The sequence below is a fragment of the Felis catus genome, chromosome B3 (assembly GCF_018350175.1).
Source record: "Felis catus isolate Fca126 chromosome B3, F.catus_Fca126_mat1.0, whole genome shotgun sequence".
Lineage (NCBI taxonomy): Eukaryota > Metazoa > Chordata > Mammalia > Carnivora > Felidae > Felis > Felis catus.
Window position 1 is genome coordinate 125,943,019 of NC_058373.1, and position 72,089 is coordinate 126,015,107.

At 38.6% G+C, this 72,089-nt stretch overlaps 1 long non-coding RNA gene across 1 annotated transcript; it reads left to right on the plus strand.

Moving 5' to 3' along the window:
- Positions 1–4,349: 4,349 nt before the first annotated feature.
- Positions 4,350–30,797, plus strand: LOC109500957. Its single transcript, XR_002158859.3, has 3 exons — positions 4,350–4,783; positions 30,080–30,165; positions 30,269–30,797. It is a non-coding gene; the product is annotated as an uncharacterized LOC109500957 (long non-coding RNA).
- Positions 30,798–72,089: the final 41,292 nt, after the last annotated feature.

A 72,089-nucleotide genomic window follows, 5' to 3' on the forward strand; every position in this document is an offset into this window, starting at 1 on the left:
CTGTAAATATTCCCAGGGCCCGACACATGGTAGGATCATAATATTAATAATTGCTCATTTCATGACAGACATTGTGCAAATGCTTTACCCAATTATATCCTTTAATGCCGACATCAAGCCAGTGAGAAAGGGACTATTATCTCCTCACTATAGATAAGGAAACAGATGTTCAAAGAACTGACTTTATGAAAAAGAGCAAATAATGGAACTGAACTTCAAACCCAAGTGGTGTCATTCCATGCTTGCTGAACTGTATTTCTGAGAATACCAATTGGTCAGCTCTTTTGTGTGTGTGTCTGTGTTTACCGTACAGAGCTATTCTGTTGTCTGGTTCATTTGTTTCTTTTAGGACTAAATACATTTTCAAATGTGAGGCCCTTTCAAGAGGCTAATATGGCATGCGGATGCAGATACGTCTTTCAGAGCAGATGTGGGCTGGGCAAGGATGAGAGATGAGCAATGTGACCTGATGATTAATTACAAGAGAAGGGGGATGAAACATGTACAAGGGAAGACAACTTCCCAGATGTGCTTGTGTTTTGACCCTCAGTAAGACTGGTGTGGATTATTCTGAATTCAAGAGATATTCTAGGTCATTAGTCCTCATTGCTTCTCATTAGCTTCTGTGGAATTGCATAAACTAGATTTGTTGGAGATGTGTAATGAGACGGGGCCACAGGCACCTCTCTGTCTCTGTTTGCAGGGACTTCTTGATGTCTTTGCCTTCGGCAGTTTACTGCTACGAATGTGGTGAACTTACGTATTCTGGAAATTAACAGAGAACACCTGGTTATCCTTTTCTGGGCTTAAAGCCTCATTTGATGTAAAATGTTAGTTTGCCCATTGAGAAAGACTTGTCTATCCATCCATCCCTTAATGTACTATTACTACATTTCAGACACTTCTAAACCTTACAGCTACCAAGATGAAAATGATATTGCCCCTGACTTTTGGGGTTTATGATGTAATAGGAAAGACAGACAAGCAGGAAAAATTAGGATGCAACCAGATATGTACAATGTGAGAGCTGCAAGATAATGATAATTTCTAATATTACTGAGAGCTTAGTTTGTACTAGACATTGTCTCAGAATTTTATATCACTTAACGTCATTTTATTCTTATAAAATCTTATGAGGTAGTTACTCTAGTTATGCTGAATTAAGATGAGAAAACCAAGACAGAGATTTCAGATAACTTGTCAGGGTCATAGAAGCAGCAAAGAAATGAACCTATATTTGTATCCAGATAATCTCTCACCAAAGTCACGGTACATGAAACAGTGCGATATTACCTCTTGCATGGGAATACAAATAGAGGCTCCAATGGAAATGTAATACACAGTCTCATCGTATTCAAGTTATAATGAAGATTGGATACTTAGAAAAATGTCTGCCTTTGGGAAAAGAAATATAAAATTAAATAAGCATGTTTCAATCGAGGCGGTAACACAGGATGCTTAAGAACCAGACTGCTGGGTTGAATCTGGGCTCACCTACTCATTACTAGATGTATAATCTAGGACAAGCTGTTTAATTTCACTGAGCCTCAGTTTCCTCATCTGTAAAATGGAATAATGTTAGTATATATATATATAGCTCATAGGTTTTTGATGAAGTTACATGAGAATATTTGCAAAGTACTTAGCAAGATGCTTAGAGATTAGTAAGGAGTTATCAATAAATGCTAGCTTTTATTAAATGTAATCAAATAATTTACAAATTAATTCTTTACAGCATGGAAACCCATACTGTATCTGTTCTGAGTTTTGAGAGAAAATACAGTAGAAGTGGAGTAACTTGTAAAGTGTCTGGTGAGGTAAAATATCAAAGAAAACTATGACAACAGGGATGCCTGGCTGACTAAGTTGGTTAAGTGTCCGACTTCTGCTCAGGTCGGATATCATGGTTCGTGGGTTCGATCCTGGCATCAGGCTCCGTGCTGACAGCTCAGATCCTGGATCCTGCTTCGGATTCTGTGTCTCCCTCTCTCTCTGCCTCACCCCTGCTTGTGCTTTGTCTCTCTGTTTTTCAAAAATGAATAAACATTAAAAAAATTAAAAAAGGAAAAAATATAACAACCAAAGGGGAAATTTGGTTCTAAGCTAAATAAGCTAAAATGAAAAATTGAAGAAAGTTCACAAGTTTGGATTGACTTAAATATTACTTAAAAGACAGGGGCCCAATCAATCAGTTTCAAAATGATAGAATGAGGAGCTCAAAGAACCCCAACAAAACATAAACAAAAAGATCTGCACCCAGATATATACCACAAACTGTTGGAAATCCAAAAAACAAAAAGGAAAGAAAAGCTTGAAAGTAGTAACCTAATGTGTCCAGGGTACTAACGATACGAGGAATGACTTATAGCTCATGAGAAACAATGAAGCCAGAAAGTAGTGAAGTAACATATTCCCAGGGCTGAAAGAAAAAAATCTTATCAACCGTGACTCATATTATCAGCAAAATATCCTATAAGAGAGATGGCAAAATAAAGACATTCTGCAATAAACAAATACTGAGGGACTTACTTGCAAGGCACTTTCCATATGCTAGCTGATTTCATCTTGACCAAAAACTTGTTAAAGTTTTCCTTTTTTATTCCTGTTTTGCCGATGGAGGCTCTGTGAAACCAAACAGAAATTAGGTAAATGGCTTGAGGCCATACGGCTAGTGCATGGGATTTGAACCCGGATCAGTGGGCTATCAGAGTGTTCATGCTCCTTGTGCCTTCCCAAGAAGCTCATTCCATTGGCTGTCCTGCTTCTAAGCTACTCTCCTTTAAACTGATCTCCCTAGTGCTGCTAGATGGACCATCCCGATATCACTTCTTTGATGTTCCTTCATCATTCAAAATCCTTGATTTTTTTTCTTGCTCATGGCATGAAGGCCAAATTCTTTAGCCTGATTTCTAAGGACTTTTAAAATTTGACCCTTATGTACCATGTAAACATGATCTCTTAATATTTCCCAAGGTGACTGGTTTAAATCATATTTGCCAATCCCATTCTCTCCATCATCTGAAATTCTCTTTGCTTTTTGGGTTGAGGGGCCACCTCAGAGTTTATGTCTTTTAATTTTTCTCTGGCATTGCCACTCCTTCTTTAATCTTCCTTTTTACATATTGCCATTACCCTCTTTGAATCTGTGTGTGGCCATATATTGTGAGGTTTTTTATATATATAATACATATATATCTATCTATTTATATATGTATGTAGTATACATATCTATATCTGTATCTATATCATCTATATCTATATATCTATCTACATATATATGTATATATATCTCATAACCAGATTGGAAGCAAGTCTTCTTATTTTTCTTTTTGTCTTCAGCAAGACCTAACACAGTACTATCTATATTATAGCAGCATATTAAATATTTACCAAATGATGTCTTATGTTTTTTGGATAAAAAACTAAATATTAAAGTCAAGTAGTAAGGAACCCTCCCCCCCCCCCCCCCCCCCCACATATCCTGGTATTTAAAGTGATCCCATTTGGTTGGAAAATTATGTCAGTCTGGTCTTGTTAAAATCAAATCTGAAGGAAACAGAAACCTTCTCTCTTTTCATGTTCTAGTCTCAGGAGGCCACCAAGATTTTTCAAAGCCAAACACTTATGAATTTCTTTTCAACCAACATTGCTATGTACCAAGGGAAAATCAAGACAGCTGTTAGTGGTCGTGGACACTCACAGCTCATAAATTTGATAAGCAAATATGGTAGCCAACTGCAATTTGGTGGGGTAGAATATTCCTACAGATTTGGAGTGTGCAACATTGTGTAATTCTGGGGCTTATGAGGAACAAGTGAACCCAATTAACTGACTCCAAAATACACTCTCTCTTAGATATATTTTAAGAGTGGTGAAGAGGGTTAGTATTCATGGAAAAGTAATTGATTTCCTAGTGGAAGCTGAAGACTTAAAAAATTGCTGTTTGGGGGATTTTTGTCTATGAGACTGTTTTCTTCTCAAAATGTGATCTTTAAAGCCACAATTGGGTTGATTGCTAGTATGGATGTCTTTCTGTTTCTCTTTTTCCTTAAACCTCTCCTCTGATCTCATTTTCTCTCGCTTTGAGAAAAAATAAAATCAAATCTTGTTAGGGGTACTCTTTGCCCCAATACATACTAGTTTCATTTATCTCCTTAAATACGCCATAACTATACCTTCGTTTATCTGAATTATCTTTCTGGCTATGTGTTAATTCAATTTACCAAAAGTAAAACACAGTAAGACACTGTGATTGGTAACTGATGTTGGTTCTCTGCCCAGCTCCTGATTAAGGTTCTTATCACCTAAGGGAAGTGGGGAGGAGGTGTGTTGGAAGGGAGGGAGGTGAGTTAAAGTAAAGAAATAGGAGGGACAGTTTGGGGGGTAAATGTGGTACCTGGATCCTCATATTTCCAATGTTCTCCCATTCTTACCTGAACTGGGGCCAGAGGGGCATAAGGGTATGTCTGTAATTGTTTCTATCCTGGAAATCTCAGGCAGATAAAAGAGCCAGAATCAATATTTCAAAATATTTAGGACAGAGAAGATAAATATGAGGTGAAACCAAGCCACAGTCATGGGACTACCTGAATTTGGATTATGCACCCCATACTTCTCAGCTAGCAAACTGCATGCCCTTCTTGTTCATCTTGCAATAATGTGATCAGGAATTTTATGTGAGTGAGTAGTTGAACTCACATCACTGTTTGGAAGAGTTTTTCCTGTACTTACTAAACTCCTGCTATATGCTGGGCACAATTCTACATGCTAGAGATACTCACTGGTAAGTAGACATAGACCATTCCTTTTACTGCTTAAAGTTTAGTAGAAAGGGCAAGTGCCACTCTCCTCTTGATTTTTTTTTCTCTATATCTCAAATCAAGGAGAAGGAAAACGTTTACCCATAATCAAAGTTTATTTTATGTATGTTATTGTAATCAACCAGGCATAAAACTCTAGCATTTAGATGGGGTGATCCAACAGTAATAATAATTACAACAAAATGCATATGGAACTTTGGGATTTATAATACACTTTCACCTATATGATCTTTTTTAACCTCAGTGAGCTTCTGCTTTCTCATCTGGAAAATAAGGCATAACAATAGCTATCTTACATGGATAGATAGAGATAGCCAGTCAGCCTAGGGTTATGCCTGCCAGTTGTGAAGGTCTGCATTTTATAGATGCTAAACCTGAACTTTAGAGAGGATATGTGAATTGCCCGTAGTTGAATATAAAGCCAAAGGGGGGAATATAAAGCCAAAGGGGGGAAACGGGACTTAAAATATAGTCTTTGGACTCTGAAGTCTATGGTTTTTCCATACACCAGTTGTTTCTCAATTGACCCATCAATCAAGAGGGAGAGAGGAGTATATCCTCTCAGAACTTCTCCAGACTTAGTGTTCCAGGAAAGTTGGTTACATTGTACTCTTTTAGGCAGCCCATATAATAACAGTACAACCAAACAGGAAAGAGAGAGGAGGAACAGAGAACATTATTTTAAGATAATAGTAAAATTCAGCCACAAGCTAGCTGACCACCCAGAAATAATCAATTTTGTGCATATCCTTCTAGTCATTATTTTTGAAAGTATTTTATTTCCAGGCTGTTCTTCTTTCCTTATGCTCTAGTTCATAGGGAGCTGATTACTTTTGTTCCATAGAATATTAGAGAAGAAGAGGAACTTTCAGGCTATCTAGTCAAACTCTTTTAGTATTCAGATGAGGAAGCCACAGCTAGAAATGTGTATATAGGCTAAGGCAAAGTCCTAAGGGGGAAAACAATTAGTAACTTAATGAATTATTTTCTGCAAGTAATTGCTTACAAAAATAAACATTCTATGGCTTGACCATAGTATAATAATTGAAATTTTGTCTGAGTTTAAATTTAGACAACGTTTTGACATGTCACATCATTGATTTAGACCCAACAGAGCCTTTGCAGGGCCTGATATAGGATAGGCTCTCAAAAATATTTGCTATGGGGGCGCCTGGGTGGCTCAGTCGATTGAGCGACCGACTTCGGCTCAGGTCATGATCTCACGGTTTGTGAGTTCGAGCCCCGCGTCGGGCTCTGTGCTGACAGCTCAGAGTCTGGAGCCTACTTCGGATTCTGTGTCTCCCTCTCTCTCTGTCCCTCCCCCTCTCATGGTCTGTCTCTCTCTGTCTCAGACTAAACATTAAAAAAGATTTTTTTTTTTAAAGTGGCTCAAGGACACTCAGTTATTATGGGGAAGATCCAAGTTTTGAACTTGGTCTTGTTCCAGAGCCTATGCTCTTAGGAACTTTGCTGTACTGTCTTCTAAAAGCTTTGCTGTGGAAGGAAATATGGAGATCATGTAGTGTAATACTTTACTTACTTGCTTTACCGAGGAGAAATCAAAGTCCTAGAGAAGTTTTGGTGACTTGCCCAGGGTCACAATTATTTTGTGACAGAGCTGGAACCATGACAGTTTCTGCCCTTGTGTGCAAGACTGAATTAATTGGAGACAGGTTGTGGTGACATTAGCCTGCAGGTACCAGGCACTTTTCTTATCGCTACCATTCATCAACCAGTTTTGAAAAGCTGGAGAAATGGGGTGGCCCACACAAGCTTTTAAGCTTTTTTTTTTTTCCTTATGTGAGGCACTTAAGTAATTCTGTGAATAGAGACATCATTCTTGCTTGCTCTGGATAAGTGACAGTTTCTTTTGGGGAATACATAGCATTAGTCCATTGGCTACTCAAGATCCTCTGTATGAGGAAAGACAACCCAAAAGAAAAACTGAGTGGTGACTCTGTGCCAGGGGAATTAAAAGATGCTGGAGATTGAACAGGTGATCTTTCTCTCTCCTCCCAGGCAGTGTCCTCCTGAAAGAAATCTGTCCACAATTGTCCCAGGAATGAGTTTCTACTACCTTCTTCTTCGTGGCTGACAAAATAATAAGAAAGATGAGAAGGGCATATGTGGTTTCATTTCCTCCTTCTAACTAGAAAAACTCCTCCAGTAAATGTCTTGAGGCTAACTGGGATATGCACATCAAAGAGAATCTGGCTAACCTGAAATGTCATATTTCATGGGGAGTTCAACAGGGCAATTTATCAAAATTGACCCTCTCAGAGAAGGACCAACCATCCTTAGTAGACCCGAGGTTGCAAAATGCCACCACATTTGGCCATAAAATTTGTCATGTCAGGAGATCTATAGTCAACACTATGTGCTGTGAAATATGACAGTGCTGCTGGGGTATTTATCTTTGTTGCGCCTGGCAGATTAGGCTCGCATTTCCACTTCGTCCACTTTTTACCCCAGTGCCATCGATAATGACCTATCAGGACAATCTGCTCGGAAAGAAGACTTGCAGCTCCAATAAGCTAGGATGGGGTGGAGTGAAAGCCCATCCCCAGGCACATATTTTGGGTGTGCTCTTGTATAAAGCTGAGAAATTATTCAGCGACTTTCTTCTTTTCCAGATGATATTTTAAGAAAAGTAACACTTTAGATGGGAATTTAGGCTCTTGACAAATTGACACCATTGGAGACACATACGTTTAACTTTTTTTTTTTTTTTTCCATTTTCTCATTTCAAGGAAAAGAAACAAAGGGACGGGCATGGTGGAATATCTTCATTTCTGAGTCGCTCCTTGGGCAGGATTGTAAGGGGGGGTAATGCAGTTGTCAACCTGTCTGCCCCCCAGCTCTGTGTTCTCACTGGTGTACTACTGCTTTTTTACCTAATGTTCTCAGAATCTCTGCATTATCTGCTTTTTCCTAACTTCTGCTCAGTGCACATTCATGTACACCATTACATGGTAAGAGGTGCATATGGTTTCCTATCTTATGACTATTTTTTATTATAATAAATATAAAGTTATTGAATTAGAAGAATTTTGGCATTTCAGTTCTTAGCTTCTCCCTGGTAGTGACAGTGGTCGGATAGCGGGAATATCAGTTTACCCCCAAGCATGGTGGATTGCAGATTAGAAATAGTTTAGGGGAAGACTCAGAATTGAGTTTATGAATTTGGGGTTTGAGTCCAAATGCCATGGCTTGTGCTGATTAACTTAGGGCAAGTCCTGGAAGCTCTGTGTCTCAGATCTGTGAAACATTTGATAAAATACAAGTGGCTCTTTTCAGGATTAGTGTACAGATGAAATAGAATTTTATACATACCTGTATATGTGGACATATATATACATATATGTATATATATATATATATACATATATGTATATATATGGTTTAATAAATTGAAAAGCATAGTAAAAATGATTTTTCTTTTTTTTTGTAGAGGAAACAGAAAGAGAACTGGATTTGAAGTCAGAATTTTTGTATGAAAATTCTAGTTTTCCCATGACTAGTTCTGTGATTTCAGACAAATCATTTACTTGCTCTGAGTCTCAATTTTTTATCTGTTAAAATAATGAGAATAACTTTTATAAAGTTCTAATAGGATATATGTGACATCCTTTAGAAATTCTGAACATAATACTTATTATAGAAAGTATATTCATCTTATTATAGAAAGTATTTTCATACCATAAAGGAACTTCCATTTGACCTCAAGTAATTTAATTCTAAGAGGTATAGCAGGCAATCACCAAAGGGAATCTGGTCAACTGGTTAATTTGGATTTTATAGAAGGTTAAGATAGAAAGCATTCCTAGGAAAAACATAGCTATCCCTAATACTAAGACTGAACAGAAATTTGTCCCCAGGGTCCTCAAAAAGAGGATACAGTGACCAGTGTCCTCAACAATCATTATAATAAACACAAGGACAAGAAGTATCGGGCTGTAAATAAATGTTTATTTTACAATTTTCCCAGTGTTGGGATGCTATAAAATAGACAAAGGATGAATACAGCTCTAACAGGATAGTTTATTACCACAAAACCGTTGGGGCAAAAATCCTCCTGATCCCCAGAGAATCATTGCCCTGGCACAGTCACGGTTACTCAAAGAGAACTCAAATCAGTTGCAATGATTCCTAATGACTTTCTTGCAAAGTTCTTCTGGCTGCTATTCAACCCCCTATGCCACAGTTTCTAAATGGGCAATAGAACTCGCATTTCCTGCTGACCTGTTTGACCTGCTGATTACTGCTTCCATGCCTGAAGAAGGAATTCATGTACACAGTGGAAATCCTGATAGTAATCTCTTTTCCAGGGAGCCTACATTAAGTAATCTGAGTGCTTGTTTAAAATGCAAATTCCTGCTGAATCAAAATCTTACAGTAAGGGATCTAAGAAACTACCAAGAGTGATTTTGTATGCGAATTAAAGACTAAGACCAGGACTGGAGATTGGATAAAAGGTTGTAGCTCACTATCAGGTCCTGATGGACTCCACACGGGTAAACAAAGCCCCCTGTCCGTGTCTGTGTATGTAAGGCTGTTTCTACAAAACACTAGAAATGGGGTTGGAATTGCCTAGAATTTAGGGAGACTCCTAACACATGATTTTTTGGCCACAAGAAGAAAGTTAACTGTCTGGGAATAGCGCACAGCACCATTTTTGGATAACTTGCAGTCTGGCTCTAAAGCTCAGCTAGTTGCCTTGTGACCCACAGAAAAGCTTCTTTCCAGACACCACCCACATCTCCCCTCTGAATTCTTGGTCTAAATTTACGAGCCCGGTAAACTTGAAGTAGATGTGTTGCTGGTACCTCTGACTCAACATGCTTCCAACTAACACTGTGACTTCCACCTGCTTCTTTTCCTGTATTCTACCATCATAAGTAGAATGTCCATCTTCCTGTGCATCCATGCAAGAAAACCCAGAGCCAAATCAGCTTTTATTCCCCACCCCACCCCCATTCCCACACCTGTTCAGTGATTGATTCTTCATCCAAACTACGTCAATTCCAACTTTCTAGTCCCTCCCACAGTGCCTTAATCTTAGACCCTCAGCATCTCGTAACTGGTCATTTGCTACTACTTCCTAATGTATATTAGAACATCAGAATCAATTTCACTGGACGTTCCTGAAACATCTACTTAATTCATCACTGGGCTGGGTGTTTCCACATATTTATGTCACTTCATTCTCGTAAAATTCTGTTTTTATTGTTCCCATTTGCACCTGGAGAAATTGAAAATTGGCAGAGTTGTGTGACTTAAGTAAGATCCCATAATTGTTGTCTGGCAAAGCCAGGATTTGAGCCTGTCTTCCAACAACTGGTCCAGCTGTCTCAAATTTCCCACCTGTAATCACCCCTTCTTCACCCCGCTGCCATGGCCGTCTTCCTCTGACAGACTGAGTCACAGCATTGAAAACATCCATAGTTCCCCGTTGTCTATAGCAGTGTTTCTAAATTTTTGATTATGTGCCCTTACCAATAAAAACTTTTGACTACACGTCCCATGCATATAGGTTTATGTATTTATTTATGAAATACTTGCATTTACCAAGTATATTAGTATATATTACTATACATATATACAGAAATATGTATTTTAAAGGAAAGAGAATAAATACAAATAAAGTTATAATATATTTTTTCATGCCCCTGTGGATTATTTTTCACTTTCTCAAGGGGTTTCACTGCACTTTGGACACCACTGATTTCAAGTTCAAGGGCTTCTATGATCTGGTTGCCACCCAACTTTTTGGGCTTATGTTTTAGAACTTTCCTTCCATCCCTCTCTATCCAAGGCTAACTACGTTACTCACAGTTTCTTGTAAATACTATGCACTTTCTTGTCGCTATTTCTTTGCTCCAATTGTGCCATCAGCCGGAAGTGAGCATTGTCCTTTCTTTGCCAGAAGAAAACTAACAACAGGTATCAGCTACTGTTTGAAAGTTCATCGTTATGCCACTTCGCTTTTACAAAAGACCTACATTAGTGCTTGTTTTCACCAACTGAAAGAAACCCGAAGAGGATTTTTGCTTTTATGAAAAAAGGCAAAGAGTGAAAATAGCATTCAGCATTTGTTCTGCAGTGAGCTGTGATAGAGGCAGCGCGCCCCTCCAGCAGGCAGAGGGGCCCCCGCCCGGCTCCTTCCAGGGAACTACATCAGCATCTCAGCATCAAGCCGCCATCACTTTGAACTGTGTCTGTGAGCATCTGTGCTTTATCTCGACTTATTTTGTGTATCTGGTAACGAGATGTGTCCTAAGGTATCAGAAAAGCCTAAGAGAGATTATTTTTTTGGTCTGGGAATGCTCAAAAATTGTTCCATATAAGTTAATGGTAATTGCACACCCTATCAGTTTCAGTTTTACTCTATCTTCTGAAGCCAGAAGGAATCTCTCTAACATGGAATCTAAGTCCCATCCTCTGCTCCATACCCTTCAGAGGCTCCCCATTGCTCTCAGGGTAAATTCTCAACACCTTCATTTGGCTTACCACCATGATCTGGTCCCCACTTATCTATCTTCATGCCCCCTTCACACTCTAGTTAGACTGAATGTCTTTTAGTTTCCCAAATGTATCATGCCTCCTGCCTCCCTCTTCATTTCCTCCTTCAAATGTGGTTGTTGTGCAGGTAAATGAGGAGGAGGGAGAGCCCTGATCTGCAGCATTTGACAATTTCCAGGGTGCAAATTCTTTTACCATGGCAGATTTCAAGCTACCAATGTGTTCCTTGAACAGGGAATGGAAGAGATGTATGCACACAATGTACATAATTGGTCCTTGCAAGTGGGTGCCTGCCTGCTCCAGCATATCACTGGGCTAAATCTTCTAAATTCTTCGGATTCGGGCTTAGCTGCCCCTTTCCTTGAGAAGGCTTTCTTGATCATGCCATATGCTTCTACTGCAGCCTGACCTTAGCCTGTTCTCACACTTACCACGTAATATTGCAATTTCCTTCACATTTCTCTCATTCTGCTGTTAGAATGTGAGCTCCGATGTGGAGGGATTGTGTCCTGTTCACCATCATCTCTCCAGAACTACCACGCTTGACATATGTACTAATTGATTTGTATGTATTATTCATTTAGTTTTCCTCTAAACCCAATGGTAGAACATTTGACCATTATCACCATTTTACAGATGAGAAAGATTGAGACTTAGAGCGTCTAAGTATCTGGCTCAAAGGCACACAGCAAGTGGAGGATAACAGACACACACACACACATGCACAAACACAACACACACACACACATACCCACACTCTACCTCGAACACTTACCCACTGTCTTGTTCTGACTTAATTTTGTTTCAGTTTGAAAAGAGCTAGTATGTTTACATAGTCAGTTTCTGTGAAGAAGATTCAAGATCTAAGTCACTTTAATTCAGGGCTCCTACAGAGGAATAGACTCTCAAACACTGTCACTGACATTGTAAATTAGTGCAAAGTTAATGGTAAGTAGTTGGCATTATGGTCCTTTAAAATATTATTTGTTTTTAATCAGTGATTACATTTCTCATAAAATAATCAGAAATATAGACAACACTTTGTAGCCAAAATATTACTCCTAAAGGTTTTAAAAATAACCTTTTTGATTTAGAAGAGTTTTAGATTTATAGAAAAATTGCAAAAGTAATGCAGTTTCCATATATACTACATCCAGTTTCCCCATCGTGAACATCTTACGTTACTATGATACATTTGTCATAATGAATGAACCAATATTGATACACTATTATTAATTAAAATGCATACTTTATTCAGAATAATTTCCTGATTTTGTTTTTATTAAATAACCTTTTTTCTATTCCAGGGTCTTATCCAGGATATTGTATTACATTTTATTGTCATGTCTTTTTAGGTTCTAAGCTGTGGGTTTCTCAGACTTAACTTTGTTTTTGATGACCTTGAGAGTTTTGAGGAGTACTGGGCATGTGTTTTGTAGGATGCCCCCATATTAGAAACTGTCTGATGTTTTTCTAATGATTAGTCTGGGGTTATGGGTTTGGGGAGGAAAACCACACAGTCCATTCTCATCACATGTTATCAAGGGTACATACTATCAACATGACTTATCACTGTTGCTGTTATCTTGACTACCTGGCAGAGGTTGTGTTTGTCAGGTTTCGCCACTGTGAAGTTACTTTTACCCCCTTCCCATTCTGTACTCTTTGAAAGAAAGCCACTACAAGCAGCTTACAATTAAGGAGCAGGAAATTATGTACCAACTTTAAGACCAGAGTATTTACATAATTTGGAATTTTTCTCCATGGGAAGATTGCCTTTTTTCCTCCATTAACTTATTCATTTAATCATTTATTTATGTATATAGTATGAATTAATAGATATTTATTTTGTACTTTTGGCTATAGTCTAATTCTTCATTATTTTCTTGCTCAGATTATTCCATCTTTTGAAGATTTTTTAGTTGGCTCCTGTGTCCCTTTGACATAACCCATCATTGTGGTTTTTTGAGCACCTCCTTAGTTTCTACCACTACTGAAGTCTTCATACTCTCCTTGTATATTTTTTTGCTCTCGGTCCTAAGGTCAACAATTCTTCCAAGGAGGCTTTGTTCTTTTTATTGAAGAGTAATATTAGAAAACAAGACCTGGGCTTGTTCCTTCTGGGCTCCTTCAGCTGACAAAGCGAAAAAATATATGCGTGTACACTAACCCATGTATATATACAGACCTATAACCATTTCTAAATGTAACCATCTGTATTTTTATTAAGCTAAACATGGGTTCATCCCAACTCTAATCCTTGACTACATGGATCACTTTAGCCTCCACCATTGCTTCTCTGTAACCTCCCACTAGAATAGGGAGAACTCAGTTCTTACCATCCACCATCCATTTACTTAATTCTTCAAATCCAGTTATACTTGTAGTTTCAGAATTGTCAATTATACCATCATGGAAACAATTTTATCAACAAGAATGCACAACTTATGTATAGTTCCTTTTGCCTTTAGTCTTAGGGAATCCACACATTCCAAAGTTATTTAGGTTAGAATGGTTTCCCCATCCCTGTCAATGAAGTTGTTTCATACATTTGTAGCACAGTCAGATCATTTTGCTACAGTCTATATCCCATCATACGATCCCTGAACTCCTAGATCAGTATTAAAAAAATTATTTCAGTTATTCCATATCTTAAGGTTTACGCTTTTTGCTGTAAAATCCTATGGGTTTGACAAATGCATAGTGTCTATTAACAATTACAGTATCAGAATAGTTTTATTGCTTTAGAAATTTCCTTGTGCTTCACCTATTGAACCCTTTTCCCATTCCCAAAGCAACTGTTTATCATCTGTATAGTTTTGCTTCTTGCAGAGTGTCATATAGCTGGAAACACACAGTATGTCACCATTTAAGACTGACTTCTTTCACTTAGCAATGTGTATTTGAGATTTATCCATCTCTTTTCAGTGGCTTGATAGCTCGTTCCTTTTATTGCTGAACAGTATTACACTATATGGATATACCACAATTTATCTATTCACCTATTAAAGGACATCTTCTTGCTTCCAGGTTTTGGTGATTATGAATTCCCAATGATTTTTTTAAAAAATAGTTGAATCATTGGAAATAACAAAAATATTCAACAAATATTGAACTAATCTTTGGGTACACAATTGTACATCCACATAATGTATTAGAAGAGTTTTTAATGACACCGGAAAATGTAAGTAAATGTAAAACACAAAAATTATATATTTAATGTCATCTCAATGTTATGGAACATGCATAAATATCTACATCTGGAAGGAAGTACAACACGATGTTCACGAAAGTTTTCTCTGGGGATTGGAATAATAAGTGATAGTTAATCTTTAAATATTTTATCATATTTTTCACAAAGGTTATTTCTTTTATAACTAGGAAAAAATAAACCAAAATCATTTCTAAATCACAATTCATGCTCTAGATTTTGTAGAGAATGGTGTTTGCATATGTTTAGAAGGATTTCTGGAATTTTCCTCTTCTTCCTTCATTTCTTGGAGGTTACTTTTTTGGAGTAGTTCTTCTCTGCTGTAGATTCAATCTCATTCTTCTGACTCTCAGAACCTTTGAGGGTTTTTATGTGACTTGGTTTCCTTTACTTCCTCCTCTCCATCTCTCATTAAAGTCATGGCAAATATCACCAACCAGATCTTCTTATTTTCCCATTAGCAGGAGGACACTCGGGCCACTTGGCAATCAGAATTTTCTAGAATACCTTGCATTCCATATTTGACATTATTGACATACCCTTGGCACTGGGTGTCATAAACCTTCAACCTATTACATTTTAAGGTATTTTTGATTATTATTTTTATAGTGAGGGGTGGAGGACACAATGGCAACTAACACGCATGAAAAGAAAAAGGGGAAAAAAACTAAATTAAAGTGAATGCATGTAAACCTAGCATACTACTTCTGAAAGTTTAATTGCTGCTCTTACCTCAGGCAGCTATATTTCTTCACAAAAGCAGAACTAATGAGGAAAGTTCATTGTGGTTTTGAAGGTAGATGATTAGAAGAATAACAGAAAGTACAGTCCCTCAATTCTTATGTTTTTAAAGGAGCTCTTAAATTTCTGTTTCTGTTTTAAATAAGTTGATATAGCGTATATTTCTGTGACCATTGGCAAAATGATTTAGACAAACCTGTTTCTTTTGGAATATTATAAATTCATTATGTTTTCACCAAATGTTGAAACCTTAATTTTAAGATTTCTTCTCTCTCAGCGCTAGGGACACTGGGAAAAAAGATGTTTGTATTAATTTCAACTCACACCCTTAACCACATTGGAAGTTCTGCAACTCATGAAAATGGATACATCCAGCTGGCTGTCAACACCTGAGCTATGCTTTCTGCAGATTTATTTTGAAAGAAACACCTTTGAAATGGGGAGAGAACCACATGCCAATAGGGTATAAAATGGTTCTTGCCAATGTCTGACTCAGCAATGGTATCCACAAAGCCCAATTCTTCTGGAAAAGAGATGATTCCAAGCCAATGGAGGCTGGTTAACATTTTCTGAGCTTCTACTTTTTTTTACAGAAAATATATTATTTGTTGGATTTTGGAAGATGGATAATCCTTAGTCAGTCTCTCCATGGAATGAGTTCATGGTCTAGCAAGAGAAGTAGGAACACAAATAATTCTCTACAAAATTGTGCAGTAAGTGATATTATAGGGATAGGAAACATGGCACTGTAAAGTGCCATTTTTGAGGAAGTGAAGGCACTGTGGAGAATCTTACAGAGCCATTCCCAACTGCCTGACCATAGTAATTCTTTAATTTTATGTCATTTTTGTTGGTTCAGATAATCTTGGAATAATATGGGTGATTTGAGGACTGTTAAGCATTTGGATAACTTGATTGCTAAATACTGTGAAGTCTATGATACTGCTTTTTTAAAAAAGGAGATCTAATCTTCATAGTTTGGAGCACAGACCTGACCTAAATTGGCTAGTGGGGAAGGGAGGGAGCCACCTTAAGTGATAAGTCTGGCTCATGCTTCTTGGACAAGCTCCCTCACCCCAGGCATGATCCTTACCTTATTGTACCTTTAGCTTGCACTTAGAAGTCCCAAAGAGCTTAGAAGTCCAGAAACAATGTATAATGGAAAAACACTGGCTCTACATTACCATACATATTCAGAAACCTGAGACTGTAATCAGAATGAAAGGCTGGTACATGGTAGTCTTTAGACCTCTTATGTTGGCCACAGAAGTCCAGGACTTCAGTCAGTAAGTGGAAATGAATCAGCAATATCAATAGGTAGATGTTTTTGTAACAGAGATGTTCAATAGGCATCAATGCACTCCGAGTTTATTGTTGGGGGGTCAAATTACCTTCCTATGATTTTTGTATGTCTCTTTCCTACTAATATACATTAGCAAATGTTATGAATTGCTATAAGCAAAAGAACCTATCATCATGTCAACTGTGCTTTGAAAGGCAGTCCTTATCTTATAAACATTCTGCTTTCTAAGAGTTAAAGTGAGGGCCATTGTCTGGACTTAATGATGACTTTCCTCACAGTAACAATACTGGAATTTTAAAAGCAGAAAGTGGAGAACCTTATTTATTGGATTGATTTAGGCATCAGCCTGTGCTGCCCTTAAGTTTTTATTATGCAAATTTTAAACATAATACAAAAGTATAAAGAATAGTATTAAAAACACTATTCAGGTTTTAGTAAATCATAACATTTTGCTATTTTTGCTTTTGAATTTAAAAAATTTATTAAACATCACAAGCTAATTATGAAGAGAATTTTCTTGACAAAAAGCAGCAAATAAAATAAAATAAAATAAAATAAAATAAAATAAAATAAAAATAAAAACCAAACAAAACAACCAGGCTCCATTACTGCTCATGACATATTTAAAAGCAACTCTTTTTTTGCTAAAGTCCTCCAAACTTTGAACTTGGGTTTAAATGAGTTTTCAGGATTTGGCTCTTACCTATCTCTCTTGTTTTATCACTTGTCACTTCTGCTCTTTACCAACCCCAAATCTACTACACTCCAGCCATACCGAATTTCTGCCAGTTTCTGGAAGAAGGCATACTCTTTCTTTCTCACTTCCTCACTCCAGCAATGCTGTTCTTTCTGCCTAGAATGCCATCCCCTCTGCCTCTTCTCTGGAGTTATTCTTAACCAAATCTCAGTCTCTGTGTCCTCTGGAAAATTTCATCTGACATCCACTTCAGGTGACTTCTTAGGGGTTCTTCCTGTAGTGGAGTCTTTTTTCTCTTTTGAATATCAAATACTGGTTAAAACAGTGAAGATAATAAACGTGGCAGATAACAATTAGTAAAGAAACTAAAATATATCTTGAGGTTTATAAACTTTTTTGAAAATTTGTTTAAATAGGTTTAATGTTAAAGAATATAGATCCATTGAAAGTTACATATAATATCCAATTATTTTATAATGTTTATGTAGTGTTTCTGTGTACTACCTTACATTAGTCTTTCACATACTTATCATATATATGTACATATACATGCATACATATATGCACATGTGTGTATGTATATGTGTGTGTGTGTGTGTGTGTGTGTATATGTATATTTTTTCACAGAGATTAAAAAACAAAACAAAACAAAAAAATTGAAGACTTAGAAATATGTGGCCTGTCCTTCATCTCTCTCCTATCCCTTGGAATCATGGTTTCAGGCTTCCTATCTCTAGAATATCATTTAATGCCTAACTTTACAGAGAGTAAAGTTTGTTTGAGTATATGTTATACATCCAAATAGAGGGAAGTTTTTGAGTATGTACTATCTGGAACATTTACTAATATACCATGCATTACCTAGTATAACATCATTGTATAACAGTTTTTCAATTAATTATTGATTTAAAATGGAATTTTTAAAAATGAAGAGAATCATAACTAAAAATTTTAAAATGTACTTGAAAATAAATGTGTGTGCATCTTGAAAAGCTTAAAAAGAGACTTTCCATAATCAACCTCAGAAACAAGTTTCTCCTATACTTATAAATTTGTTCATTATATTTCCTAATATTTATTGAGACTCCTGTGGTTTTGGTCTTGAATTTACAATGATGAACTAAACAAATGTGGAACTTTTAATCTAGTTCAGGTTTAGACATTAAAAAAATAAATCAATTATTTAGGCAAAGAAGAAGAACAAATAAATGATAAATGAAGGGGTGCTTCTTTAAATTGGGGTCTGTCTGAGAATGGTCTGTCTGAGGAAGATATATTTCACTTGGGAATTGAAGTTTGAATAAAAGAGAGGTATATTCAGAGAATGAGGTTTTGTGTATGTTTGTTTGTTATTGTTTTTTTAACACAAAGGGTAGGGAAAGGGGGCTCAAATTGATGTTAAACAAATACAGATCATACAGAGTTTTAGACCAAAGATGGTAGAAAAGAAGGCCCAAAACAAATTCTGAGTTTCTGTGATTTAAGTCTATTTTTCTTTGTGTGTGTGTGTTTGTGTGTCTGTGTATGTGTCCCCTATTATGTAGGGTTTTCAGTTTGAAAACAACTTCAGTCACATATTTATGTTTAAACAAGTGATGTATATGATGACTACTCTTGTTTCCAAGATGTACTGTGTGATCAGATATGGAGGGTTTAAATGCTGAGGGAACAATCCAATTCCCAATCATTTGGGAGGTGACATCACAGTTTCCAAAGATGCTCCTAACTTTTTCCTTTTTTTAGGTTACATGTGGATTTTACCCCATCCAATTGTATGTTATTTGCAACTTTCATGATGAAGACCTCAAGCACTCTTGGTGGTTCGTGGACGTTTTAATAATGACTTTTTTATAGAATGTGTTTTGACTTCTGCTGGTACTTGTTTAATTAAACAAGTCATGAAATTGACTCAGTCATGTTCATGACTTAGTCATGAAACTGAGATGGCCCTAATGCTATGGTACCTATGTAAGCAAAGCAAACTCTAAGCCTAAACACAAATTTACCAAATCAAAACCTAAAAACAACCAGTCACAAACAGCCAACTAGGCTTTAAGCCAATCAATAATTTCCTTACTTTGCTTCTACCCTTTTTCTATAAAAGTTTGCCCCAGCTCCTGTGTGTGGAGTGCTTCTAACCACTTCCTGTTTGGTGCTAATTTGAGTCAACTTTTGCTGAAATAAACTCTTAAAATTTCAATATGCTTGTTTATCTTTTAACATATGTAGTGAAAACAGAATGCATATATCAAGCACTGGTAAGGGCTTTTAAGGTCTTGTCTACCAAGCACCAAATCCCATTCAAGAATCCCAGTTCTCTATACTTTTATGCCTCTACTATAAGAAGCTTATTACCTCCCAAGTTAGTCTGTTTTATCAACTCTAGTTTGAAGGCCTTTTCTTATGTTTGTGTAAAATCTCATTTCTTGTAAACTTTACTCATTTTGCTCTTGGGGAAACACAAAACAAGTCTACTTTTTTTTTTTAACTTAATGGAATTTCAAACGTATATCCAATTTCTACATTATTCCTTTCTTAGCTAAACATAATCACATTCCCTTTGTTTCTTTCTCATGTACTGGTCTATCTATCACTGAGAGATTATCTTCTGTACCCTAGACACTGTACACTTGACCTCATAGAATTACCCTTTTCAGTTACTCTGTATCTTCGATTTATCTTTCACATCTCTTAAGTGCTTGTTAATTTCCTTCTCAAAGAAAATTTAAATATTTGTGACCCATAGAGAGTTTTGACTGCTTCAGGAATTTTGTGTTTTACCAGAAATAAGTTCTTCCTTGATTTTTTTCCCTTTTCTTTAATATTGTGATTTTCTAATGTGTTCACAGTTTCTATCAACTTGATATTCCTGGCAGAGATGGTTTGTCAAAGGATATGTCTAAAGAAGTAAAGATAGTATTTCCCAGAAAAATGTATTTCACCTGTCTTCTAGTGAATGAAATTCTGTTAGACAGAGAGGCTTTTCTGTAGAATGGTTTTAAAGGAAATGGTTTTAATAGGCCTATTGTCAGTGAGTATAAATACTTCATCCAGAAGACAACTATATATTGTGAGTGGATTAAATTATTGATTTCTAAACTGAGGTTGGCAGGTGCCTTGAGAGTTCTTTGTAGTTACCCACACAGCTAACATGGGGTGTGTGTGTACAAGGGGTGGTACCCAGCTCAAACAGGGAACTAGGGATTCTCCACTTTTATCTGGGGGTGTGTGTGTGTGTGTGTGTGTGTGTGTGTGTGTGTGCCTGTGTTTTAAATTGAGCTTTCTCATAAGACTTACTTGAAGCTAAATCTTTAGTTGGCTAAAACTTATTTTGAAAGCCACTGGAATCTTCTGAATATTTTGGATACTATCTGAGGATTGTTCCTTATAAACAGTGGAATATTCCCATTAAGCTTCTTGGTAAAGCTAGAATCTTTTGTGGCATTGGGATTTTATTTATAACAATTGACAAAGATGCCACCCACAAGGGCTAATGACAGTAAATGAAGAAGTAAGGATTAGGAATAGGTAAACTCAGGAACTGCTAGGACCCTGCTGTCATGCAAATGTCCTTGATAATGCAGAAAGGGGAATGAAATTACAGTTCATATGGCTGTCTAGAAACAGAATTGTTCCTATGGAGAATGCTTTCTACAGGTTCCCTAGGGCTGTGCAGCTCTTTAAATCAGCAAGCCCCTTTTATTTTCAATCACAAAGTGGAAAAAAGCACCTTCTTTTCTCTTTTTCTCTTTCAAGAAATCCAAACTATAAGTATTGTTGAGTCACCTTACCTCTCTTTGAAGAGGGAAATGCCATCTCTTTGTTGGGTGAATGTAGAAGATTTGTGAAGAAAAAAAGAGTAGGGAAACGGATCATAACAGCATTGGATTTAATATTTTCTTCTTTTTACAATGTTCTGCCTTGCTTGACATGTTTACTTTACAAACACTTATATTCCTGGCTCAGAGTTGCTCTCTGAACACCACGGTGCATAATTAATGTCAAGGTGGAAGGGCATTATGCTGCAAATGCTGCTCCCTCTGCTCTGAATAGCATTTTTAAAGCCAATTTAGGTCACACATGGTTCAGTCTCTTAGAAATTTTTCTTAATTGTTCAGCTAAAGAGAATGCCTCAGGGCATTTGTTAACAGACATTTCAATGGGCTGTCTATCCTGGGGTATGTGAGTGTGCCCAGAACAGAATACAGTATCTCACAGGGTGCTGTGTGTGTGAGGGAGGATGACCTGTGCAGGAGAGAGGGTATTCCAAGAAGGTTCTTTTTTTAAAACCTCAGAAATACAACACAATGTAGCTAAAAAGTATGTGACAATTGTGCCCTGTTTTAAAGAAGAAAGCTGTTCTTATTTTTCTCACCCCAGTAAGCTTCTGAGGTTCACATGGCAAGGAACATGTCAGGCTAGGAACCAGATACAAAATACATTTTTAAATGGACCATTGCTTTTATTTTCAGTTGTCATTTGCTACTTTCTCAGAGTCCTCTGCTGACTGGGGCGAAGGCTGATAAATCTTGCAGTAGCAGTCAATGGAGTCATCATGATGGAAAGTTCTCAATCTTTTTTTGGCATCTGTAGACACTAAGGCTTGAGACAGAAGATGGGCTGTCTTAAGAGTGATGGTCAATACTACTAGTGGGGAAAGGAAGAAAATGGGGGTTCCTTTAGATGAGTCATCTGCACAGAGGACTACCCCAACTTACAGTAGAATAACACTAGGTGGCCCCTCCTCCTTGCTTCCATTTCTTCTTTCCCAATGAGATTCTGCTGGAACCCCAGAGTTGATATGGAAAGAGATTAGATTATGACACTTTGGCATAAGGATTCTTTTGAGATGAAGACAATTGAGAATCAACAGGTACAAAAAGAAACCTTCTTGGAGTTTCTTTGAAGCAGCAACTTCTGGGAAATAAGACTACCATAAATTCCTTTTTCAGGAGAGATCTTCCTCAGGAAAAACAAAACAAAACAAAACAAAACAAAACAAAACAAAACAAAACAAAAAAAAACCTACCCAAATTCCCTTCCCTAGGGGAGTTTTATGGCCCTGAAGGAGACAGAAAGTCCACTCATGTTTGTATAGACAAACATCACAAATGTTTTTATTTCTTGATTTTTCTTCTAAAAACCCATTTACCGGGGCGCCTGGGTGGCGCAGTCGGTTGGGCGTCCGACTTCAGCCAGGTCACGATCTCGCGGTCCGTGAGTTCGAGCCCCGCGTCAGGCTCTGGGCTGATGGCTCAGAGCCTGGAGCCTGTTTCTGATTCTGTGTCTCCCTCTCTCTCTGCCCCTCCCCCATTCATGCTCTGTCTCTCTCTGTCCCAAAAATAAACGTTGAAAAAAAAATAAAAAAAAAATAAATAAAAACCCATTTATCTTTCCTGAAGAAAATTATTTGTTTTTTTCAAAAAAGTCTTTTCTATCCCACTTCCTTTATTTAAATTAGGTATATAACCCTCTAACTTCAACCATTTAAGGAGCCAGCTACTTCTTTCATTGGCTCTCATGTGCATACAAAAACCCCTTTCTCTAGTTAATTTCTTTATTTTTCAGTTTAATCTGCACATCCTGTCACCAAAATAAGAGGGTAAAAGAAAAATTTTTCCACCTTTCCACCAGCTTCCCAAGTTCATTACGTCATCACATAATGCAGACCACATTTTCACACATTTCCTTTGCATTATATATAGACACAGTGAATACTTGTGTAGATTTGCCATATGTCTTAAGCAGGTCATTAAGACACAAAGTCTACAAAGAGAATTCTCCTGCAAGGGATTTAGCGAGAGAATGCTGCAGGCCAAACCTGAAAAGAGTGAGAACACAGGAGGGGTAGGGAGGGAAGCTCTGCAAAGATGTGGATTCCACTGAAGTCCAACCTTAGCCCGATCCCACAGGGAGCTATGGACCATGGTGCACATGATTGTCCCAGCTTGAAGCAGGGGAGCTAGTGGTTTATATCCCATAACAGTCAGTCATTGGCGATGGGCTACCCTGGAAGGAAGGTCTAACCTTGCAAGGATTCTAGGGGAATGGCTCCAGTCAGGCTCCTGCAAGCAACTCTCACTAGAAGGATACATCTGTGAGCTGCTAGGAACCAAACTCAGAACAGTTAGGAGATAAATGGAGTCTTGCCAGAGCACCAACAGCATCTGCTACATCATGCAAAATATCCATCTTGTATAGTAATTTGTTTGTGAGAAAGATATCCCAGGACTTATTATAGTTAAGCTAAATCTTTGTTAGAAGAGGATTATTGGAGATAATGGGCAGGGGTCAACAGACATTTGCTGTAAAGTGTCAGATAACAAATATTTCAGACTTTGTAGGCCAGACGGTCTTTCATTGAAACCACTCGACTCTGCTGTTGTAGCATAAAAACAGACATAGACAATATATAAACAAATGGGGAAGGCTGCATTCCAATAAAATTTAATTTATGTTATTAGATCAGCAGGTGTGTCTGCAGATTTGCTCATAGTTTGCTGACCCCTGAGAGAGGGGAATAAAACAGAGATGAATACTCAGCATTTCTAATTCATCTACTCTTAATAGAATTAATTTTCATTTCAAATAAAAACCTCACAACTAACATATTTTCCAATTTTGGTTAAGAGTATAGCATTGCAGTTACAAAGACTGGGATTCCACTTTACCACTTTCCGGGCTACCCAGTACACAGGGTATTGCTGAAGAATAAGTAAGAAAATGTAGCTAATGCACTCATAATATGGTGGTTGGTTCTTATTAAGTGCTTAATTAATGATACCCTGTTGTCATTGTTATTCTTTCCTATGGAATATGGTTTTATAGTTACTTTCCTGAAATTATCACTATTTTTAGTCAGGGTCTGATTTACTTCTAAGACATTATGAGAATGAAAATAAAGTTTTGCAGGATAAACGTGGCTGCACAAGGGAAGGTCTATATTCTCACATCAAGTTGACCCAAGACCAAGATACCTACTTCTGATTTCCCAGTCTTTTCCTCTCTCTCTTGCTCAGCAGAGATAGATGGGGTAGAGGTTTACAAAATAGATCCTCCTCTAGAGATGGAATTGATGTTGTGGAGGAATTAAACTGGATGGTAGTCTGGTAGAAAATCTGACATATAAATGGATCCTATTTGCTGTAACAAAGATTTACCAGCTGAGGAAAATGGGATGACCTGAGATAGACCTTAACTTGGCCACTCCCGTGATCACCACCTGCCTCAATTGCTCACTGAATGCCTGAATGAATTTCTAACTCTGTTGGGTGTAAGTCAAAACAACCTTCACTTGTTTCATTTAGCTTCCATTATAGGATGGAGGCACGCCTTGGATTGGGGGCTTGATTTAAACCAGAGCTGTCTTTCTCTGTTTCTCAGGCAGGAAAAAAAAATATGAGCAAAAATTACTCTTGTCTCTAAGGAGCCTGTGGACTTGGCCCCTATTTTGGAGAAGAAGCTGGAAGGCCCAGCACTGCCGATACAGATTCATTGAGGAAGTGTACTCCTCAGAGGCAAGCCATTCGTCATTACTCACTCGCTGGGCTTTTGCTTCCCAGACGACTACATAATGTCCAACTTGGACATACAACTCTGCATCAGCCCAAGGGAAACAAATGGCACCCCTTTGGTAGATTAAATGGATTGGGCCATCCAAGGGAATCTGTTTTGTGGAATCATTTGGCTTACTGCACAGCCTCATGTTACAGATAAATGAAATTCTTTAGCAAAGGAGCCAAACCTGCTTTTTAGTTATTTTTCCAGAAGTAGAGTTATTTGTTGCCAGAAAATGTTCAGCTTCACGATACTGGGGGACACTGCAATGTGAGAGCACTGGACTGGGGGTATCCTTTGCATTGCAAATCAAGTCCCAATTTCTCATCAGCTGTAAATACCTCAGTCTCATTTCACTTACTTCCTCATCCATATGTTCCAACCACATTGGCTTTCTCTCTCTCTCAAACCTGTCAAGTGTATGCCATTCCAAGGACCTTGCACTCTCTGTGGCTCTGTCTTGAATATCCTTTATCCAAGTCTTCATAAAACTGGTTTTGGTGATCTTTGATTTGGTTCAAATGTCACTTTCTTGGGGAGTTCTTTGCTGACAACTCCCTTTGAAGAGGCATCCACATCACACTCAGATACATTATCCCAAATTGTTATCTTTATAGCACTTTTCATTATCTCGGACTCTCTTATTTGTTTATTTATTTATTTTTTTATTGTTTGATTGTCTCTTCTAAAATACACGTTTCATGAGAATGATGTCCTTTTCAATCTGTCTTCAGTTTTTAAACAATGCCTGGCACAAGGTGATACTTAATTAGTATTTTATGAAAGAATGAATTAAAGAATGAATCAGATGGGGCACCTGGGTGGCTCAGTCGGTTAAGCGTCCGACTTCAGCTCAGGTCACGATCTCGCGGTCCGTGAGTTCGAGCCCCGCGTCAGGCTCTGGGCTGATGGCTCAGAGCCTGGAGCCTGCTTCCAATTCTGTGTCTCCCTCTCTCTCTGCCCCTCCCCCATTCATGCTCTGTCTCTGTTTCAAAAATAAATAAACATTAAAAAAAAATTAAAAAAAAAAAGAATGAATCAGATAATCTGGATCATGTTCAAAACTAGTCCTGTACAAATTGGAAATCTTCATATTCTTTCTGGATTTCAGTTTTCTTAAAATGAAAGGACTAGATAATCTTAAAGAATTTATATACTTATATTTGGTGACTCTATGGAGATTTTTTATTTTAACTGCCGTTAGGTTTACTAGCCATACAAATATATATATATCAAGCTATCAGAATCAGGAGTTACTACTTTGCATCTTTCTCTGTGGCTATGTCCTCACAAGGCCAAAATAACCAAATGATTCCATCAGATCTGTTATGTGACATGACAAAACGTTTATTTTCAGGTTATATGAGCACAATTCAAGTTAATAGTTAAAGAAGAGATTAAACTAGAATAGTTGACCCTTAAAATCCTGAGATATGAGATATAAATATTACTTTTCCCAATTGTCAGCAGATTATTTTACATTGAGAAGTGATCCATAGTGATGATAGTAAAAATAAGGCATGCTCACTAGAGTTATGCCAATAACCCTTAAGATATCATCAGTATTGACTTCAATTTTGTTTTGTCTTGAAGATGATAGAAAATCTCTCATAACACACATCCCCCCATCGCATTGGCCTGGTCATTTATCTTGAAGATGACACTTTTATTAGCAGGATGTTGAATTCCTCTTCCTAGAAGACTGCAGTTGTCTTACAAAATTGCTCATTTTTTCCCCTCCAATTTTATTGAGAAATAATTGACATACAACACTATATAAGCTTAAGGCATACAGCATGATGGCTTGATGTATACATATTGTGAAATTTACATAAATTGTGAAATCCAGCTAACATCCATCTTATATAGATACAATAAAAAAGAAGAGAAAGAAAAAAAAAAAGAATAAGAAATTTCTCCCTGTGATGAGAACTCTTAGTATTTACTCTCTTACTTTTCCTATATATCATACAGCAGTGTTAGCTATAGTCAACATGTTGTACCTTAAATCCTTGGTATTTATGTATCTTAAAGCTGGAAATTTGTACCTTTTGAACACCTTCCTCCAATTTCCCTGGCATGACCCTTTGCATCCAGTATCTGTATGTCTGATCTCTTTTTCTTTGGACTGGTTTTAATTAGTTTGTTTTTTAGATTCTACACAGTAGTAAGATCATACAGTATTTGTCTTTCTCTTTATGACTTATTTCATTTAGCATAATACCTTCAAGGTCTATCCATTTTGTTGCAAATGGTAGGGTTTCCTTGTATTTTTTTATGGCTGAATAATATTCCATTGTGTATCCATTCATCCATTGTCCATCAATGGACACTTAAGTTGTTTCCATGTCTTAACTGTTGTAAATAATGCTGCTATGAACATAGGGGTGCATATATCTTTTTGAGTTAGTGTTTTCATTGACTTTGCATATATTCTCAGAAATGGAATTGCTGGATGATACGATAGTTAAGTTTTAATTTTTTGAGGATCTTCCATACTGTTTTCCATAGAGGTGTACCAATTTATAATCCCACCAACAGTGCACAAAGGTCCTCTTTTCTCTACATCTATGCCAGCTTTTTGTTATCTCTTGTCTTTTTAATGATGACCATTCTAACAGGCAGGAGGTGATATTTCATTGTGGTTTTAATTTACATTTTCCTAATGATTAGTGATATTGAGCATCCTTTCATGTACCTGTTGTCCTTTTGTATATGTCTTTTGGATAAATATTGATTCAAGTCCTTAGCCCATTTTTTAATTACATTATTATTTTTTCTATTGAGCTGTATGAATTCTTTTTATATTTTGGATGTTAATCTCATCAGATACATGTTGTGTAAATATTGCCTTGTTCCTGATATTAGAAGAAAAGCTTTCAAACTTTCACCACTGAGCATGATGTTAGTTAGCTGTCATATATGGCCTTTATTATGTTGAGATATATTCCTTTTATGCCTAATTTGTTAAGAAGTTTTATCATGAATGGATGTTGAATTTTGTCAAATGTTTTTTCTACACCAACTGAGATGTTCATATGTTTTTTTTTATTCTATTAATGTGATGTATCACATTGATTGATTCACAAATGTTGAACCATCTTTGCATCTCAAGGATAAGTCCCATTTGGTTGTGGTGAATGATCCATTTAATGTGCCACTGAAATCCATTTGCTGGTATTTTATTGAGAATTTTTGCATCTATATTCATCAGGGATATGGCCTGTAGTTTTCTTTTCTAGTAGTATCCTTTTCTGTTTTGGGTATCAGGATAATGCTTGTTTTTGATTGGGGAGTGTTTTTCCCTTTTCAGTTTTTTTGAAGAGTCTTGAGAAGAATTAGCATTAATTCTTCTTTAAATGCTTGTTAAAATTACCAGTGAAGCCATCTGGTCCTGGGCTTTTTTTTCTCCATTGGGAGATTTTTGATTACTGATTAAATCTCTTTACTAGTTATTGGTCTGCTCAGGTTTTCTATTTCTTACTGGTTAAGCTCTGCTAAATTGTACATTTCTAAGAATTTTTCCATTTCTTCTAGCTTATCCAGTTTGTTCGTGCATAATTGTTTATAGCCTCTTATAATCTTTTGGATTTCTATGGTATCAGTTGTTTCTCCTTTCATTATAATTTTGTTGACTTGGGTCCCTTCTCTTTTTTCCTTGGTTAGTTTAACTAAGGGCTTGTCAAGTTTGTTTATCTGTTCAAAGAACCAACTCTTAGTTTAGTTAATCTTTTTTCTTTTAAGTTTATTTATTTATTTTGAGAGAAAGAGGGAGAAAGAGAGAGAGAGAGAGAGAGAGAGAGAGAGAGAGAGAGAGAGAGAGAGAAGCAGGGGAAGGGAAGGGAAAGAGGGAGAGACAGAATCCCAAGCAGGCTTCGCACTGTCAGTGAGGAGGCCAATGCAGGGCTCAACTCATGAACTGTGAGATCATGACCTGAGCTGAAATTAAGAGTCAGACACTTTGGTTAATGTTTTTTGTTATTTTTCTGTTCTCTATTTTTATTTATTTCTGTTCTAATCTATGTTATTTCCTTTCTTCTGCTAACTTTGGGCTCCTTCCCAAAGTGCCCAACTTTTCCTACTTCCTTAAGGTGTAGAGTTAGGTTGTTTATTTGGGGTATTGCTTGTTTCTTAATGTAGGCATTTATTGCTCTAAACTTCCCTCTTAGAACTGCTTTTGTTACATTTTACATGTTCTGGTATGTTGTGTTTCCATTTTCATTTGTCTCAAGAAACTTTATTTTCCCTTCAAGCTTTTCTTTGATCCATTGGTTGTTTAGGAAGGTGTTGTTTAATTTCCATGTATTTGTGAGTTCTCCAGTTTTCCTCTTGTTATTGATGTCTAGTTTTATGCCCCAAGGTCAGAAAAGATGCTTGGTATGATTTCAGCCTTCTTGAATTTGCTAAGATCTGTTTTGTGGCCTAACATATGGTCTATCCTGAAAATGTTCCATGCACACTTAAGAAAAATGTGTATTCTGCTGTTTTTTGGATAGAATGTTCTGTATATGTCTGTTAGGTCCATTTGGTCTATAGTGTCACTCACCAATTGCTCATTTTTGTGCTGAGATCACATGCCATGTGTTAGTGGTTGATATTATTCAGTTGACTCTATACATTCACACTTCATTCCATGCACATAGCCATGCGTATAATTTTAGAAACCAAAGAAAGAGTTTTTATCTATATATTTCATTTTTTCTCACAGACATTTATCAAGTATCTACTATGCCTAACTCTTTGGGGAATGTAGACAAAAAAGTAGACAGCATGGACCCTGCCCTGATTTATATTCCATATTATATATTGTAAACATTAAACACCTACTGTTTACCAGGATCAGCAGAACACTTTCCCTTTAATTATGTTATTTATTTGGGGTACCTGGGTGGCTCAGTTGGTTAAGCCTCCGACTTCAGCTCAGGTCATGGTCTCGCAGTTCACGAGTTCAAGCCCCATGCCGGGCTCTGTGCTGACAGCTCAGAGCCTGGAGCCTGCTTCGGATTCTGTGTCTCCCTCTCTCTCTGCCCTTCCCCCACTCGTACTCTGTCTCTCTCTCTCAAAAATAAATAAAACATTAAAAAAAATATGTCACTTAATCTTCAAAGCCATCATGCTTTATAGATATCATTATCCAAATCTGGCAGATGGGAAAACTGAAGGTGAGAAGTCCTTGCAAGATTAAATTTTTGCAAAACTAGTACTTAAAATTAGTTTTCTGATTTCAGGTTCAGTGCCCACTGCAGAAGGACAAATGATACATAGCATGAATTAAATGACCACAGAACATGGCAAGCTACTCTAAATACAACAGGTGAGGCAAACATGTACGTCTATATTTCTACTTTAAGGAGGTGAGTGTATTAGTCATGGTTCTCCAGAGAAACAGAATCAATTGTTTGTTTGTTTATTATAAGGAATTGGCTCACACAATTATGGAGTCTGCCGAATCCCAAGACCTGCAGTCTTCAAGCTGGTGACCTAAAGGGGCCAAAGTGTGAGTTCTAGTTTAAATGCTGGCAGCCTTGAGACCCAGAAAAAGCTGATGTTTCAGTTCAAGTCTGGAGGCAGGAAAAAAAACCGGTCTGAGCTCAAGGTAAGAGAAATTCCCTCTTAATCACGGGAGGGTCAGCCTTTTTGTTCCAATCAGGCCCTCATTGACTAGATGAGGGCCACTCACATTAGGAAGGCAATACAATGTACTCAGTCCAAGGATTCAAAGTTTAATTTCAATCAGAAACAGACACACCCAGAGTAATGCTTGACCAGATGTCTGGGCATTTCATGGTCCAGTCAAGTTAACATATAAAATTAGCCATTAACGTGGTTTGCCCTATTCTATCTTGATAGGTATTTGTAACAGAAGTCCTCGGTTGTTTCTGCATTACAATTCTTATGTCAAGATTTAAAAAAAATTTTTTTTTCTAATGTTTATTTATTTTTGAGACAGACACAGAGCATGAACAGGGGAGGGTCAGAGAGAGAGGGAGACACAGAATCTGAAACAGGCTCCAGGCTCTGAGCTGTCAGCACAGAGCCTGACGTGGGGCTTGAACCCACGAACCGTGAGATCATGACCTGAGCTGAAGTCGGACGCTTAAACAACTGAGCCACCCAGGTGCCCCAAGATTTTTTTTTTTTAATTGAAGCAAATACTTGTATTTTATTTGTTTTACACTGCCCGGCATCCGTTTTTCTTTTGTATCAGTTCCTGATATTCTTTTAGGAGATTACCTCTCTTCAGTTGCCTGTTCTTGGGGGGACTGTACATCAAAGTTCCCTACTTTTCTCTACCTGAAGGGCAGACATATGACCCAAGCTAATCTCAGCAGATTCTCACTCTGGGACTATGAATCTTGAGTACAGTGACATAAGGAGGATAAATGATTGGGTTCAACTATTTCAGTGGCAGAGGCTCTTTGAGTACATCCTGCTGCTTACACGTTTGGAACTGCCAGGTTTCAAGTCCAGTTCTTTATTCTCTTACCAACATCCTTCTAATAAATGTCCTTTTCGCTTAAGTTAGCACATTTGTTTTTGTTGCTTACAATGGAAGTATCCTATCAGATACAAAAGCATTGTACGATTCCTCACTTTTTTGTGTCTAGGCTCAGTGGGGATGAACATCTACTGTTTTAGATTTGCCACTGAGATGGATTTCCCAAAAGATTAAGTATTCATTTGAAGCCTGGACTACCACTGAGAATTCTGTAGCAAAGCTATTTTTTGAAGTGCTTTCATTTTTACATTGTCAAATTTGGTTTCCTTTGACTCATATGGTCCCCACATCCTGAGATGGGGACTAAAGCCATTATTTTTGCTTAATCTTAAGATCTTCTTATAATACTCACTTTTCAAGTGGGATTCCTGGAGTTATTCAATTTCCTATGTAGCCTGCTTTAACAAGGAGTAAAATGGCTGATTATGCCGCACTTTTTCTAACACCCTCATGGAGTTTCTGTACAATAAGTACTCATTACCAAACCTCTCCATCCCCAATGAAGAAGCAAAGACCACAAGAGACTAAATGCCTAGATGGAGACTTAACAGCCTGGAAGAGGATCCAGGAACTGAACTCAAAGTTTTTTCCCTCATTGGCTTCAACAACCTGTGTAGTGTTGATCTCTTTCCCTTTCTCTTTTGTGCATTGACCTGTGCTGCTCATAGAATGTTCTACTGTGTCTCCAAATAAGACTCCAGGAATGGTACATGCCACGGATACATTCAAGAACTGGATCCAGTCAGAAACACCAGCAACAACATCTGCTTTAGGAAACCTCAGCACTCCAGCCATCTCCCCCATTGTTCTGCTTTGGCTTGGCAGATGAAAATGTTCCTCTTTGACAGTTTAATTTGGCTTCTTTAGACCCTTATAAATCCTCAAATCACCATCTGGGTTTTTTTTTTCCTATCGCTATATCAAGTGCATCTCACCATTGCTGCTTTTTTCATAGCATATTATTCCTCTGTCCCCTTGTTCCTTCTGGTTCATATTTGAGCAGTGTCATACTCCACACATGATCCCATCCTTACTTTTCTTTTATGTGTATAGAATGTATCATGGGTAAACCTTCAGCTCTTACAATCACATCAGCAAACATTTAATGCTGCCTTTTATAACCCGAACACGCTTTGTTATTTCTTTCACATTTCATGCCTCAGTGGTTGTTGTAAGTTCCCTGCTGTATTACAACTGCCTGTTCAGACAGTTAATCCTCGTATCCACTGGGACATCACATATTGCTAAGGTCAGAATTTTCCCTTCTGTGAAATTGTGCAGTTTTACTCCTTAAGATATATCATGTGCTTAGGGCTCAAGCTTTAAACATTTCAAGTAACTTGCCTCCCTTATTATGGCAACTGAAAATATTCACAGGTCTACAGGGCCAATTCACAGACTTTTTCCTGAGCCATCCAGAAAAATGAATGCAATACTTAAAAGTCTACACTTCTGCATTGTAACTTTCCTACTTTTGGCTCATATCTGTGGCATCTACAGCATATATATCTTTTCAGAGCATACCTTTGTGTTTTTATTTTCAGCAACTACATTTGGCATCTCAAGTCAAGCATATGAAGCACTTTATAGAAGCATTTTCAACAACCTGACTTAATTCAGCATGACTTTTATCTTTATAGCCCCTAGACAGGAATGAGAGTCTTCTCAACCCCACATCTCCGTTGTCATAATGAAAGTGAGAAAATACTATTTGCCTAGCAGTGGCTGTGGGAGGTTAGAGGAGGGGCAAATATTCTAATTTGTCTAATGCCTTGTGGGCCTTCCTTCCAAGATTGTGATAGCCCTATCTCCTCTTTCCCAAGGTTAACTTTTCCTTTTCTGATCCTTGAATTGATTGTTTCTTTGATCTCCCTCTCTGGTCCAACAAATGGAGCCCAGGTACCCTCTGCCTACAAATGTGCTTAGGGTCCTCTGTGTCAGAAAACCCATTTCTCTCAACTGTATTGAAGCCCTGGTCTCCTTTTCTACTCACCATCCAAACTTTGAACCAATAGTATAAACTTGAAAGTTCTGTTTCATCACCTCTCATTCATCCCTGAAGAGTTTAGAGCAGACATTGCCATATTGGTCCACTAAGACTGCAAGGAAGAGTGGTTAAATTGGCCAAGAGGTGGGGGTGATGCAGTGTGGGTAAGGCATATCAGAGATAGGGAGTGGCAAGAACAGAGGCCTGGAAGCAGGACTGAAAAGATCCATTTTGTCAGAGTCAAGTGCAATGGTAGGACTTTCAGATAAGAAAACAGGTTTATCTGGTAGGAATTTTTCATCTTGTGAACTAGAGAAAATTGAAAACAAAATAACACCTTGACTTGCTACATGGAGCAAAATGAGCAGAGAGGACAGCCCTATGTATTATTCTCTGTCACCACTCTTCCCATGATTTTTCCATTGTCCAAGCGATGATTAGAATCCTCATTTCCAGGCTCCATGAACCAGTGCACAGGTTTAAACAACCTTAGCAGACAGACTCTTGGTTTATGCTCTCTGTTAATAACTTTACTTTGCCTAACAGAGACTAATGTCTGTCTCTCAACAGTACACAGTCCGGGAGAGTGTTTCCAGTCTGTTGGACACTTGCACACAGAGTTCAGTTCTGCTTGGGGACTACAAAAATGGGATGTGCATGAAAAATAAAATTTGAAAGATAAAATTTAGAATTATCCATGTCAACAAGCGGGTCTGCTCAGGTCAGATGATTGTTCAGCAATCATTTCCCTTTCTTTGGTGTCTTAGGGTATCCTCAGTTGAAATTCTGGGTTCCCACTTAATAACTGCTCCAGATATGCATTCATGTTGTCATCTATTGGTTTTTGTCTTGTCTCCTACTCAATGAAAAGAATCCACTTGGGGAGGGACTCTCCCATCAAGTGACCAATAAGCCTGGCTCTTGGGAAAGAACAGTATGATGGCCAAGAACATGGACTGTCATGGCAGATTGCCAAAGTCAAAACTCAACCTAGTTATGTAGCCTTGATTAAGTTACTTAACTCTTTGTGCCCCACTTTCTTCATTTGTTAAACAAGGATAACGATAGCAATTTTCTCATAATATTGTTACATGAAGTGAATTAACACATGCACGGTGTTTAGAGCAGCATTGTGACATTGTAATTTCAAGCTATTGTGATGTTCAATTTTCACAAGATATCAAGAACTCCTGAGGGTCTTCAAAGCAATTTTCTAAGACAAAGGGCAAAGTTCATAGTGGCAAACAACCAGCTGATCCCATTCTTTTTCATAATGTTCTCCATTTGTCCCACAATATGTCATAAGATGTGAGTAATCACATTACTTTCTTGGGAGGGGGCTGGAATTGGGAGATAATTAAATGATACTGTGCTGGGAGAAGAGTTTCTTTTAGTATATATATAATGAAAAAAATGTTGTAGACATGAGATAGGCATAAAGTACCTTAATGCCTATTTTGCATACACCTTGTCCCTCACTCACTCCAATGAACCATGTTGGTCTTCTTTTAAATTATCCCAGGACCTAAAAGGCTATCAGGACTGTTAAAGAAGAGTTGATACTGATGATAGTGTGTTCACAGGCTAATCATGGCCCAAGCCTTAATTATTGATGATGACAACTATACATAACCTTTGAAGATATTTTTTGTGTATCTTAGAAACAACTAAGAACTAGTTGACTATATAATTCTAGGAAAAAAAAAAACTGGTGATGTCAGTTCCATAGAGTTTTGAGGCCTTGTTTCTCCTCTTTTCCCTTCCACGAATGAATTTTCACCCTCAGAATGAGCTCTTGATGTAGATTTTCTATACCTGACCTTTTGGGTTGTTTGTATTAAATGTTCCATAAAAGTTATTTGGCACCTCTCTTCCCTTTCCTGCTCTCTGCCCATAGCTTAATTTCATATTTCCTTTATGGTGGGAAAATCCGGGAGGCTGTCAACACTTGATATTGCTCTGAATTTCAATGGGTAATGACGGCACTGATGGGAGGTCTGGGGTCTGCTCAGCTGAGCCTTGGAAGCACAGATGTTCCTCTAAGAGCTTGCCAAAGTTGGCCAAAGTCTCCATTGTGCAACTGGGTCTAAAACAATTTTGTAGATAGAAAGTGTCTCCCATTTCTGGTCCTCCTGCCTCCAGACAAGGCTGGAGACACTACAGAGGTAGCTTCTCTCATGGGATTTCCATACTCTGTGCTCTAGTTGGTGGTTTGGAGTTGCAGTTCGACAGTCTGGAACCAGCAAGAAGGTCAGTCTATTCTCCATACTGCACTGTAATTGGGAAGTTCATTTCTTCTGTCCATTCAGTTCCAACTTTAATTTTACTCCTTCCTCTGGCTTCTTATGATTGTGCCAAGGACTGCCACCATAGTCTGGACTAATAGAGAGAGAGAATTTAATGCCGTAGGTGTCCTTTGTCCTGCTGCTTATGTCAAAAGTGCATAGCGTTGAAACCCTCTTGAGAACGCTGGTTTTCAAAGCTGAAGATCGTGATCTGATGGCTCTGACATCTGGACATGAGAAACAGGCTTAGTGAGAGGTTGAGAGACAGTTGTGTGACCTCTCAACCTTCAACTAAATCAAATGTACTTTTGTTGGGAGAAAGATAATGACTGGAACAGATGTCATCTGAAAATGACTATCTGCACAACACTGCCCCATTCCTGAGAGAGATTATAAATTCTCCCCTTGGATGATAATCCTGTTTTCTCTAACCAGGTTTTGGGTTGTATTCAGAGAGAGGAAGATGATATTGTAAAATCAGAATTTAGAAGTCTTTGGGAACTAAAAGTACACTAAGTGTATTAAAAGTTTATGATGAAATCTCACATGAAGAAGAACTCCAAATAATTTATGTAGATACCCTCCTTTCACAGAGGTGGAGCTTAGTGACTTCCTCCCAAACAGCACCAGATGGAGAGGGGGTTAACAGAGTGAAGTTACCATAGAGAAACCTGGTAAATACTACCTCAGCTAAAGGATCAAGGTCAACACCAACAATCATAAATCATGTCAACTGCATGTACTCTGGATGTGATATGATGAAAATGACACTTTGCCTCTGTGATCTTTTCCCCAAACCCCATTACTCCAGTCTAATCATGAGAAAAATATCAGACAAATTTCAGTAGAGAGGCATTCTACAAAACACCTGACCAGTACTTCTCAAAACTCCCAAGGTCTTCAAAAACAAGGAGAGTCTGAGAAACTGTCACAGACAAGAGAAGCTTAAAAGAACATGACAACTAAATGTCATGTGAAATCCTAGAACAGAAAAAGGTCACCAGGCAAAAACTAAGGAAATATGAGTAAACTATGGACTTCAGTTAATTAAAAAAAATGTTTATAAGATACCAATCATTTTTTAAAATTATTTATTTATTTATTTATTTATTTATTTATTTATTTATGGGAAAGCACAAGCAGGGGAGGGGCAGAGAAAGGGGGCAGAGGATCTGAAGTGGGCTTTGTGCTGACACGCTGACAGCAGTGAGCCTAACATGGGGCTTAAACACAAGAACTACGAGATCATGACCTGAGTTGAAGTCAGACTCTCAGCTGACTGAGCTATGCAGGTGCCCTACCATTTTCTTATATCTCAACTGATTTAATTCGTGACCATGCCTCCTTTAAGGGCTGGGGCTTAGTATCCTAAACCCATGCTTTGAGAAGTATAGTAACTCACTCACTATATGAGCTGGGATTTAAGCTTAAAATTATATGACAACATAGAACAGATTGCCATATCCTATGATTTATATATCAATTTCTTATGCTAAAGCTATGATAATTCATTACACTGAAGTATCATAACTTTCGTGGCTTAAAACAACACCCATTTATATCACCATTTTGTATATCAGTAGTCTGGGTACAGCATGGCTCAGTGGGGTCTTAGAGTTTTTCAAAGCTGGAATCAAGATATAGGCAGAGCTGCCTTCCTTCCTAAAGCCCTGAGAGGTGACTCTGTTTTTAAGATCATTCAGGCTGTCTACCAAATTCAGTGTCTTGTGGTCATAGGACGGAGGTCCCCATTTCCTTTCTGGTTGTAGGGCTGGAGTCTCTTTCAACTCCTTGAGGCCCCTTTCATTCCCCATCACATTGCTCCCTCCATTTTCAACAGCACCTCAGGTCTTTCTCATGCTTTGAATCTCTTCAACTTCCCCTTTTGCCCTCAGCTGGGAATGAGCTCTGATTTTAAGGGCTCTTGTGATTCCACAGGCTTGCTGGATAATCTGTGAATAATCCACTGGATATGGGAGTGGGAGACGCAGGTCTCCATCTCATTTTCTCCATCTCATTTTTTTCTACCACAACACAACATCTTCACTGAGGGGTAAGATGACTGCAGGGCAGTCCCTGAGGGAAACTAATTTACTGGCCATATGTTACATTCAGATTCTAACTCCAGATCCTTTCAAAGTGATAAATCCATAAATTCTCTCTTCAAAGATGAATCGTTTTTCAGTTTAAAGCTTCTAAACTTAGAATTTATTTTCCAATCTTTGCATGTATCTAAGTGGTAATGTTTTCCTCCAGAAAGCTGTGAATAGCTTGCTTACAATTTCTTTCCTGATTCCCTTTTCCTCCATCAGATGTGACCTCTTCATTCTTTCCTTCCCCCTGGACTGGAAGTACCATGGGCAGAGGGGCATGTCTGTCATATGCACTTGCAGCCTGGTATAGTGAACACAGGAGCCAGTTGGTCATTGCAGAATGAATGAATGAATGAATGGGCATTCCCTCAGAACTGAGGAAATGGGCTGGGGCACGTGGGTGGCTCAGTCTGTTAAGCATCCAACTCTTGACTTCAACTCAGGTCATGATCTTACAGTCGGTGAGTTCAAGCCCCACATGGGGTCTGCACTGACAGTGCGGAGCCTACATGAGATTCTGTCTCCCTCTCTATCTGTCCCTCCCCTGCCTGCTTTCTGTCTCTCTCTCTCTCTAAATAAAAGTAAACTTAAAAAAAAAAAAAAGAACCAAGGAAATGTGGTATTCTGAGAGAGTAAGAAGTCCTCACTCAAGCTCACCTCCTCTCTGCCTCCTTCCAGGAAGGTACCAGGACCCTGAGGGGGCCACATTCACAGGGGTGATGTCACTGTGCACTGAAGTCTACAGCCTGGCTTTGGGGCTCTCTTTCTGGTGCTCAGTACTTTCTTTTCCCTGTGGTAGAGGTTGTGAACTGACACAGCAATAACATTCCTGTAACCAACTTGCTGGCACTCTCTGGAGTTTCCTCTTCCACATAACAGGGGAGAGTATGGTAAAATTCAGGAGCTTAAAGAGAAAGAGTTTTGAAAGAAACAATGGCTTTAAGGTTCAGACTGCTTGGGTACCCACATCAACTCTGTCCTTTACTAGCTGTGTGAGCTTGGCAAAGATAGTTACCCTCTCTCTGCTCCATTTCCTCATCTGTCAGGTGTTGATAATGGTAGCAAATGTTTCATAGTGGATGAAAACAAACTCATGTCTATAAAGCATTTTACACAGTGCCTGGCATCTAGAAAATGCTTCTCCCTTGTAGTCAGTCTGCTCATACACTCACTACTTAAGCATTTGTTCAAATCTTTCCTTCTCAGCAAGACCTCCCTGAGCATCCTACTTCATATCTCAACCTGTTCTGCCCATGAGCCAATTGGCACTCCTGATCTGTTTACTCTGCCCTTGTTTTTCTTTATTACATAGGCTTTCTCTAGATATTCTGATACATTACATTTCTTTTTTAATGTCGGTTATATATTTGGAGATAGAATAGGGGCTGAGATGAGAAGAAGGCTACTTGTCATGAAATTTTTGTGTTTCCCTTTTAGAGATTAAAAACAAAACCCTCTAAGCTAAATAAATCCCTATGGCATCATAGTTGACGCTTCTACTGAGCTTTAATTTAAGCTTCAAATCGCCCCCACATGGTAAATAAATACCAGATAAATATCTGGTGACTTTGCAATGTCTTTTGTGTTTTCTACAAGTTCAACTCCTCTGGTCCCAACTGTGGTCACCACTAAGCACAGATGATATCCACATTGTATTTATACCCATAAACGAATAGTCTCAGGGTTCCACTTGGATTAAAAGTATTAGCAAGTACTCTCCTTGGTCTTGGGCTATCATTTAGGGAGGGCTGTTTGGGCCCACAGAAATTCTAAGTGGCACACTTTTTACGAATTTTCCTCCAAATTCCTCTAAGGCTGAACTTATGCTTACTCAATAATCTCCCTGTGGCTCTGTGAACACTTTCTTCTCTAGTCCCTCTTATGGATAGTTCAACTGCAAACACCAACCCTTCCCCCCCTCCATCTCTTTCCATAAACTTATCTCTTTCCATACTCTTATCCCACTAATGCAAGAAGGTCTGCCACCCTATTTCACCCTACTATGGTGTCATTTAGAAATCTACTTCCAACATCCTTTTGCTGTGGTCATGATAACTGAACCGAATTTTCCTTTCACATTACTCTGTTACTGGTAACCCCCTCCAGGATTAAATCTCATTTAATTTACACACACATTGTTGAAACTTCTACTGAGGTTTAATTTAAACTGCATATCCCTCCCACAACACAAATAAATACTAGATAAATATCTGGTAACTTCTTTCGCTTATAATCAATCCCTTGATGTTCCCTAGAAGTTTGGGACTAAGTTGGAGTTTGGTATATTTCTTCCAACATCCAGTCCAAACTTTTTTGTACTTCTCAAGTGACAGTTCTATTTCATAAAGACTTTCCCAATTTTCCTGACAAGCTGTGATCTCTGCCTTTATTTTAATGTCTTCATTCAAAATTGTGCCCCCTGTTGACATTCTTATTATCCACTTTCTCTTTCTTCATTTTAGTCATCTCTGGTATTTTAAAATGTTGGTTTTATTATTATTTAGGTGAGGCCATAAGATCAGGAGACAACTGGTACTGAAAGAGTTACTCACAGTTCCCAAGAGAAAGGAGTGTGCCACACTGTGCAGGGCCACACAGGTTGGCATTGGGATCAATTAGGAGGCAACAGGGGAAAACATGGGCAAGAGCCTTTATTGTGGTTTCTGTGGGAAGGAGTGGGAGAAGCGGAGTAAATAGGTTAAGACTGGCTAATTTAAATAATTTCAGCAGGCTCTGGAGGGCAGAGACTGTCCTGAGTTGTCTGTTACCTGCTCCCAGGATGATTAGGGCAGGTAGATCTTGGCCTAGAGCCTAAGAGACAGATAAGGGAGGTGATTAAGGGGTATGGATTTTTTAAAAAAATTTGAGACAGAGAGAGAGAGAGAGCACACTAGTGGTCGAGAGGGGCAGAGAGAGAGAGAGAGAGAGAGAGAGAGAGAGAGAATCTCAGCAGGCTCCATGCTCAGTGAGGAGTGGGATAGGGCTGGATCAGGACTCCGAGATGATGACCTGAGCCGAAATCAAGAGTCGGATGGATGCTCAACCAGTGAGCCACCAGGCACCCCTGGAGATACAGGTTTTGAATGGATTGGTTTTGGATGGGTTGGTTTTCATATGAAAGGAGCACTTGCAGGAGAGTCCTTTATAGACTCTAGGAATTAACTAGCCCTGGAGGCACAGTCTTTCAAGTAGCTCCAAGTCCTTAGATGTCAGAACATCAGAAAATACAGAATATAAACAGGCATGCTTAATATATCCAGTCTCCTAGATTCTCTCCAGATCTCTTGATTAGATTTCTTTCTTCTTTCCCACTTAAGTCTTTCCCATTTCCAACACTGTTAACTTGATACTATGTTTTCACACTCAGGAATTCAACTTTCCACCAATACTCCAACCCTGTCAGTGCCAATGGTCACCACCATCACTTAAACAACCAAGATGAAGCACTGGATTAGATAATATAGCTAACCTTCACACTCACTTTGGACCTCGTCTCTGAAATTTCTCTACCACCTGCATACCTCTTGTCCTTTATTTATCTCTATTTGTTTATTCCACTCAACAAGTTCTTTATGCTTATTTAAGCCTGTGATGCCTGGAAATTCGTTTAATCCATCCTCTCCATTTTGAGTTCATGGACTTCTCCAGGCACTTCCTATCAATTTCCAAATGCTATTGATTGACCCTCATGATGTCTTCAGTTTCGCCTTCCACTCTTACTTCCTTCATGTGGTTTCCCTTCAACCAGAACCAACAAGCAAACTTGTTTCTTCCTCTCTCTAAATGGCATATATATTACTGCTGGATTAATCTTCCCTAAATATAATTCCTGTGATGAGACTCCTGCACAAATGCCTTTATCGACTTCCTTACATCCGCTGAATGAAGAACAAACAGATTATTCCAGGATTAACAACCCTTTATGGTATGGCGTTTTGCTCTTCTCTTGGATGAAATATGCTTTGCTAGTCCCTGGCTAGTTGTAAACTTTCCAAAGGACACTTGGAAGACTTCAATTGGAGACTTCAATTATTTGCACATCACTAGACTGTAAGCTTCTTCATGGCAGAAACTTTATTCATCTTTGTGTTTTCCATAGCTATTTGCATTAAGCCTTATAAATAGTAGGTGTTAAAGATTACTTTGAATGGGATAGAATCTCAAAACCTTTCATTAAGAATCTTAGTCCTGCAGTTACATCCTAATTAGGTGCCATTTTGAAGGAAATAAAGATATTTTATAAGTAATTAAACATACATATCCAAGAAATTACAAATGTTTGTTTGAATCAAACAGTTAAACAAAGTCACAGATTGCCACATGTATCTTAGTTTGCATTATATTTTGTACTATCAGCTCTCCTTGTGCTTTCAATGGTACATTTAGTGCTTAGAAAAGGGTTAAGCAAATGCTTTCTGTTGTATCCAAAGGAGGAGGGAAAAGTGAGACAAATTAAGTTGTTTATATAAAAGCCAAGAGAATCCAAGACACAGAAATAGTCTAATACATCATGAACTCCCCCACATTGCAGGCTTTGAGAGGGTAGCTACATTATCTTGCTTGGAGACAGCGAGGGGGTAGAGAACAGTGGAAAGTCTGATTTATGATTCTGTATTGAGCAGACAGGCCATTCCTTAGTTTTCCACCTGGCAGGTGAGAGGAAGTAGAAGATAGAGTCATATACTTTCAGAAGTAAAAAAGTTCTTAGAGGTCATTTGGTTCAATCTTCTGCCAGTGTCAGGAGTCCTTCCCAAGTGCCACCGACATATGGCTTCTGTTGAACATCCCACTGAGAATGATGATTGCTCTATTGAGGGATCTCATTTCACTTTAGGACAGAACTAATTATTAGGAAATCCTTCTTTCTATTGAGTTGAAATATGCTTCCCATAACTTTTACCCAGTGGCCCTCGTTCTATCCTCTGGAGTAACACAGAATAGATTTAATTCATCTTTCTTATAATTGCCCTCCAAATAGCTGAAGCTCACTATCATGTCCTCTATCAGTCTTTTCTAGAGGCTAAATAAAAATCTCTATTCCTTACATAAATGACAATTCCAAAGCACTTTATTTCCTTCTTGCATTTGGAATTTATATCATGTCAATTAGCATATTAATTTGTGCACATTTCCACTCTCTTTCTTCCTCTTTGTCCTATGCTAAATTGAATTGAGAAAATTTTTTCCTGATTCTTTTATTTTCCCAGTCACCTTTTTCAAGATCCACCCTAGGTCTTCAATATTTCCTTTAAATATAACATGCAGAAGAGAAAGGAGATAGGAAAAGCAACACATTCTCTTAAAAGAATGTCTTTCCAATGATTTTAAAGGGGAATATGTTGTTATTGTGGTAGTTAAGACTATGATGAAATTATTTTATAGGAGTAATGAGAAGATGAGACCCTGAGAGACTTAGCACAGAACATAACGCCTGGAGACTTTGAGGAGGTCTTCCTTAGGCTGCCTCCCACCTGTGATGTTCCTTCTCTTTCCCTCCTAGCTGGGCTATAAGGCTCTGACTGTCCCTCTGCCTGAACTGTAGAGAATCTGGGGTGAATATGACTCTCTTGATCTTATCAGTGTAGTTCTCTCAAGATAGCTTCAAATTACAATGTGATGAATAAAATGAAACACATATTCATGGCTTACAGAGAGCACAGGGTCAACTAGAGCCTTCTGGACTTGACCTCCTGAACCTCACCTTGAGTAGTGGTACAAACTGATGAAATATACCAGAATACTAAGTGGAGTATCTGACTTTTATTCCTACTAAATTTTATCATGTCACTTTTTGTCTCTCCCTTTCTTTTATTTTCATTCCCTTAAGAATCTCTTATGGCTTGATTCTGTCCTCTAGTGAAAATTTCTGTCATCTTTCATTTGATAAGTATGACATTTATGTCTTAATATAAACTTTAGATAAAGTTATTGAATAGGATAGAACCAAGAACTAGACCCTTAGGTCTGTCATTTGGGACTTCCTCCAGACAGACATGGGTACTTTAATCAATATCATTTAGGTTCCAATGTCCTACCCTTTGTGAAAACACATAACAGTATTATTAGCCAGGAAACATTTCTTCATTTTGCCCACAAGGGTGTCCTAAAAGCTTTGTTATAGCTTTGCTGAAGTCTTTGGTAAGACTGCATTGTCTTACCAAATTTCCTTCTCAAAAAGAGAAGAGAGTGTATTTTTTCTTAAGCTCATTCTGTTTCCTAAAAATCATTACATTCTTGTGAGTATACCACCATTCTCATTAGCCATTATTATGGGTGTGTCAGTACAATACATGAGTTTTATTAGTCTGTACTTTCTAGAACCTTTTTCATTTTGAATTTTTATTTTCATTTGGTATTTTTCCTTCTTATGAATGTTTCAAAGACACTGGCATCATGATAATAACTCAAGGTTCACTTAGTACCAGGACTTAACTTAGTGTGGAAACTGGTTTATTTAACCCTTTATGATCCATCCAGATTTCAAAGTAGTTCTAGAAAAATCCCCATGTTCTAAAACAGTGCTGTCCAATAGAATTTTCTGTGAAGTTGGAAATTTTCTATATCTGCACTGTCCAAAACAGTAGCCATTTGTCACATATGGCTATTGCGCACTTGAAATCTGAATAGTGCAACCAAGGGACTGATGTTTAAATTTCTGATGTTTTAATTTTAACTTAACTTGAAATAGCCATATATGGCTAATAGCTACCATTTTAGATGACACAATTCTAAAGATTCTGGACTTTTTATTAACAATACATATTTCTTCAGAGCCTCTTATATTGGAATAATTTTGAATATTCTGTCTAATTAAAAAAAATTTAGCATGCTTCTCATCATGGGATGGCCTCTATCTTTTCATGGAGGTGTTTAAAATCTGTTTTTCTTGGTATACATAGATATCTCTACCTCTGCTCCTCTTCAGACTCCCTAGGACAAAAAATTTAAGGTTCAGTATGGCACTCGGGAAGAGCCATTCCATGCACAGATGGTTGAAATTTTGTTAAAAGGTATAGGGGTAGATTTTTTTTTCTCTTTTACAGACATTTCCCCTGTCACCACCCTAACTGTCACCTTCTCAATTAGCAGGGGATGAACTCTTGAAGTTTCAGGGACTGAATGCAGTCTGGATAGGCACATCTTCAACTGGAAAAATGCAAGATGTTAACAAGAAATTAATGCTTACAACAGGAACACATTTCTTAAATAAATTATTTGAAGGTTGGAGCCACAGAGTGTTGTATAAAGAGAAATTAATGCTTTACTAAGACCTGATGCAATTAGAAATGGAAAGATTTTTACACAGGGGTACATTGGGAAAATGTCGCTTGCATCCACATTTTTGACATTGTAGCCTGGGTTGCTGTATTGGCATGTCATGACTTTGAAGGTGTGTGTGTGTGTGTGTGTGTGTACAAATGTGCAGAATCCTATAATTAATGTATAGGCAAATCTGTATCTACAATGCTGTATATTCATTCCTACATCTGAGTTTTTATCCTATTTTCTTATGAATAGTTGATTCTTCTGATAAGAAAACTAGGAAGAGCCCTAGGATTTGTTAACTGTTTTTGAAGCTGTGGGGTGAAGGAGGGACTGGATACTTAATCCTCAAAAATGTATGGTTTACTAACCATGAACAATAATGATAGCCTGCACTTGTAGGCTTAACTGTGGAGAACATCTTGCCACTCTCAGCTTCCTCTGGGGCCACTTCTCTGTGGAAGTGGAGGTTAGGTTGGTCTGACAGCCATAGCTCTCTCGTTCCCTGACTCACAGTGACAAATCTGGGACACCACAGGCTCTCAACCCTCTTTGTTTCCTAACTGATTTGAAGGATTAGCAAAATGACCAGACCAGGCCCCTAAGGGTATTCAGTAGAAATAATGTATTGGTAAATGGACAAGTGTTTTGAAAAAAACAAACAAACAAACAAAAACCCCATAACAAAACAAAACTCCTAAATAAAGTGCTAAGTGTTATTTTATGCCTCCTGCTACACAAAACCCATTTACAGGCTTAATTCCCTTGTTGTTGTTGGATTTTTTTTTTTTTTTTTTTTGACACAGTTGGAAGAGGAACAATTAACTCTGGCCATTGTATTCTAAGTAATTACTGATTACCCCATACCTTCTCAGAAAATTATGCAGAATGGGAAATAAAACCAAACAGTGACCTGTAGGTGGTTTCTAGTGTTTGTAACTAACAAACACTGTGCCCCAGCTCCATTTACGCCAGTATTGCTTAACTGTCCCCAGCCAGCGATGATGGACGATAGTACTTGAGTCCAGAGAAAGGAGCCCTGAGGCCCTTACCGCATCATTGCGCTAATGGACCCTGAACTTGTTTAAGAGAGAGCAATTAATTCTTAGACCAGCTTGGCAGCAGAGACTTCCAGAGCTGACTTTTCTTTGTGTCCTAGAACCAACCACATCATATCTACCCTTGTAGGCCAAACATATATAGAGCAGGAGGGAAATAGAGAATGTGCGTGAGCTCCCCTGCCATCCCATATCTTTATTTTCTGCTGTTTGGCACATACTTGATTTCTTGGTAAATTCCTCTCAAAAAGTGGGAGTTCTCCACCTTCTTAACGAGGAGTAACATCACCTACTTGCCTTTCTTTCTCCCTCCTTTTCTCCGTCTCCACTCACTTCATAAATATTGATGAGGTCTCTATTATGTGTCAGGCACTGTGTTAGGTGGTCAAAAGTGGCAGCATATGCAGCCTAAAATATAGTGCTCTGGCATAGGGATTACTTTGAGCTAAAGGCACTTGAAAAACAGCAGGTGCAAGAGAAGGGCATTCTAATCTTCCCTCTTCTGCCTGAAAACAGGAGATTAAAAACTTCCATGTGAAAGATATTCTTGCTGTATTGGGAGAAAAGAAACATTCCTCAATGGGGAGTCAAAGCCGAGAGAATTCTGTACAAATAGACCTTGTCAAAAGAATTCTTATCTTCCTTTAACCTCTCTGGAATATTTAGTTTCTTTTCCACAATTGCCTCTTTTTGTTCAATGCAGTATAAAAGTACTTAGGCTTTGCCACTTCTTTGGATTCCATGTCACATAAAATTTATACAAATCTGTATGCTTTTCTTCTGTTAATCTGTTTTATGTCAGTTTAATTCTAAAGCACAGACGAAAAATCCTAAGAGGGTAGAGGGAAAATTTTTCCTTCCTTACAGTGTGATGGTGACATAGGGATTATAAGGTGATTTTCTGAAGCCAATAGTCTCTGCACCATTGCTCTTCCTTTCCTAAATTTCCCGTCTCCCCTCACCCCAACACGGGCTCACTGAAAAGAGGTGCTGATTTCAGTAGAAGTGGGGAGGTTTACTGGAATCATGGGAGAATTTCGAGGTAGGAAAAGAAACCCAAGTGGACAAAAGGAAGCAAGGCAATAAAAACCTCTAAGTAACACATTTAAGATTTGGCTGCTTTTGTGTTAAAACCATTAGACATGATTAACACTCTGGGTAACTCAGTAAATAAGAGCTTTAGTCCCTTTGAAATAATTCTGGGTGGTGGGTGGAGAGAGCAGAAGGAGAAACATAATTAGGGGGTAGGTGGAGAGGCAGGAGGGCCCTTCTTCAGTGTTTACGTGGTGGGGGGGGGTTGATTTTTAACATGCAACTCAGCCAGTTTACCCTTCCATTGTTACATACTTAATGATGCTTTATTCTTGTTGCATAATTGAAGGAGATTACAGTTTAAAAGTAATATTTAAAAATGGATTATCTAAATGTATACTGCCTATTATGTTGGCTCAGTACATTGTGTGTATAGGTAGTAAAGCATTTTAGGGATTAAGTCGTAATTAATTTTTTATCACTTTAATTTCTTATGTGACTTCTTATGCTCCTTTGCCTGCATATTCTCTAACAGGAATTTTCTGAAGATACCTGAACATTTTTATCCAGCTGCTAAGAAATATCTCTTGGTACAACTCATATAGAACCAACCCAGATGAGGACATGGTAACGGGGAAAAAGGAACAGTTTTCCTTGACAAAGTTCCTTTCATATATAAGTTATATAAGTTATATTTCATATAAAGTTCCTTTCATATATAAGTTGCTTGAACTAGCTGTTTAAGCTAGATTTTATTGAAAGTTGGATTTGGGGAATTGTGTGTTGGTGGGATTTGTCTGCATAAATATGTACGTAATAAGCAGGATGCACATTATAGGCACTCAATAGATATTTACTGAATTGGTCATAAATGAGAGGTTTCCTCACCATGACAATTACTTTTTACACTATAATATATTTAAATTGAGGGCTTTGTCGGGTTAATGCAGTATTCTAATGGCACCCTGAAAGGGCTCTTGTGTTGTAGATTTCTATAAAAAAGAGTAAATGCCCAATTACTTAAAAGCCAAAACACCATGTCCAAACATGAAAAGAGATTCCATTCAAACTGGATATTTCTGGAACATCTGATTTTAAACAAACAGCCCTGTTACCTCTGTAATTAATCTGACAATGTTAAGTTTTACCTGAGCCCTGTGCTCTTGCAAAAGAACAAAGATGAACAAATCCTCCCACTCTTTGTGTTCCTGGAAATGATTTAGTGCAGAGAACTATCTTTCCTCATATGACCTAGATAAGACTCATGGACAACCCCCTACCTTTGTTTGCCCATGATAAGGCCAGACACAGTCCCTTCAAGTTTCCATTCTTCACCTCTTTTAAAAAAACATTTTTTTAATGTTTATTTATTTTTGAGAGACAAGGTGTGAGCAGGGGAGAGGCAAAAAGAGAGAAAACACAGAATATGAAGCAGGATCCAGGCTTGGAGCTAGCAGCACAGAGCCCAATGTGGGGCTTGAGCTCACGAACTGAGAGATCATGACCTGAGCCAAAGTCAGAGCTTAACCTACTGAGCCACCCAGGCACCCCTCCATTCTTTACCTATTAAATGATTAGCTAACCTGTTTTGTCCCCACTCAACAACTGAAACAAAGTGCTTATTAACTAAACTTTGATCATGGTTCCTTCGTTCTCCCAGATTACTGATCTTTGCTCCGCTTCTCAGCCTGAGCCTGTGCACAACCCCTCCTTAGCAGCTTTCTATGGACTGAAAGTTTGTATACCCTCCAAATTCATATGTTGAAACCCTACTCACCGATGTAATACTAAAAGGTGGGGCCTTTAGGAGGTAATTAGGATGAGATGAGGTGGTGAGGATGAAGCTTTCATGAATGGGATTGGTGCCCTAATAAGAGACCGGAGAGAGCTTGCTCTCTCTTTCTGATCTCTGCCATGTGTGGATGTAGCAAGAAATAGGCAGTCTCCAAACTGGAGGAGCTTCTCACTAGAACTGACCATGCTGGCATCTGATATTCCAGCCTCCAGAACTGTGAGAAATAAATTTCCATTAGGTATGAGCCTCCCACTCTATGGTAGTTTGTTATAGGAGCCTGTACTGATTAAGATTCAGCCCTTCCGGAGACTGGCCTTATGATAAAGCATTCTCTTATCTACTATCCCATCACACCATCTTTTCATCCCCCTTCTCCATACCCAGCTCTTCGTAGCCTTGTTTACTCCTACTCTATAAAAGAAGCATCCTTTTTGCCTACCTCTTGAGGCACTTATAGATCTTACAGCCAGAGTGTTCTTCCTACTTCAGTGCCCCCACTCTTTCCCTATTGCAAGAGGTTTCCCACATTTACCACTTGCAATAATTCTTTCAAATAGTCTCTCCCTACCAAGTCTGAATTTGTCTTTATCTGACATCACTTACACTTGTTAGATACTATATCCCAAGATTCTCAGACAAATTTAAAGACTTCCTAAGAAATTTCAAGAAAATAAATCAGTTGTGAAATTTTTCTTGCTGTTTTCAAAGTTTTAGAATAGATTCAGACACTCGGGTTGCCAAAACTAGTTCTTCTTGCAGTCTATACTTGGAAACTTCCAACCCTCCCTCTGTCTAGCCCATATTTGGTTCCCTACTCTAGGCTAAAATTCTCTGTGTGCACCTTCTTCTTGAAAACAAGGCTATTGAATAGACCTTAGACACTGAGGATTTGTTTCTAGTTTCTATTATTTGACAGCAACCCCTGAGTTCTGTGACATGAGGTGATCTCTAATTTTGCTAAAGCCTCATGCGCTGGGGGACTGTATGGTTGGAAATGTGAGATTTAGCTGCCTGAACCTCACTGTGGCTTTATTATCTGGAAACAGTGTTAAGAGAGAAATAATGTTTTAGATGTGTTCACGTATTTTGGGAACGCTTTGGAGTGCAGGCTCTCTGCTATGTTCATTAGCTCCTCCAGCTCTCAGGACAGTTTTTGACATACTATGTACACTCATCAGCTATTTCCTTCAATATATTATTAAAAGCAACCATATTTCTGGGCCTTCTGCTGCAGATCTAGAGGTAAAACAGCTTTCTGGCTCTTCTTACCGGGTTGACAGCAGAGTGAACAGGTACATAAGGGAGGCAGCATTTTCCTCCTGACTCTCATCTCAAGGTCAGAGCAGGAAGAGAGTGCCTGTGCTCTGCAGAGCATTCTTCACATGGTTGTTACCTATCCCGTTGGGCTTAATTCTGTTCTTAATGAGCTGCACACCTGTGTCCCTGGCTGGTTGCCCTCCACACAGTGGGAGGAGGCAAGGGAGGGCAAATTCCTCCTTCCTCCTGAGTCCTAGGATTCCGAGTGTGCCTGCCTGTATTTTGTTGAGCATCCCAAGTGTGGGTGGTATTTTGAACATCTTCCCAGTATGTTAAGCAGCCAACATCAGCTTTGTTATGCAGATTGAGGTTAAAGATAGTGAAATTTCTCAGTCTACCCCAGCACACTACAGCCCCAGCAAAAAAGGAAAGCATGCCTGATGTTTTATTATTATTATTATTATTATTATTATTATTTTAATTTCCTGTTGAGTGGATGCTTATCTCAACTCAGAGAAGATGGTGGTAGAGCCAACCACAGCGTTGAGCTTTAGGGTGAATGGCCTTACAGTAAAGAATGCAAAATGAGGTTACTTTATAAGGATCTGGTGTCCAGAGAGAGATGGACAGTAATAACTCAGATTTCTATTTGACCATTATCACAATTTAAGAAAATTGCTGGATGAAATTTTATCAGTTACAAAATATATTTGGGATAGTAGAACTCAAAGTGTAGCCTTTGCAAAGTGTGCAGGATTTATGTCAGGGGTTACCATGGGAGCACCTTAAGGCATTAAAAAAGTCCCTCCCTGGAGAAACTGAGACTGAGGGACAATTAAGAGTCCTGTGGTGGGCCGTATCTGAAGACACATGCCAGACATATTGAAGTGTAGACAGTAGAGAAAGTAAATGATGTCTGAGGTATGACCTCAATATTCAGAGTCCTGAAATGACACTCTAGCTGTGGCTGCTGGTTTGTTTGAGCTTCTTACACAAGCAACTTTATGTAGCACCTTCCAGGGTGTGAAAGGGATCACAATATGCCACCCCTAAATACATCTCTTTGGCATGAGGATTATTTTGATTTGAAGGCAATAAAGCAACAAATGCAGAAAGAGCTCTTTGCTCTCCCCCATCTGCCTAAAAGTAGGACATATATTTCCCTTTGTGCAGTTGTTCCCCAACAACCCTTTCCCACACCAAGAGAAGAATAACCCTTATCACTAGAGATAGAAAGTAGGCACAGAGGTAAGTCAGCATAAACAAATGTTACTAAAATAGCCATTATCTTTCATTCATTTTCCCCAATATATTTACCTTCTTAAAATTAGTGCCCCTAGAACACTAAACCCTTTTCCTTTGTTACATCACTTTTCACAAATGTATTTCTCTTTGTTAAAATGATATACAAACCCCAAGATCTAACTGATTCTTTAGGTCTTCACTTCTTTTCTATGAAGGCCTCCCTGCATATAAAAATTAAAATATTAACATCAAACAAAATTTGTCTGCCTTTTCTCCTGTTAATCTGTCATTCATCAAATTTACAGGCTCCATTTATGGAACCTAAAAGGGTACAATAAAGATTGTTTTTGTAGTTTTTCCCCTTTCCTGCGGATACTATCTCAAATTTCTCTCTCTGTCTCTCTCTCTCATTTTCTCTATGTCCTTCTAAGTTGCCTAAGCCATTGGTTACCAGATTTTTTTTTATCCTGTACTTTTATCATCTTATCAGGAGGCACACAAATCCAATAAATGTGTATTTACTTATAGATGACATACTAGTAGAGCGACACTAGTATTTCTATGCATTTTAAAATACACATAAAAATAGAAATGTTGAATAAAAAATATCAGTGTTCTGATATACTCTTTTCTTAACTCCCCAGTGGATCTTTGAACCCTCGTTTTACTTTGGAGAACCGGCTGTAAGGTGAGCTTCTTTCAAGAGCCAGAGTGACGTTTTTCAGATGCAAATATATTTCTATCACTCAACTGTTTAAGACACAGATGGCTTTCCTCTGCACTGTGAATGAAATCCTGTTCCTGGAGGCCATGGGGCCCTCCTGCCCTGTTTCAGGCTGACCAGTCTCCTTCTCCAGCCACCTCTCTGCTCCTTTGGCCCTGGTTCATTAGGGTCCTGCCATATTGTTTTCCATTCCAGTTTTTCAAAAGCTGCAGTCTCATGCCTGTCACTGAGTTTTCATGTAAGTTAGTTTGAAGGCTCTTACTTCTGTTCCTCACACAAATAATTTTTGCTCATTCTTTGAATCTTGTCTTTCATGTCACTTCTTCTAAAAAAAACTTCCCTGACACCCACTCTCTCTTTTCCCACTAATCCAAATCAATGTTCCCTATACCAAGCTCTCATCTCATTCTTAAGTTTTCCTTCATGGCACTTATTACAATGGATAAACTTGTGACATTGCTTGAAAACTATTTCTGCCAATAACTTCTGTGTGCCCTGGAACTCTCCTCCTCCTTTTCCTCCTCCTCCTTCTCCTCCTCCTTCTTCTTCCTGTAGCATTTTATCCTGGTGCTTAGCACACTATTTAACACATTGTAAGTACATGATACAATTTTGATAGTTGAGCAAATGAATAGTGAGTGACCATATTTTCCAAACCAAACACCATGGCATGTCATTTGGGGGAGCAAGGGTTTGGAGTAGAGACTCTTCTGTAAAAAAACAGCATGTAGGACTGGTGAATTTCTTTTTTATTCTTGCCAACTACATATCAAGTTGGGATTTGTAGGTATTGTGATATGAATATCAGACAGAGATTATATCCAAAGAATGAACATATTGCAGAACGCTGTAGGAGAGTGCCTCTCCTTCTCAACGTGCCTATCACTTAGTCAATTGTAATGCTGCCATTTTTGGCAAAAAGCTGCTGATGCTACAAGTCCAGATCTCACTTTTATTCAGTTATCTTGATTAGGCAATAACGCAGCATTCCTAAATTATTCACAAGTCTCAGGCATTGCTGAGGACTAGCAACTGTCAAACAGGGTAATTGTCAGCCAGGCAGGAGGAAGGACCTGATTTAAATGTATGCATTTAAATTAACAGGAAAAGCAGAACTAGAAAAGTGACCCCATCCCTTCCTTAAGTGCCTGGACAATTAAATGCATAATGGATTTCCCACAGGGGTCCTGTGCCAGATGCTTCTCATCTCCCTCAAACAGAAAGAGAGATGCCATTCCCAGTGTAATCCAGGGCAGAGGGTCTGACATTGACTGAGTGCCTATAGTGTTTGACCAGTGCTAACCTGAATAAACACATGTGATGGGAACATATTTTGAAATATAAATTGGGGCCTTTTTTCCTTTTTTAATTACCTCCTGCGATAATCAAGCCTAGACAGCTGTATACTGCGTTGAAGGGAAGACAGAGGACACCGTAGAGTCAGAGCACAAGGTCAAAGAAACTTAGCTAGCAATTTACTTATTTCTTCAATAAATAATTAGCATAACTCCTAAGTTGTACTAGGAGTTCTGGGGATGCAATGCAATCAAAACATTGTCCCTACCTTGTGAAACTTACATTCTACTTGGATAGATACTAAACAGAAACCAAAAAGTAATCAATATAGCCACTGTAACAATGATAGTATTCATAATAAAGTCAGGCTAAAAAAGACAGAACATGAAGTAGGTGAGAATATGTAGATGCCACATTCAATAAATGTCATTTAAATAGTATTGCCAGGTTTAGCACATAAAAATGCAAGATGTTTCTACTCTTGAAACCAATATCACACTATATGTTAACAAACTAGAATTTAAACAAAAATTTGAAAAAAAAATACAAGATGCCCAGTATGTAAATACAAGGGCCATACTTAAATTAAAATGTTATTCATTGTTAATCTGAGATTCAGATGGATTTAACTGAATATCTTCTGTTTTATCTTGCAACCCTACACTTGAATTGATTCTTGAATAATGTGAAGAATCTGGCTACAGGAAGCCCTAGAGAAGAAGCTGGCAGGCAGGGGATTCACCCTAAATTAAAGTGCCCTAAATTAGGAACAAGGAGGAGAGACTGAGGATGGGGATGAGAGGTTGTCCAGACCAGACCTGTGAAGGGCCTGTGAGCCATGGTATGGATTGTGGATTTTATTTTAGTGTGATGGGAAATCACTAAAAAAGTCATCTGTGAAGAAAAATGACATTATCTGCTTTTTGTTTTAAAGCTATCACTTTGGCCTCAGGGTTGGACACAGCCAGGAGGTAAGAGAGGCAATAGATACAAAGGAGGAAAAAAATTCTTTCTTCTACCTACCTTAGGTTCATTAGCTGGAGCCCTGTAAATTAGATTGGCAACAGACAGATTAACAAGAGAAGAACAAATAGAAGAACAAATAGAAGTTCAAATAGAAGAACAAATAGAAGTGTGCATTGTACATACACATGGGAGTAATAATACCCAATGACTAATAACTCGGAGGAGTGATCAGAAACTTGGCTTATATGGCATCTTAACAAAAAAAAAAATACATTTGTAGAGAAGTGACAAAGGAAAGGGTCTTTGAGCTTCTAGGGGTGGCAAACTGGGGGAAGGAGGGTAAATATAAAGGAGAAACTGATAAAACAAGGGTTGTTTTAGCAAGATTGATTTTGTAGATTATTTTGGTTTCCCTTTGGGTTAAGAGTCTAGAGTTGTCCCTGGTGATTCAGAATTATCCTGCCCTTCCTGGTAGGGAGAGAGGAGATGGAGAATTTTCTTAATTCTCAATTGCCTTCAGCTGAAGTTAATCCTTATGCTGACATGGCATATTTTGGGGTGGCATATTCTGCACCCTTTCGCAGAAACACCAATGGAGGAGGCTATTACAATAGAACTGGCAAACGATGGTGGGGTTTGAAGGAAGGTGGGCCTGGTAGAGGTGATGAGAAGTACTTAGATTTGGTATATATTCTAGAAGTAGAGCCAATGAGAATAATCAGAGGATTGCACGTGGGGTGATGGGAAGAGAAGAATCAAGAAATATTCCAAAGTTTTTTGGCCTAAGCAATCATTTCAAAAGTTGTTAATGTCAGCAGGAACAACAAATTTTTATTCAAATTTCTGCAGATTTCTCCCACTTTGGCATCTGATAAAAGAGGCTGGAGAAGAAATGGGGAGAGACAGGGAGGAATGGCCATTTGAAGTGGATGCTGATGTATTATTCAGCATCTGGAAACATGTCCAGGGAGCTATATGGGATCTCAGTCACATTTGTCCTCATTGTGACTTTCTGATAAGAACTATGGAACGATAACAGGTAGCAAGGTGTTTGCTATGTTCTGAGACTTGAGTTCTGAGACAGCTCCGCAGCCAACCCACCCCATATGAGCAACTATGACATCCAATGGCCTGGGACACTCAGAATGGTTCCCTCTTCTTCATCCTGAATATTTTAGAATGCTGTAATGACAGTGTGGAGGCAAAGCTGCCATAGATGTAGTAGTCAGGTTGATAGCCCTTCAAAGATGCTCACATCCTACTCCCCAGAACCTGTGAATACATTGTGTTATATGGCAAAGGGGAAATCAGGTTGCAGATGGAATTAAGGTTGCTAGTAAACTGATGTTCACATAAGGAGACTTTCCTGGGTTACCTAGGTGGATTCAGTATAATCACAAGGGTCCTTTAAATATGGAAGAGGGAGGCAGATGAGTCAGTACTGAGTGATCTGATGGCAAAAGACTCAGCCCGCCATTGCTGGCTTTGGAGATGGAAGGAGGCTGAGAGCCAAGGAATGCAGACATCCCCTAGAAGCTGGGAAAGATGAGAAAACAGATTTTCCCCTAAAGGTTCCAGAAGGAAGCCCCGCCGACACATAATTTTAGGCCAGTAAGACCCTCTTCAGACTCCAGGCCTCCATTACTCTAAGATACTAAACTCATGTTGTTTTAGGCCGTTAAGTTTGTGGTAATTTGTTGCAGCAGCCATGGAAAATTAATGCACTGACCAATGTAGAAGTGGATAAAACCAGCTGGATGTCTTCCACTGAGGAGAGCAATGATAGAACATGTTTGTCCTCTCATACACAGACTAGTCTTCAAATCTGCTCTGGCAGAGGGCACTGAAAATAAGACACTTACCTAGATGATTGAGGGGAACATGTAAAATGTCATGTTTCTTTCAATTTTCCAAATCCTGGCCTTAGTTACCAGTTGCTGCAGACTGAATGTGACCCCCCCAAATTCATATGCTAAAATCCTAATCTTCATTTTTTCGGTATTAGGAAGTGGGGTTTGGGGAGGTAATTAAGACATAAGGGCAGAGTCATGTATGGGATTAGTGCCCTTATAAAAGAGGCCCCAGAGAGTTCTCTTGTCCCTTCTACCCGTCTGTGAACCAGGAAGCAGGCTTCCACCAGACGCCGAAACTGCCGACACTTCGATCTTGGAGCTCCCAGTCTTCGGAATTGTGAGAAATAAATTTCTGTTGTTTATAAGCCACCCAGTTTATGGTATTTGGGTATAGCTGCCAGATCCAGTAAGACAGTTGCTCAGCTTTCCAGAAGGAATTGGAAATTTGGGGGGGTTCTGTTCTACATAGAACACTGGCTTTTCTGTGATTTCTACCCCTATACTTCCAGCTCCTTCAAAGTGCAAACTGTGTCTTATTCAACAGTCTTAGCCTAGCACTTAGCAAATTGTTGTTGAACAGATAGAGAAATAAATGAATGAAAAAATGAATGAATGAATGCATCCCTTTCCTTTCAATTTTGACAAATGAGTATGGCAGGCCAGTGTGTATGGCCAGTGTGTTGGAAAATCACCAGTTAAGCCTGAATTCATGCAAGTCATTTTGCAAAGCGTGGTTTGACAGATCCATTTGTTATGCAAGGTCATGTTGTTGTAATTGTTGTCCCTTAGCATAAATATGGGCCAGGGACCAAGCATTCAAATGCAGTAAGTCCTTGGCATTTAATCTCTTCCTTTGTTGCTTGACCTGATCTCTGACGGGCCGGAGGAGAACCAGCCTGAAAAGCAGCCTGCAGCCCTGCCAGACTGCTGTAAGAATGACAGCTTTGGCTCACAAACGGAGCAGGGCAACGTGAGGGGTGATACGGTCAGTCGGCAGGGGATACTGGAACTTAGCTGGCTTGGAGGTTGGGGACAGAGGGCGAGGCAGGGCAGAATGAGAGAACATTAGGAGAACTGTGTGAAGTAGTGGGTTGCTTCAGGTTAAATCTGAGATGCATTTGTTCAGTGATTGTTTGCTCTACTGGATGCTTTGAGCCAGGCGCCATGCAAAATACCCAGAGGGAGGGAGGCCACGATGAATAATCACAGCTGACATTTACTTCCTTTTTATTGTGTGTCTGCACTGTGCAAGGGAGTTAAAAAGCAGTATCTCATTTAATCCTCCAAGCAATTCTGAGTGCAGAACAACCATCACACTCACTAAAGTGATGAGGAAAATTACGCTTGGTGACAGTAACTTGCCCAAGGGCACCTGCTTAAGTGGCAGAGCTGGATACTCAAACTGTGGTCTGAATCAAAAGCCTATTCTCTTAATGACTGCATGTACTGGCCTGGTCTTTAGTCACTGAACCTGATACTTGAATTGCTGTACTTATTCTAGTAGAGGAAATAAGATACACAAATACAGAGGTTGTAATATGAGACCAAATGGGATAAATGCTATAGGAAAGGAGTGAGCTCAGCATTATGGAACACAGAACTGCTGGGAATGCAATTCAGGCAGGATTTAAGGACAAGAGTAAGCAAATAATATCAGCCGCCACTGAGTGTTTACTATGGGTCAAGGGCTTTACCTTCATTTACAAAATATTTACTGAGCACCTACTATGCACCTGACTTCCTTCTGAGTACTTGGGATATTTTAAAAAATAGAACAGAAAGATTCATCTGCCTTCTTGGGTCTTGCATTGTAGCAGAGGGAGAAACAGTAAAGAATAAGCTATGCATATATTGTTATACACACACCTGTTCACACACACACACGCACACATTTTAAAATGTCAGATGGCATTAAATGTAATGGAAAAGAAAAAGTGGAAGAGGGAAAAAGGTATTTTAAATGGAATAGGGTGTCCTGAACTATCTCATTGAAACCTCCCAAGACTTCTGAGGCAGGTACTGTTTTTCTGCCCCTTTTTCTGATGGGGAAGCAGGCTTAGGGAGGTTAACTGGTTCACTCAAAAAAGTAATGAAGCTGAGGGATGGATGCCTTGGTGGCTCAGTTGGTTAAGCATCAGACTTAAGCTCAGTCATGATCTCATGGTTCTGGAGTTCGAGCCCCACATCAGGCTCTATGTTGACAGTTCAGAGCTTACTTGGGGGATTCTCTGTCTCCCTCTCTCTCTGCCTCTTCCCTACTCTCTTTCTCTAGGAAAGAAAGAAAGAAAGAAAGAAAGAAAGAAAGAAAGAAAAAAAGAAAGTAATGAAGCTGAGATACCAGCTTGGTTATGGACTTCAGGATCTGTACCCTCAATGCCTATGCTATTGTTACTCTCCAGAAGGCTTTGAAAATTTTCTCCTTCTCCTTCCAGAGACTACAGATGAGCAGTTATGGCTGCCTTGTTTCTCTTGATCTTCCTAGAACCTGCTGAACTGGGAGACGCTGAGAGTCCTTTCTCCTGGGCCCAGGTCAGCCTCAACTCTGGAGTCTCCAGCAAAACCCACAAAAGCCTCAGCACCTTCAGCACCTACCTTCTGGCCACCAAAAGCCCCATCAGCACTACAGAGCCACATCTGCACAGCCCCAGGGCTTTAGCATTCATTTCTCCTCCTTTCTCCACCTTTTGTCATGTCCCCGGAACCATATCTGTACTCATTAGGCTCTTTGGAAGCTAGGCTGTGGGCCAGACGAGGCCAGTGCAGGGACCAGCTTTTGAATGTGAGCTATTGCTCTCCAATCTCAGGATTAAAAAGCCCTTCCTGGCCTTTCCTTCACAATGGCCCAGAGTCCAATAACTTGGAGCCCCTGCAAGCCAGCTCCTATGATGAGGTGGAAAGAAAATTGGATTGGAGATCTTCAATTCGTGTCACTTTCTGCTTTTCTGGAAAGCCTTGTCTTTGAGAACCCTGCCTGAGAACCCTGCCTGGTTTCTGAAATCCCTTCTAGATTGTAATCAATCTTTAGTGTGTAAGTGGGTACTTTGGTTGGGTCTTATAAGCTGACAAGGGCTAGCCTAGGGCAAGATTATTAAGTAGATAATATTTTGATTCATTCACCAAACACAGTATTTTGTCATTCACTTCTCAGTACCCCGTGAGGTAGGAACCATACTAATATCCCCATTTTACAGATGACAAAACTGAGGTAAATGGAAGTTAAGATGTTCAAGGCTAAATTACTAGAGAGTAGTAGGGCTGGATTAGAAACTGAGTACTGCCATAGCTCATATATTTATAAAATAACCTTTAGATGCTGGGGACATGTCTGGGTTAGAGATCTCTGATTTCAAGAAACTTATATCCTAGTGGAGAGAGAGGCAAGTAAACTGAACAAGCGGCCATTTCTTATAAGTTGACAGAATGCAAGTAAAATACTGGGAGAACATCCAGGAGAACCAGCGGACATTGTCTTCTCCTTTCTCACCCACATTATTTTTGTCTTTCCAGAAAATCTATCTGGCTGTTTCCTCATGACTTTCTAGAGGATCATGTTGAAACATGCCCAAATGACGTAGCCAAGTCTTACCAGTTAATCTGTTTCCCTCAACTCTAGCTATCTGTTACTGCATAACAAGCGATTCCAAAATGTAATGGCTTAAGCAACAACCTTTTTATTATCTATCATGATTTTCTGGGACAGGAATTTAACGGGACTTGGCTGGTCTATTCTGTTCCACCTGGCAGAGACTCTGGTCACTGGGTAGTACACAACTGGTGACTGGGCTGGTATAGAGGCTTTGCTCACATACCTGGCATCTTAGAGGGACATCTGGAAGGCATCTCCCTCTTCATGTAGTCTCAGGACTTCTCCGTGTGGTCTCTCTGGAAGATAGTCAGAGTGCCTACATGATGCCTCAGTTACCAAGGGAGACCATAGTTAAAGCTGCCAGCTCTTTTAAGGCTAACACAGCTAACTGACACAGCATCACTTCCACCATCCTCCATTGGTTAAAGCACCCAGGCCAGATCCAAGGGGAGGGGAAGTACTCTCCACCTCTGGATGGGAGGAATGTCGAAGAATTTATGGCTATTTTCATCTACCACTCTTTCTAGTTGACTTGGCTTTGTATTTTCATAAAAGATTCAATGTATTTCTTTTTTGTTTTAAGTTTTTTTATTACTTTTTTTTTTAATTTTAGAGAGAAAGAGAGAGAGCAGGGGTGGGGGCAGAGAGAGGGAGAGGGAGAGAGAGAATCCTAAGCAGGCTTCACACTCAGCGCAGAGCCCAACATGGGGCTTGATCCCATGACCCTGGGATCATGACTTGAGCTGAAATCAAGAATTGGATGCTAAACTGACTGAGCCACCCAGGCACCCCTTTTTAAAGTTTTTATTTAAATTCCTGTTAGTTAACATACAGTGTAATATTAGTTGTTTCAGGTGTACAATATTGTGATTCAACACTTTCATACATCCCCCAGTGTTCATCTCAATAAGGGCAGCTCTTAATCCCCATCACCTATTTAACCCATAACCCCATCTACCTCCCCTCTGGTAACTATCAGTTTGTTCTCTATAGTTCAGAGTGTTTCTTGGCTTGCCTCTCTTCCTTTTATTTTCCCTTTGCTTATTTGTTTTGTTTCTTAAATTCCATACATGAGAGAAGTCATATGGTATTTGTCTTTCCCTGACTTATTTCACTTAGCATAATACTCTCTAGCTCCACCCATGTTGTTGAAAATAGCAAGATTTCATTCTTTTTATGGCTGAGTAATATTCAATTATGTATGTATATAATATCCCACAAATTCTTTATCCATTCATCAGTCGATGGGCTCTTAGGCTGTTTTCAGAATTTGGTTATTGTAGATACTGCTGCTATAAACATTGGAGTGCATGTATTTCTTTGAATTACTATTTTTGTATTCTAAATACCTAGTAGTGTGATTGCTGGGTTATAGGGTAGTTCTATTTTTAACTTTTTGAAAGGAATATCCATACTGTTTTCCAGAGTGGCTGTACCAGTTTGCATTCCCACCAATACTGCAAGAGGGTCCCCTTTTTCCGTATCCTGGTCAACACCTGTTGTTTCATATGTTGTTGATTTTAGCCATTCTGACAGGTGGAAGGTGATATTTCATTGTAGTTTTGATTTACATTTCCCTGATGATGAATGATGTTGAGAATCTTTTCATGTGTCTGTTGACCATTTGTATATCCTCTTTGGAGAAATGTCTATTCATGTCTTCTGCATATTTTTTAATTGAATTACTCATTTTTAGGGTGTTGAGTTTTATGAGTTCTTTTTATATTTTGGATACTAATGCTTTATCAGATGTGTCATTTGCAAATATCTTCTCTATTTTGTAGGATACCTTTTAGTTTTGTTGATTGTTTCCTTCATCATGCAGAAGCTTTTTATTTTGATGTAGTCCCAATATTTACTTTTGGTTTTGTTTTTCTTGCCTTAGGAGACATATCTAGGAAGAAGTTGCTATGGCTAATGTCAAAGAAGTTACTGCCTGTATTCTCTTCTAGGATTTTTATGGTTTCAGTTCTCATATGCAGGTCTTTAAGGATTCAATATATTTTTCCCATCCAAGTACTAACCAGGCCCGACCCTGCTTAGCTTCTGAGATTAGATGAGATTGGGCGCATTCAAGGTGGTATGGCCGTAGACAAGGATTCAATATATTTTTAATAAAATATTGCCTTCTCTCTGAAAACTGTTTGAAGCTGAGATGCTGCAGCCTATAGTAAATATTTGGTGTTTAAATAAGACAGCTAGACTTTCTCAGAGCAATGACTGTACAATGATAGCTTTTTAATATACACATGTAAAGTGTGTATTTCCTGATAAAATTGTGGAAAGAAACGGAGATATTTAGATTTTCCTTGCATTTGTGGCAGAGAGAGTCATTGGTTTCACAGCCAATTGCTAAGGGTCAGGAGGGGAAGCAGGCAGGTTTGGGAATCATTTTGGGTTGGTAAAGGAAAACTGTGGAAGATGCTCAGAGAGAACATGGTGTACATTCATTCCAACAAGAGTAGCTATGGAAGGATTCCTGAGAAAGGCAAATAAATCAAAGGTTGACAAAATAGGATTCCCAGAGGCAACACCATGTAGATGACAACTTCTAGAACAGTTCCTAGGCACACTGTAGTAGGTGCTCAGTAATCGTTTATTTAATGACCAAAAAACAAAAAAATCAGTGAAGTGATGACTGTAGTGGAGATGGCCTAAGACAGGAGCCTTAGACAGAGCAGACCTGGGATTTAAGGACCTCTTAGACTATTTGGGAAGAATTAAATGCATTGTTTGGGTGAACCAAGAATGTATGCTTAGCACATGGCAGATACTCAAAAAACATTATTTTCTTTCCGTTTTTTTTCTTCAAAAGATAAAAAAGACAAAAGCTTTGCTTTGGCTATAAGAGTAAGTGGAGAGTAAGAGGAGGATTAAAAGATAATTTTGCTTTTGTGAGTAAAGATTTAGAGCAGACCTGTCCAATAGTGCTTACTGCAATGATGGGATGGGGTGTACAGTTCAATATGGGAGCCACTGACCACATCGGCTATTGAGCCCTGGAAACATGCTAGTGTGACTGCACAAGTAAATTTTAAATTTTGTTTAATTTTACTTAATTTAAATTTAAGTTTAATAGTCCTTGTGGCTGGTGGTTAATGTATGGGACAGAAGGATTTACTTAATGCTTATGTAAAGCGGAGTCTATTAATACAAGATGGTACTCATTAACCTCAGGTGTATAACATTGGTACTTGAAATTCTTTCACATTCTAGCAAAATTCAATTTTTTGTTGAGTTATATTAAGCAGATAGAACAAGGTTATGTTTATGGCTAATCGGGAGTGAGTGTAGAGGCCTAAAAATGAGCACAAAAAAACCATGACTGAAGGAGGGGTAGTAATTTAGGGGCCAGCTGGTTGCTCTGGACAAGCCAGGTCCTGGAGTATGTCGGAAACTATTTCTCAGCCTAGCATAGTTTGGTTTAGCAAAGAAGTTGAGAGCGCTTTCCTGACAGCAAATTGAGTGAAATAAGTACTATTTATATTCACCTGGCATAATTTGTTATTAGACTTTTTCTGATGGCAGTAATGGAACTGGAGCAGTTAAACCATGTTCTCCTGGGTACTGTGCTACTGCCAAGAGCAGAAAACTTTCATCTTCCAGAGCCTCAATCAGCCAGTTTCTCATCTGCATCCCATAAATCATCAGGAAGGAACAAGCTCATTATCTCAGCACTAGGGACAAAAGTCTTTTACATGACACTGAACTTCTGACTGCGGCAAAACATGGCAGCTTGCCATCACATCCTTAACAGGTGTGTTGGCCCCTTTAACAGACTGGGCCAGAAGTGTGTGGCTGTGGCCTGAAATTTCAATTTTGTTATGTATTTTAACTTGCAGTGGGCCTATGTCCAAAGGAAATTGGGTCTAGTGGTGTGTGCAGGTACTCGGATGTTTGTAGTTTTAATAGCTTTGGGGAAAGAGAAGTGAGTCTTTCTGCCTCTGAAAACATCTTCTGTTAGAGGGTAGGCACTAGGCAAACTTTGCTCTACTTTGGGAAGGTGTTTCTACTTCTACTCCAATGCATCTACTCCAAAGAGCTGGGTAGGAGCTCCCAAGTACAGGCTGTTAAGTTTTCTTATACCTCCAACCTGCATTTCCCTTTCTATCGGATGGGACTGATTAGGTCCTGGAACCTTCCAAATTACAAAATCTTTTATTCTTGTGTCATATAGAATTTTCTATGATTATTAGTAAGATAATCGTTCTTATCAGGAAGGTCTCAACTCTCATCTCCCTTTCTAAGGACAGAAATGTCAGGAGTATAACATGGAAGGTGTTCCAGATGTGGACATTCTCATTTCCTGTTCAAGAAAAGACAATTTGATAGGAATGAAGAGGGCATACTCTGTAACAGGTATGGCAAACTTTTCCTGTAACAGGTCAGATAGTAAAGGTTTGCCTTTTGAGCCATGTGATCTTTGTTGTTACTACTCAAGTTGGTAGCAAAGGCAAAGACAGTGTGTAAAAGAATGAGTGGGCTGCATTCCAGTAACCTTTATTTATGGGCACTGAAATTTGAACTTCATGTGATTTTCACTTGGGATGAAATTCTTCTTCCTTTAGTGTTTTTCAACTATTTAAAAATCTAACAACCATGCTTCATTCACAGGCTGTTAAAAAGATAACAAAACACAAGTGGGCAGACCAGATTTGGCCTGTAGGCTATAGTCTGCTGACTCCTATTCTTCAAGACGAACACATAAGTAAGTAGAGTGTAAATATTTCATAAAAAATTACTATATCAATTGCTGATTCCAGCCTTTTAGAGTTGTGAGACAATTTATGTTTGCATCTTTATATATAGAATTAAAAACCACAATTTACTTATAATGAACATCTTTGTATGTGGGTATTTTAAAAATAGTGAAAGAAAAACAAAGTATATTGTTATAGTATAGTAGAAAGATAATTGATCAAAGTTTTGGGAGTCTTGGATTTTCCACTCAGTTCTGACATTAAGCAAGGGCTTATCTCATTGGATTTGCTCTTCCCTAAAATGGGAATAATACTGGCTTTACTACTCTCCTTGGCTGTTGTGAAATCCAAATGAGCTTGTGCTCCTAAACATTTCTGGAAAAAAGATCAAGTGCTACATGTGTGTAGAATAACTTGCCAGGAGTATCCGCAAAGTCCTTGGGCTGGTACAATGTATAATTTCTCTCGGCAGTTGTATGGAAGAAAATACTTTCATATAAATGGATAGATATAGATAGGTATTTTTGTGTTCATGTCATGATGATCTGAAGAGAGAAATGATCTACCCTGAATATTTTATCTTTTAGTAGCATGAACAATCTTGCCTTATGTGGATCTTTTAAAACTATGCTACAAACTGCCGTTTCATTTAAGGTATTAGGTTTTCTCTGATCTATCCCAACCGAAAATGGCCAAAGGGGATGAAATATGCCTGCATACACTTCATGCGCAGGAGGATATATAAGACAGTGGGTTGAGGATTGAATTGAAGGACAAAAGCCTCCATACAAGTGGTTCTGCCTAATATTGAAAGGCTACAAGTTGAGAAGATAGGAAAGACATCCTTCTTAACTTTCTGCTGTTCAGAGAGATATTAGCAATAAATGATTGTGTGTATCTGTGTGCATGTGTGTGTGTGAATATCTGTGTGTCTGTGTATGTAAATGAAAGGACATATACAATATACTATAGTGGGGGAATAATTTCAAGGGTAAAAAATGTTCATCTTAAAATCATTCTGGTTGTTTAACTTTAGTTTAATCGATTTTGTAAAAGACTTTTTTTTTGGCTGGCAAGAAATAATTCAATGAAAGACTAAAAAACATTATGAAAAGGGTAAATTTTTGTTTGTGTTTCTTAGAATATGAAATCACTTGTCGCCCAAATAGAGTCTTAATTAAAATAGATGAGAAACCAGGGAAGCGGAGGAGAAAGACATTTAAACATTTTTCTTGTGTAAGATTTTTCATGTTTTCTTCATAAAAATTGAATTTCCCTTCTGGGCTTTGCGGTATAGTTTGTATAATTATTTTGGAGAAATGAGAAATGTGAGAAGGAAAATAGGGTATTTTAGGACTAACCCCAAATAGATGCTACATCTGGCTGATTTCAGTTAACTCTCCAAGCACTACTATAATGGTGTAGATGTCATGAATTATGGTGATATAAAGTTTTATATTTCCCACTTCTGACACTCATTTTCACAGTGCTGGTATATCTGGCCATTTGTTCTTACCCTTTCTGCTATATGTATATTCACATAATCCTTACACTTTTTCATTCCTCCATATTTTTAGTATTATTATTCTCTTGTTAATAACATGCCTAGCATTTTCTGATTTCGATGCATGCCTGTCACATTGGCAGTCATGCTCAAGAAATTTGACTTTGGGTGAGACCAGTCTAATGTTTCTCTGTAGTCTATAGTGTAATGAAAGGGCCTTTAGTAATGGGTCAACACTAACAAAAGCTTTTCTCATTAGGTATACACCATAGAGTCTTGGTGTAGTTGTTGCTAGGTTCAGCTTTACTTAAGGGAGACCATAACACACAGATATCATATTCAAAATTTTAGAGTGTAGAACTTGTAGGGACTATAAAACCTAATGATGCCAAATAGGAGTTCAGAAACCTCTATCCTCTCTGCCATCTTGTTATATCAGAAACCCTCTGAAGGAACAGTTAAACAGTACAGAAGGAACACAGTATGTTAAATTCCAAGTCTTTAGGCATTTGGAGAATTAGAACCAAACTTAACCTCAAGGAGTTTTGTGTACACTCTTGGATATTTTTATAGATCCTGGATTCATAGTCTTTTTAGGTCAATGTAAATTGCCTGTGCTATGGAGAGGTGGTACCACCCAGGGAATAGGAACTAAGCTCTGGAGTCAGACTTACCTGGTTTTAACTTTTCTTGTTCTCTCTACTAGCTGAGCAACATTGAGCAAGCTACTGTAGTCTCTGAACCTCAGGCTTTCCCTTTTTAAAATGGGGATAAAAATTGTATCTTTCTGGGAAAATCCAATGAAGTAAATCATATGTAGTACTAAATACACATAAAATGCTTAGTAAAGTACTTGGCCCACAATAAATCCTCAATAAATATTCAACAAATACATACAGTCCTTCCAGGGGAGTACAATATACACACATACATACATATGAGTTATTGTGCTTTCAAGAAGGTGGTGGTCTTTCTGGAGACAGAAGCCCTAGCCCCCAGCATGATTTCAGGAATAGCAGATGAATGTATATCATTAAGGGTCCCAAGAATAGATGTACTCAACTGTAAGTGTGTTAAAAATTGCAAGGAGTGAAAGATTACTGCGGAATGGAGTGGTCTAGGAAGGTTTCTTGAAGGTGGTATTTGATCTGTGTCTTACAGAATATAATAGACAGGTAAGAGAGGTGAGGGCATAGAGGTAAGACATTTTAGGTGGATAAAGTGGAAACCATGCCCTAATGATTTCTAGCTGATGTTAAACAGCCCCTGCTTTTAGACCTTGGTCCAGTAACAGTCATCACAGGGCTTTCAAAGAAGGTCAATCCAAAGATGGAAAAATTGGCTCCCTTTCAAGTATTATGCATCTGGGATCCAAATTCATGAGCCCTGAGTTTGAACCTAAGTTCAGCCATTGACCAGTTGTATGACATTGAGCAAGACTCTTACCCCTTGGTGTTTTAACTTACTCATCTGTAAAGTGGAAGCAACCATACCTCTTCAGACTACAGTTCTGAGTTAAATTTGGTGTTATAAATCTACATGCTTTGCTTGACACTTGGTAAATAACTAGGTCCTCACTTATAATCTTTCAAGTCTTTACTGCCCCCCCGCCCCCATCCCACCGTCCCTATCTCCTTGTTTAAGCACTGATTGCTTGGGGAAACCTATTTGAAAAGATTTAGTATTTACTTCATTTATTCTTCAAAGACAATAGCCTTATGTTTTTGGAGGGTTTTGGCATTTAGAGCAGCTTCTAATTCATATCATCTCATTTTATCCTCAGAACATTTTTGTAAAGTAGACAGAGAATTTCAGAAAAGGAGATCCAGCAGAGTGCATAGGGATTGACTCCTTAAGGGACAGGGGGGTTATCTAGAATGACACAGGCCTTGCTCATTTTAGTCCTGAGGGGATTTGACTAATAGCCTGCCTCCTCCACACTGGGAATGCTGAATGTCTGAGAGCAACACTATCACCCAAGCAACACAGAAACAGGAGTTTTAGCTTTTTGTATGCTGGAGGGGTCCAAATATGGGTTGTGAAGGATAACTAATTTGATAGGTATTTATTTTATTCCTTAACCAGCTTTTTTAAACTTTAGTCCCTTTAGGCTGTGGCCACATGAAGTGTTACTTAGAAGAGTTTGCAAAATTTTAAAATATACACCTTACACCCTAGACGATCTGGATTGGAAAAGTGCATGCAGAGATATACCATGTATATAACTGGGCTAATCTCATTCACTTTGGGCTGGGGTTTTGGTGAATGGGGCAAATGGGAATGTACATTCAGTAGGTGTTTCACCCTTGTGAAGACCAGAGGGCATTTGACATACCAAAGAGAGCAGCATACATATGCTGGAATGCACCTTCAGGCCTGGGCACTGTCCTTGGAGATTGTGCCTCCATGCTGATCAGTTCATCTTCTTCCCAGGGTGGGTCTTGACAAGTCATTTGTTCACAGAAGACACTCCAGAGCTAACCTTCAACATTTACAACAGAGGATCCATTCTCTGAAGGAAATACATGCAGAATTTATCTATGCTTATTATAGAGCAAGTGTTCTGTTCTAGAGGGCAAGGAGCAGTTTCTTTCTCCTTTTGCTCTCATGCGCACAAACTCAGGGGCACACCCCACCCCACACTCCCTGTTGCTTCTGCTGGGGGGGGCATGCAGAATTATTTACTTTATTACATTATTTGTATTTTCAGATTGTTCTTAGGATTAATTGCTATTGAAGCCGAGATTTAATTAGCATAAACTTTAGTAACAGCTTAATATAAATTAAATTACAAGCCATTTCTCTTTGAGAAATATTAGGATTTATTAGCAGTCCCCCCAAAACCAATTAGTTTGAACGGATACATTTCAGCATTAAGGGATGGATGAAGCTTTGTGTGCTATTGTTTGTAATTATATTGAGCACATTCCCTCCCTCCCCTCTCCCTTTTTTGCCTCTATTCTGGTGATTAGCCTGGGTAGGAGATGCCTATTCTTTTTGCCCAAGGCCTTAGGAAAGCAATAATGGTCATCAAGAGAGAAATTGGCTCTACTGAGAGGCAAGGGAGGGGAGTGAGGGAGAACCTGAGGATAAGGAAATCATCAGGTCACAGTTCAGGACTAAAAAAAATGTTGATGCAAAAAGAAATGAGCATTTTAAATCCAAGAAGTATGAAACAACTTTCTCATAAATCTCTAAATGGCCAAAGGAAACTGTAGTTTAGTCTTCCTGTTTGTGCTGTGGGCTAGGAAAAAGACAGTGCATGCTCTGTGCTGTTGCCAAATTAATCTAGAAGAATAGCTTAATCATGGCATTCCTCTGCTCAAGAACAGACAGTTGCAGGAATAGGTATTGGAGTCAGACGAGTTTGAGTCCCAGTTTTGCCCTTTGTCCATTTGACCTTGGGCAACCCAGGTCAACTGTTGTTTCAGTTCTTCCATGTGTAAAAAGGGATAACGATGGAGCCTACCTCACAAGATTATTTTAAGGATTTTATAAATTAACGTAGGTGAAAAGCACCACTGTGGCACAAAATGCAACCGATTGGTGTTTGTTGTTATTTATAGAGAAGGTACATTTCTCTTGGCATAGCATGAAGTGTCTTTTATCATCCTGTGTCCACCTGTCTTTAAGCAGGATGCCCTGACACTCTATTCCAGAATGCCTTCCCTATAACTAAACCAGTTTCTTGTATTATAATTTGATGCGTGTCTTACTTCCTCTATTACATGGTAGGAAGAGATGATGTCTTAGTTTCAGAACTCCCAGTGGCCAGAAGAATCCCTAGAAAATTCAGATGCAGCCCTCATGAAAAGATAAGGTTTGTAAACTCTGTAATTTTAAGTGCGTGTGTTTGTAAATCCACAGTGTTTTAAAAAACTTGCAGATAGGACACCAATTTGGCCTTGAGTTTTCCTGTATGTAAAATGGAGGAGTTGGGTGAGATGACTCATCAGTAGGGCTCTCTCCAACTTCAAGATGTGATTTTATTTAGTCTGTTTTAACTTCATTGTTGTCATGTTTCCACAATGTTGAACATCACCAGTATCAAGATTGAAATATTAGCCAAAATAGGGATATTTTCAAATACTCAGATGTTTCATATTACATGGAAACCTATTTTTCATTATCTAACATATTTTTCTATTTTCAACAGGATGCTTGTCACTGGACTATTCTTTACTGTGAATTTGGCAGTGGAATGCCAACTGAAATGAAGCAGATGGTTGGAGGATTTAGATGTAGCTAATCCTTATATATATTTGCCTTACATGCCTTTTTGAATATTCCTTCCAAGAAAGTAGTAATGGCAAAGATTTCCAGTTTTTATCAATTGTCATCAATGGAGCTACCCTTTCCTTGTGGAAAACCTTGGGAGAGAGTTTGATTCCCAGATAGCATTGCACTCTTAAATGAGAGATGGGCCATTAGTCATGTAGGTGATAGCTTCACAAAATTGCGGGAAGTATTAGTTTCCAAATCTGCAGCTGACCTCATCTCTAGAGGTGTGCTAATGAATCAGATGAGGCCAGTGTTTTCTGGAAACTAGAGTAAATAACTAATGTTAAGTAAATTACCTAAATTACTAAATGGGACATTGGATTCCTTGAAGAATTAAATTCACCTCATGTGAATGAGCGATTTCTTTCAACAGGTAATTTATTTAATAGTAAGCTCAGCCAGCATATGGTAATACAGGTCACATCCTATTGAAGGAAAAGAATTTGCATTTTAAACGTCTTTCCAGTTTCTCAGCCAGTGGCTTGATTCTTTCACACATCTGAATGCAAAAAACAGTAAACAAGTGCTCTGGTCAACTGCTTGTAGGTGGATAAAAAAGTGGTAGTTCCCACATAATTGTTTCATTCTTTTGGTATTCTTTTGGTAGAATGAATTATTCTGAATGATTGTAGAAAATCTTTTTTTGTGTATGATTCAGTGCAATCTTTAATTTGAAATAAAGAGTAAGAAAGCCAATTGATACAAAATGTGAATTATAGGATGAATATAAAGAAATTGAATCAAGGCAGTTTTTTTTTTTTAATTTTGTGAGCTGGTATATTTGAAATTGTAACTGATGCCCCTTACCCTGACATTTTCTGTTGCCCCAACCCTTCTTGCAGTTTCAGTCAAAAAATATAATAAAAGTAGTACCTATCTTTATACTGCTTACTGTATGCCACACTGTGTTCTAAGTACTTTACATTTATTAGCCCATGTAATCATAACAACAACCTCAACATGAGGAAAAAGTATCATCCCTATTTTGCAGTTATAGTAACTGTGGAAGGCACAGAGACATTAAGCCATTTGCCCAAGGTCACACAGCTCAGAATACCCAAGCAGTCTAACTCTAGAAATTGATCTTGTACTATGTCAAACTTGAGCATTCATCAGAATCACCTGGAGGGCTCCTTAAGTTACAGATTGCTGGGTGCCATCCCCAGAAGTTCTGAGTCAATAAGTCTGGGGTGGGGGGAGTCTGAAAATGCATATTTTAACAAATTCTTAGGTGATGCTGATGCTGCTAGTCCGAGGGCCACAGTTTAAGATTACTGCACCACACCCGTCTATAATACCCATTACCCAGAAAAACGTTGTTATGGCAGAAAACCCGTCAGGGCTTTTCTATTTTGAAAGTCTAGATGCTGAGGCCACTGAGGGTGTAGGAAAATCTGTAATCACTCTTATGTGGTTCTTTTGGATACTGAGACTAGAAAAGGTTCCCAGGATAGAGGGAATGGAGGAAAGCCAGAGGTTGGTGGGTTCTTAAACCTGTCTTTTTTGGACTCTTCCCCAGGGAAAGCTGGGAGGAAATGGGGAAAAAATAGAAACCCCAGAAAGGTTTGGTAGATCTGAGGGAAGAGAACGCCTGTGTCCTCTGCCAGGTGGAGCCCATGGAAGCAGTGAAGTCTTGGCTGTTTCCATTACTCAGCATGGTGGAGGAGCGGAAAGGACACCAGGGAATGTCTTGGTCGTCAGGCTTGAGAGGCAGAGGCAGGAACAAGAGGCAGGAATATATCCATGAGCATTTAGGAGGACTCAGCTATGGCTTGCAGAAAGCCTCTGACTTGATGAGACCGTGGGGTTGGGAT